This window comes from Agelaius phoeniceus, chromosome 3, assembly GCF_051311805.1.
Source record: "Agelaius phoeniceus isolate bAgePho1 chromosome 3, bAgePho1.hap1, whole genome shotgun sequence".
Classification (NCBI taxonomy): domain Eukaryota; kingdom Metazoa; phylum Chordata; class Aves; order Passeriformes; family Icteridae; genus Agelaius; species Agelaius phoeniceus.
Genome location: NC_135267.1, coordinates 116,335,263 through 116,406,664, shown reverse-complemented (window position 1 = coordinate 116,406,664; position 71,402 = coordinate 116,335,263). Strand labels below are relative to the sequence as shown.

The 71,402-nt window shown below is 44.3% G+C and overlaps 1 protein-coding gene across 1 annotated transcript; it reads left to right on the top strand.

Moving 5' to 3' along the window:
• The first annotated feature begins 33,956 nt into the window (after window positions 1–33,956).
• Window positions 33,957–69,319, top strand: JAG1 (jagged canonical Notch ligand 1). The gene is made up of 26 exons (XM_054628917.2): window positions 33,957–34,562; window positions 35,379–35,684; window positions 46,303–46,354; window positions 51,786–52,040; window positions 53,049–53,109; window positions 56,879–57,009; window positions 57,282–57,401; window positions 57,782–57,895; window positions 58,446–58,559; window positions 59,319–59,432; window positions 59,830–59,876; window positions 60,374–60,547; window positions 61,039–61,189; window positions 61,707–61,871; window positions 62,377–62,490; window positions 63,110–63,223; window positions 63,329–63,442; window positions 63,567–63,683; window positions 64,205–64,232; window positions 64,333–64,418; window positions 65,223–65,336; window positions 65,561–65,670; window positions 65,750–65,986; window positions 66,323–66,454; window positions 66,903–67,053; window positions 67,366–69,319. The coding sequence occupies exons 1-26, from the start codon at window positions 34,491–34,493 to the stop codon at window positions 67,821–67,823; spliced, it is 3,651 nt and encodes a 1,216-aa protein (XP_054484892.2). The 5' UTR covers window positions 33,957–34,490; the 3' UTR covers window positions 67,824–69,319.
• Window positions 69,320–71,402: the final 2,083 nt, after the last annotated feature.

Genomic DNA, 71,402 nt, shown 5'->3' with positions numbered 1-71,402 from the left:
ATAATATGTAATGACAGTAAATCATAACAAATCCTAGGAGAAAACTCCAGTGAGAGATAAAACAACATGACCTTCTGATTTTTCTTCTTTTCTCAGTCTTACAAGCCATGCCTTTATTTCCCCAACCTGTAAGGAGTTTTGCAAATGCTTAATTTTCTTTACATCATTAGGCCCACAGGTTTTAGCCTCATTAGGTTAAAAAAAAAAAAAGTGCACGCATAAGAGAATGTCCTTTTTCCCCTTTGCTTATTTGAGCTCCCTGCCACTGTGGTATCAAAAATGCAATTGTTCCACTTGGCAAGGTTAAACAATTAGCATTCTAAATTCAGGGCTGCTATTGAGTGGCTCCACTATTGATCCCATTACTGTGCTGAGCCTGGCCAGCTGAGGAGCAGACCCTGCCTGAGGTGCTGAGGAGTATGCAATTTGCAAAGGAACTAAACAAACTGCTGCAGGAGGGTGGGGGAAATCAGCAACAGGACAACTGGCTTCTGAAACTCATCTGCTGGTTGAATTTTATTCCTGAAGAATGTCCTGCCTGAGAAGATCTCATGCTATCATTTGCTGTATTGTAATACAACACAGCTTTGGCAAGACAGACTTCATTACTTTTCCCCTGGGAGCTCCTCCACTTTTTTTTTTTGGTGCATGTTCATGTGAGCAGATCCATAATTACACAACCAGAACTCAGACTTGCTTAAAATCAACCAGTCTAGTTTTTTATGCCCTGACAGGTCACTCTTGTGTAAAAAAAACCCCATATTTCTACAAAGGCAAGAAAAAACTAGAAAGAATATGTGTTTCTCTTCATATCTAATATTTACTTTAAACATCAGGAAGCCTAACATGTCAGGCCTAAAAGCCACTCTGGTAGGTGTGATACCAACACGTGGAAAACCAAACAGAATCTACTCCTGGAGCTTTCTATCACCGTGTGTCTGCATTACATTACAGCACAGGACTTTTAAGCAAAGGAATTCATAGATTAATAGAGTCACTGAGTGTCTTGGAAGGGACTTTAAAGATCATCTGGTTCCAGCCCTACTGCCATGGACAGGGACACCTCCCACTTTGCTCAGAGCTCCATCCAGCCTGGCCTTGGACACTTCCAGGGACAGGGCAGCCACAGCTGCTGTGGGCAACACCTGTGCCAGGGCCTCAGCACCCTTACAGAGAATTTTTTTCTAATATCTAATCCAAACCTACTCTGTGTCAGTTTGAAGCCATTGCCCCTTGTCCTGTCACCACAGGCTCTTGTACTTGCTACAGGCTGTTGATTGCCGGTAGCAGACGTGCAAGGCTTGGTACAAAAGCTCAGCCTGCCTGCCAGGGGCTGCAGGAATGCAAACCCTTCCTGTGCTAGAAGAGCTGGTGCCCATCCTGGGAGCACCACCTGCAGCCTTCTCCCAGCCCAGGGTGTTCAACACGGGCAGGCTGGGAGTCCTCCTGCAGCATCCCCACCTGGGCAGGGGTGGGGAGAGGCTTCTGGCTACTCTGTTCATGTACTCAGCGATTTAATCATCCAACAAAGAAATAAAATTCAAAACAAGGACCCTCACGTGTAAATTCCCTACATTTCAGGACTTGCCCAGCTCCCATTCATGAGGCAGCTAAAAGAGCTCTTGGAAAAGAACAGCCTTTAATGACCATGAGTCCTTGTGCTCTGGAGTGTGGGCTACAGCAACTAATAATAGATGAAGGTTTACATGTTTTTCTTGTGTTTCTGCTGGGGCTGCTGTGTCATTAATTCAGCTTGTGCCTGGCTACTTGTGTTAAACATTCCCTTTGTGGCTTTCTGTAAATCTTAAATTTTGCATGTGACCACACGTAAATGTAAATGTGTATTTTTATGGTCCTGTAATCTCAGTGCTTTTAAATCCCGGTTGCCTGAAGGCACACAGGGAGCTGAAGCAGAAAAGCTTGGTCAGTTTGTGATCATTTAGAGCTAGTTTATTTGCTCTTTCTGAGTGGATTCAGTTCCTGTAGAGGTTTTTGCCTTTAGTGTAATAGAGTAAAGATAAGATCTAGAAACCTAATTAACCCTGCAGGGCCTGTGAACAAGGCTCATTAGAAAACAGTCAAACACATTTATGCTTAAATGCCTTATTTACAGGAATCCATATTGGATTTCTGAACGGCAGATGTACATGCCACGTACTTGTACCTTTAGCCACTGTAAACCACTTCCTTCAGTGCAGCTGACAAATGTACCAAGCTGGAGCTGAAAGTCACCTGGATTGTACATGTAAATAGCCTGTACTGTGAAAGACAGCCCAGAATGAATGGAAACCCTGTCTGCAGGACTCTGTAAGAGAGAGTCCTTTCACCTGCACCCCAAAGCCAGTGTTCCCCAAAGCAGTGCCATTGCAGCCCACATCCTGATCAGCAAGCACCACTCTGAAGCAATCTCTCCAGGGACTTGCCCATCTGTCCAAGGCGGTGACAATGAGACACATGTGATCACAGGCATCTCTGGGGAGTTCTGGAAAGACTTCATAAGGACTCAGAATGAGGTTATTACAAACCCCATCCTGAAGTTGCTTCACATCTCTGTAAATATCCTGGGTCAGACTGGATTGAAGCATGGATTCTGGTCCTCAGTGCCCATGAATATACATGTACCTGTCATACAAGTTCCAGTTATCTGAGAACAAAAGCGGCCTCAGCATCTCTGAATTCTCCCTCTTTCCTAACCCTTCACTCCTTCTACCCCTGCCCCTCACCACAGACAGACCAGAAAAGCTAAGCCAATAGAGATCTCTGGAAACAGCTGATATGTTGGTGCATTAGTGGGTGAAGCTACGTGTTGTGCGCATAGTGACTTAAAAGCCAGGAGAATTAGTTATTCCTGCTTCTCATGACATCTTGAAGGACAGCCTGGATTCAGAATTAGGTCTGCTCAGTACTTAACTTCGTTGTAAGTGACTGCCTGACCAGTGAGTAGGATAAATGATGCCACTGGGACTGAAATGTATCTTAAAATTAATCATTTGCTTAACGGTTGTCCTGGAAAAGGATGGGTTTAAATACAAATTTAAGGGCATTTTCTGCTTCAAGGCTTGTGGGATTGAAGATCCCATCAAAGAGAGATTCTAAGGAAAACAAACCTACACTGTGTCACCAATATTTTAAAATCACAGGCATTATAAATTTAATTTATTTTATATCCTCTATCCTCTATCGAAGCACAACTGGTAAACACAAGCAAACCTGTATGCTATAAATTTTTCAGGGAAGGGATTACTTTTGTTTGGCACTTACTGGAATTTAATACAACATGAACAAGTCTAGAACTGGGGTAACTGTGCTCTAATGATATTTGAATGAAAATAATTGTGGTTTTAAAAAAACCCTTAGCTTAAATTCCGCTTCATAGGCCTGAAATAATTATTTTATTGGCCCGTTTAAAAGCATGCCTTTTCAAAAAAGGCAAAACCTCTACCACTTCTATAAGTAGATTCATAATTTATATTGTGAATCTCTCTGACAAGAGGAAAATCCCAAATCAAGTTACTCTTCAACCTGAACTAATAAATCCTGCCTTGACATGAGTTCTTTTTTCAGCGCTTTATTTTCAAGGAGTCATGTGGGTTTTTAATAATCAGTCTCGTTGTTTCCTCTTCATCCTATTCAACAGGCAGTGATAACTGCAAAAGCATCTCAGGCAACTGACAGCAGCTCAGATGCAGCACTGAGAAATATCTCTGTGAAATCAGCTTTAATGAGATATCAAAATCTCACATCTGCAAGTCTTGGCGGCCGGACAGTGCTTTGGAAAGCAAAGCTGGTTTCCCTAGCCCAGATTAGTCAACACCAGGTTCCTTGGTCTAACATTTCACTAAATATTTTCCCACAAATGTCCGAGTGCATTTTGAAGGGCGTAGCTGACAACATAAACGTGCCCTAAGGTGAAAATCCCGAAACATTTCCCTGGGTGATCTTTGTGTCTGGACATTACCAGTGCAGATGTCTGTAATCAAGAGATCTCTATGGACCTGCTAATTATTCCCTGGGCTTTTCCACTGGCAGGAAAAATCCCATTTGTCGCAGCTTGTTTGCAGAACTGCTTTCATTTCCACTCTGGTGGCATTAATTAGCAAAAACCTGTGAAAATTGTTGGAGTTTATAGGTTCAAAAAAGCCCCACTAAGCATTGCTCCTAAATATTCCTATAAATTCAGCCATGGCAACAAGTCCTGAAGGTCCAGCTTTCTCAGTTGGAGAAATTTTTCATGCTTGTAGCAATAAGTGGGAAATAATGGGGGTCTCAGATTCCCATTAGGAGAGTTGCTTCTGTGACCTCTTCATGCAGATGGATGGTGAATTTCTCAGATAATAAATCAAAGTTTCCTGATGGTGCAGTGGCATCTCTTGCTGAGGCCCGTCGAGCTGCTGGCTGCCTTCTATTCAAAGGCAGCAGGCCTCTGCCCGGCAGGAAGCTTTCCCTACAAATCCTTCCCTCACCATCAGGAGATAGTAGGGCCTCTATAAACTGCCCAGGCATTTTGGGGAACAGCCAGCATCCTGCTGGGAAATGGACACTTTTCAACTTCATTGACATCTGTCACACATACAAAGAATAGAAAGCCATCAGGAAAAAAGCCACATTATGACTTTCCCATCAGCAGGGCCAGTTAAGGCTTTGTCCTTAAAAGGTATTTAAAAGGTTCATCAGAGCTACCTTGCTTAATTGTATATTTAGGAAGAGAATCTTACCTTTGAGTTTTAAGGACCATGGAATGTTCCTCTGCTTCTTTTTGCATTAGGCTAACTTTCCTGTAGAAATTATGAACCAAAAAAAAAAAAATCCCAACAAACCACCCAAAAAAAAACCCACCAAAAAAACCTCCCCAACCAACTGTGATGCTGTTTTTTCCATGCAGTTTTTATTAACTTTCTTCCGAATAAGTCCCTGCAAGGAAAATGACACCAATTTTTATTATCAGAAATATATTTATTAAGTGACAGTCTAATTCCCAGAATAGCAATGCATTCATTTTTTTTTTTGGAGTTACAGCTTTTTTTCCCAAATGACCCTAAAATAAGCATGGGAAAGCAGCATTGTAAATACAGTAATGAATTTCAAGTGAATATATTTTTTCCCCTCAATGTATTGCTTATATTAAACATTGTGGGGGGGATAGTGCTGTCAATTATTAACATAAGGATAAAACTTGAAGGTGATGCTCTCTTGCTAACTGAAATAATTTTAAAGTTTCTTGAACATAGGTAGCAAAACTTCAATAGAAATTTCTCCTGCTTTGTGATGGATATAGATAATTAATTTTTCCTTCTTTATGCAAGTATTTCCCTCACAAAGCAATAGAATCCAGTAGGTAAATGCACCTTTAAGGAAAGAGGAATTTTCAGCTGTAGCTTTGACACGTTACAGGAACATGGACATACTTTGAAAATTTGGTTTCTTCAAAAGCTGATGATGCCTAATGTAAGTGTTTTTATATGGCATTGTAATAACTAATGATAAAAAGAATTTTTAATTGCTTTTGCACTCCCAGAAGTCAATATAAACGATTCATTGTGGGTTTTCCCTGTTGACTTCAGTGGAGTCAGTGTAGTTTATGTGATGGTGACTGAAAACAGGATTTGGCCAACTGGCTTCAGTCTTTTTACTTGTTCTACCAAGTCGACTCAATTCTAGATTGCAGTGATTGAAGTTGGCAGGACTGGGCTTTATTGTTTGCAAAGATGTTCAGCTTGATGCAACAGAAGCATGGGAGACAATGTACTTACCCAGATGAAGACTGGGAGACAAACTCACTGGTCAGGCAGTCACACACATCTGCTCAGCAATGATGGCCAAGCCCTGGCACTGCACAGGCTCCAGGGGAAAGGGATGGAGCTGCTGGTGGCTGGACAAGAGGAGCAGTGACAGGCTGGGATCATCCCTCACTGCATGGTGACCATGCTGTAATGGAGGCAATTGGAGATGAGATGAGTAAAGGACGAGGTGGGTTTAGAAACAGGTCCTGGAGAGGCCCAAGCTGAGCACTAAGCTCAAAGGCAGCTGGTTCCCCAAAGCAGCGTGAGAGCCAAAGTCATACAAATGAGTCACACCTGCTTAAAGCCATTGCAACAGAGCCATGAGGGGCAGCCTGTAATGGAAAGCAGTCAGGATCCCTCCTTTGGGTGATAGATTTTTAACAGCCTTTTTTCTACAGGCTGAGCCTGACTGAGCAAACTAGCAGCAATGTCAAAGCCGCAGTCTTCAAAATTTGGGTGGAAAGCACTATCAGATTCTGTTGGGCAGAAAACGTACTTTTCGTGAAGAAAACTTCTTTGTTAAAAATTAACCTGCTGCAAGTGTTTAAAAGTCTAGCTCATTCTGAACACCTTAAAACAGAAGTGACTACAACATTCCAGAAACGGGTCTCCATTGAGTCAGGAGTTCAACAGTTAAATACCTTTAAAGGTCCAAAGTTTAATGATGCGGACTCTAGAATGACTCTTTTAAACTGTCTAATTCCTCTAAAGCATGTAATTTTTTGTGGGAAATGGACTTTTCTGAAACGAAGCTGCAGATTTCCTTTTTCCCATTATGATTTCATGACCTGCTCAGAGGATGAGCTCAGTGCAGATTCCTGTTCTGTGTGTCTGTGACAGGCAGGAGGCTGACGGAGCCCAGTTTGCCACTGTCAGTCCCAGCTGTGCTCAGAGCTCGGCTGGGGAGCACAGCACAGCCCAGTGAAGTGTTTCACTGCACACTTCATGCTCTGAGATTCAAACCCTGAAAACAAAGCCAAAGAGACTCTCTGGATGCTTAAAAATACCCACGGCCGCAAGCATGGCAATGGAAGAGCCTGAAGTACTCCCTGGTTTCCTGGTGTAAAGACAAAGACATAAAATTACAGAATTAAGCCAAAGGCAACTCTGAAGGCAGTCAGTGAACTTCCCAGTTTACCCTAGAGATATTCCATATAAAACATTAAAAATTTCAATGCTTTTTACAGACTCTACTATCAAAAAGGCAAATGGTCTGAAACAATATGAAAAATATCTTTCTATTTTTGAACAAGTTTAAATAGTGCAAAACTGAGATTTTTCAAAGCACTGTTTCACTTTCTGTTCAATTTCTGGGACCTGTCAAATAAACTATTGTCCTTCTCCTTTTCTCAGGCTGTATCTTTCTCTGAACAGCTGCACATATATAATTCTATGTAGAGGGAATTTTATCACTGAGATTTGAAACAATTGGGATATTCTGGAATATAAATACTCTAGAAGTGTCCTTAACAAACTGCAAGTACTACAATACAGAGCAGAGAAGCACATTTAATACTGACAATCAGTGCACAGCTAAAGGCAAGCATCAGAAATTCTGAAACATGGGCACTTCTGGTTTTTACTCTTACATCATCAGGTTCTCTTTTGAGCAGTATAATACAGCTCCAGAAATAATCTGACACTGTTGTTCCCCTGTGACCTGTATATAAGAAACTGCTGTTCTTCTCTTGTCTATTGTCTTATTTCATGGAGTGTGTTCTGGGCTCTTGTTTCCTTTAGGAAAATGCTACAGAATGCTGGGCATGCCTGACTGTCATTCAGGGACATTTAAAAGCTAAGGGATGTCTCTCCTTTCTCTGGATCAAATAATTTCTCCCATGTAAATATATTTAACATTTTAATACTCCTGTTGCACAAGAAAAAATCTGGCAATCTTTTCTCCAGGATTTTCTGAGGAACATGTGAATAGTCCAGTGCTGTAAAGAGGAAAATTCCTTCATCCTCTGACACTGGTCCATGGCAGTTACTGCAGAAGATAAGCTAATGACCCAAGATTTGCAAGGGGACTGCCCCATGCTGTGACTTTCAGCTTTGCAAAGGCCACACGGAAGGTTTCATTTGTCTCATTAACTTTCCCACTGTACCAATCAGAAGTTTATTATAGAGTATTTTTCTCTTTTAACTTTTACAGTCCATATACCTCGGCAGGAGCCTGGGCACGCTGACCCAGGACGCCCCTTCCAGTCCTGGCTTCCTATGAGATGCAGGAAAAGAAATCACAAAGGTCCAGAGCAGTATTTTTACAAACTCTAAATGAGATGAAGCACAACAACAGAACATATGATTGCACCAGCAACCTTCAAGGTAATATGACAGACACAAACCATATTGTGCTGTATATAAACTATACAAACATTTCCACTTGATTTCCTAAGGAAATGAGGCTTATGCAGTCATGCCTTCTGTCTGTTCATGTCTGCCCCTAATAACATTCAAACCCACTGCCACATGTCAATGCAAGTTGTCAGGGGAGAAGCAAAAGATTTGGAGATAATTATGTTCCCCCAGCTCTTGTCATTGCACAGAAGAAAGAGACTTAAATTAGTGCCCCCAGCTGAGGAGAATCTCCTTGAAGGAGTGGGATCAATGGTTCCTTGTCCAGTCAGTACAAACAGCTTATTTCCAGCCTTCCAATCTGCCCACACGGGGCTCCACAGCAGATGCAGCAGGAGCTGCCTTTTGCCCTTCTGCTCGTGAGTGGTCCTGGATCTGGGGGTCTCCTGAAGGTCCCTGCAAGGTGCATGGGAGACCCAGGACATGGTTCCATAGCAAACTGAATTTTGATTACTCCTGGAACAGCCCTTACAATTTTCCCACAAAATGAACACGATAGTTTTGGATTTTAATTCCTTGGCTGGACAATTTCTGCTCTGTTCGTTCTTCCAGTGGCCTCAGAGGGCAGGAATCCAGCACACAGGCACTCAAGAACACTTGGTTGTACTAGTGGCTACATTTTTCATCTGAGATGGAGAAATGTTTTACTAGGCTCAGGATCCCCTCAGACCTTCTAGAGACTCTTCTAGAGAGGCCATGTCTCACTGTCCTAACCTTCCAGTAATTTATTAAACCATAGGAGTCCCTGCTGACATGCAAGGTTTGCTCTTTCTCACACTGAAGTTCAATCTACCTAATGTGATTCTTTGCTTGAGGGTGTCCTTTGGAACCAGTTCATCCTCCAGAGTTCCCTTCCTTGCCCCCACACCCCACCACCTTTTCTTTTTATTCCAATATCACACACACTAATCCTGCCCAGCTCAGAGGCATTCTGAGACACCTGTTAAAGTCATGATAAGTGGAAGGTAGTGTGAGAAGACACTCCTTGAAGCTGTGCTGCTGACATGCATCATATGGAAAAACTTCCTGACAGTGTCTGACTTCAGCATCCTGTGGAGCATTCTAAATCCTGTCACTGTACTTTGGGGGGGAAAAAACCCAAATCCCAAGTATTTTAAAACAATACATCTGGGTGCAAGAAAAATCACCCTGAAAAAAAGAACTAACTCTCTGAAAAACATTTGACATGGTTTCCAAGCCACTGAGCATGTCAAGTGGAGCAGGTAGTGCAGCAACCAGAGATCTGAGCAGAAGAAAAAGAAAACTTCAATCCAAATGTACCTTGAAGTACAATACTTATGGATCCAGCAAGGTCTGACCTTTTAAGTTAACAGCTATTAAGTATTTACACACAGGGAGGAAGAGGAGATTCATTGCTTGTGAGATAAACAGAATACTGATGCCAAGGCAGGGAGTCTTTTAAAAGTCAGATCAATTCAGTCGATAAATTAATGACTGCAATGCTTTACACACTTGGGATGGAAAGCTTCCTCCCCTGCCAAGTTATCTGACACTTTTTTTGAGGAATTATTATGTGCATAAAGCATTTCTAGAGACTGTGATTTTGAAACAGATTTACACTTTTATTCTTTGCTGAAAGAGAGTTATTTCCTGGGGACATAGTCCTATTTTTGAAGGATTCACCAGCAGACCTTATTTTTAGCAACTAGTTCACCATTCTGCCAACAGAGCATTATTCTTAAGAATTAATGAATGAATACTGTTGTTAAAATATTTTTTTTTCAAGAAGGATGCAGCAATACTGAAACTACAGTCAGGGCAACTGAGCAAACAACACAACATCCTCCAAACCCACTATTCTAACTCAGCTGGGCGCTGCTGCTAAAGTCAGCCTGTTTATTTGCATGGCTATGAATTGTGAGAATTGAGCTTTTTTCTTTTTAATGAGTTATTGATTTTAGAAAATCACTCAAGACAGAAAATCCATACATTAACAGGCTGGCTTACTGGCCAAGACGTGTTATTTTATAGCACTTCTGAGAAAATTCAATGCATAAAGTCCTTTCAGCCACTGCAGACGGGACAGATCGATGTGGCTCTGAGACACAGATCACGGCTTTAGGGACTGATCCACACAGAAACACCTGGGAGACTCCTCCCTCGGAGGGATTAAGTCATTCTTCACAATGACAAAGGCCTGAGATCCACAACTTGAGGGTGAAGTTGGTCTCCTGTTTATTGCACACAGGGTTTTTATGGATTTCCAGCAGATTTTCTTGAATAAGGAATTCCAGGTCTCACAAACTGAGAGCTTGTGAGACTGTAAAGGAATATATTCTTAAACTCAAGAGAAGTGCTTTTGAAGGGAAAAAAGGAGAAAACAAACAAGATGCCAGAAAAGAAATCCCTTAAAAACAACTGAAGCACACAAGCTGTATTCCCAGTTCAGGAAAGCATCCCTAAAGAGAACAGGAGTTTATGCACAGAGTTACACATTGTCCATAAAAAGGACAAATTTCAGTATGTGTTAACGTGTGGTCAGAGTCTAGATAGTCAGCCTTCTACAAAATAAATGTGTCCAACTACATTTAGAGACTATTCTTCAATTTAGGAAATCCAATGGAAACAAAGCTCAAAAGAAAGATTTTTTTGTTGGTGTTCACTTTTTTAAAATACACTCCCCACTCAAAAAAAGAGTATTAATTAAGCATAAAATAAGCTTCTACTAGGTGCTAGAGGTACTCACTTCCTTGTGACTTGTTAACTGACAAATATTTCCAAGTTAAACATTGATTTTCCTTTGCTTTGTTTCACTCCTGTCTTGAGCAGTCCCTCGGGCTGTGGGATTACAGGAGGAGCACACACACCCTCATTTCATGTTTCGTGGACTTGGGAGCCATTAGGCCTTTCCTCAGCAAAGCTGCAACAGCCCACTCAGAGAGCATCTCTGGAGAGTGCTTGGACAGACACTGCAGTGGTTAAAGCTGGCAGAGGTGAGATCTGGCCCGCTATCTGGCAGGAAATAGTTCTGCAGAGATAACTGAGTGCAGTTCTATGGCATGCAGAATACATATGGTCATATTAGATAGTCTTAAGTTTCCTTCTCCTCTAAAATCCATTAACTCAGTGAAGTTTCCTTGGTAAGTGAAGGAGCAACTTTTGACAGGACCCAGATCCATTTGCATCTTCACTAAATTTCTGCTGTACCTCTTGAACTCAATACTGTCCCAACTTTAGACTAACTTTGCTGTGATTTACTTATTTCCATTTAGGAAAGCAACCACAGAAATGAATAAAATAAGTACTATGTCTTATGAAAAACATTTAAGAAGTAAAATGTCAGTGCAGTAGACAAAGCCCAGAACAAAAATCTTCTGAATTTTGGGTCTGCTTTGCTACTTGCTCCCAGGAGCTGAGATACTCACTTCATTTTTCTGACTTGTTTTTTTTTTTTCTTAGCAGTAGGAAAAAAGCTGTTTGCTTGCTTTTCTCTCAAGCATATTATAAAAACTGATTATTTTGTACTTGTTTTATTTATTTAGTTTAATCAAATTTAACCAGGCCCTCATCCAACAAAGTTCCTAAGCATATATTCCACACATGACCAGAACTTTTTGTAAGAACAGAACACCTTGAACCTGACCTTCACAACTATGATTTTTTTGTCTTGCTTTCTGTGCACTCCCTGAGGTTTCCCAGTACATGTAGGGTTTTTTGGTAAAATGGATTTCCTCTTCTACGCTTGCAATGAAACCACCTCTAAGAGCAATCCTGCCCTTCAGCTTGGCTTCTCTGGGTAGAGAGAAAACTGCACCAGTGAATGCAGGGAGAGAAAAGCTTGCTGGGAGAGATGTAAGGGAGATGAGCAGGATTCTGTGATTCTTCTTCAATGAGAAGAGTAAGCGAGCAGCAGAATCATAGAACAATTTGGTTGGAGGACCTTAAAGATGACCCAGCTTGAACCCCCTTGCCATGGACAGGGAGACCTTCCATGAGAGCAGGCTGCTCAAAGCCCCATCCAGCCTGGCCTAGAACACATCCAGGGACGGGGCAGCCACAACAGTGACAAAGACAATATTCTGGGGGGAAGGAGGAAGGAGTTAAAAATCCCACCAGAGTCAAAGCCCTTCAGAGAGACACAGGAGTGATAAGAGAAGCTAAAGCAGCAATTCTCTTCCCAGCTAACAGGATCATGTTCTTCTTCCAGGGAATTCTGATTCTGAAGCCAAAGATGATTTATATAGTTTGGTTAACTGAGGCAGGGGAGGGAGACTATTAAATGTGCAGGAGTACTATACTGAACCAGGAGAGAGAAAAAAAGATGGAAATATTCTGTTATTGATTGGTAGCTGAAAACACAAGCTGGTATGAGAGTTAAGCTGATACTGTACTGCAGGGGGTGGAGGAAGAGACAAAGAAATACTATTAGAAGATTTAGGAATAACCCAACTAGGACTTGCCAAGAAAAGGAAGCCACTTTATCCAAAGGGAAATTTAGGGTGCAGGGACAGCTCTGACAGATATAAGAGACAACATACTGATAAAGAGAGACCTGCAACAAGAACATCAGAGTCTGCAAAAACAGGACATAGTTTGGGAACAAGAGAAGCCAAGACAACATCTGGTATTTGGGAAAAGATACCAGAACTGCAATGGCTCACATCATTTTGGCATCTGCAAGCTCTCGAAGGGAGGTACTGGAGAAAGTCCAGTACAAAGTCAATGGCCACTGCACGACAAGGCTGGAGAGGTCACAGGACATGAGATAATGCAGCTGAGGACCCGCTGGTGGCTGAGAAAATTGCAGTTTCTGCGTGGCAGAAGACTGGAGGCACCTTTGCTTTTCACATGTTTCTCAGGGATGATATTCCTCTGCCAAAACTTGCAAGGTTGTATCTATCTCAAGTTCATGGTGGATGAGGTAAGGCTCTGCTCACTCTGATGTAATCTGAAATAAATGGGATGGACAAGGGATCAGATTAAAGAAGTGGGTCAGATCTGCTGCTGGCGCTGCTCCACTGACGTCAATGGAACTAAGCTGATTTGCACCAGCTGAGTATCTGTCCTGGAGGTTTCCATGCATTTAGACAAAATAAATAAAAATACACATTAAAAGCTCCCCTTGGTAGATCCCAAGTCCAAACGCCTCATCCCCAAATAGAGTAAATAAATTACATGAAAGCAGTTACTGTAGACATCACTTGTTACAAGTCAGCAATGAGCAGAATAAAGGTCAGGCCACCTGAAATCTTTAATTGCTCCTCACACCACTGAGTGAGAGAGAAACTGATCATTCAGCACAAAATCACCTTAACTCTCACCCAAAACAAATATCTTAGCAGTAACTGTTCCTGGAATGAACAGGTGCTCTCCTTTGCCTCATAAAACATTAACTTCCATCCCCATCAGGCAACTGAGGCTACAAAATAAAGTTTAGCTTCAGTGCAGAACTGGGTCATACCTTAATTGCTGAAGAAAATCAGTGTTCGTGTTCTACAGACAGGAACGCAAACACTTTCTGAAAACAAATCTAAATGCACAGATAAACTTCCAGGTGTTCCTCAGACTTATGTTCACACTCCCATGTCCTTATCCTAACTCAAATATAATTTCCTTTGGAAAATGTCTTTATAATTGCTGTTCTTCTAAATAATGCTTTGGAAATGTTACAGGCAGACAACATGTGTGCATTGGCAATGCTTTGTAACTTTGTCCCCAAGGAGGAAATATTTAGCTGTTGGTAGTGTAAAACCACCCTGAGAAATGGAAAATCAGCTGTATTATAATGAAATTATAAATCATACAAGTTTTTGCATCCAGGAAAAATAGGCTGTATCCTCAGATTGTTGGACATCATCAGTGTTGTCCTGTGGAAATTACACTGCTTTGCTATTCACTCCAAGTGAGTGTTTGCTTTGGTGCATTTATCACACCAAAAAATAAACCATACCTCAGTTATTTTGGGAGAGTGACCTAGACAGGCGGGATCTCAGACAAGTCTAGAAATACTTGTGTTCATGAGTGACCCCAAGCTGTGTGTATTCCACACAGAAGCACTCTAATCTGTGTTTCCAGTTTACTTCAACCTCAGCAGCTCTGAGTTCTGGTCACACTGTGCTGACTTAAAGCACAGATGTTTCTGCTGAGGCCTGAAAGAGAGATGAAGAGTTTTGTCACATTTTAAAAGTCCATCAGAAATCCTACATTCAAGTAGCAGCCAAATTGACTTGCTGGACATACTAATTCAGTCTGGCATCTCCCAGGCTTCTACTGCTTGTGTTTCACACAACAAACTTAAGTGTGATTTTCATATGTAATCTCAAAAAAATATGTATTTGCTAAGTAGATAGATTTATTCATTGCTTTTTTCTCATGGTAAACTAACTTTTCTCCACTTCTACCCTCCAGGTTCAGTTTTGAGGTCTTACTGACACTCCAGCTCCAGCTTTCTGCTGCCTTGGGGTTCAATCCATGCCTGCTTTGTGCTGCACAGAGCAGGAGTGAGGATGCAAACCTTGCTAGGCTGACTTGCTGGTCTAATCCTTCTTCCTCTACCTGCAGTTATCAAAGCCTTCTATGTCTTTGTGCACTAGAAACCCCTCCTCTCCAAACATCCACCCTGGGAAGTTGTATGAAAATAAGCCTTGTGCTGAATCCATGCTGCCAGCATGCCTAAAATGCTACAGCTAAGCACAGAATTCAACCTATGCCACAGTGGAGGAAAAGTTCAAACACAAAATGACATATCCCCTCCACAATCTGAATCCCAATAAGTAACTTCCTTTTCTCAGTGCAGCACAGATTCTCAACAGATAGGGAACAGCAGGCAGAAACTTTGCCCGTTTTTATTTTATTTTTTTATAACCCGTAAAATTTCTTAAAGCAATTGTACACATTGCAGGCTTCCCTTTGATCACTCTTTGCAACAATGACTGCAGGCCCTTGCCTAGGTATGATTCCTCAATCCCAACACATACAATGGAAGTGCCCTGGCTCACAGAAAGCCTTCTCATTAAAGCTCTAATCTGTTCCACTACATTCTTGCAAGACAGAATTATCCAGCTTTAAAGCATGCCTCAATAGCGAGCCGTAATAAGACTGATAGAAACAGCTTAAGTAATTGGATTGCTATATGGTATTGAATGTCTGACAACAAAAGATATCAATCTCTATTCTGCTACTGAATCTTTGTTCCAGCAATGAATTCATTTAGTAATGCACTTGGAGGCTTGCAGTCCCTGCAGGAGAAATAACAGACTGCGGACACAAAGGCAGGGCCATCTGATGCGCACAGAGAAAGCGACTGTGCCATTCCAAGAAGTTAATTACAGTGAACAAAAGCACAAGACTATGACTTGTTGACCATTACCATAATCACATTACTACAGTCTTCTTCTATTCCCAGCAGCAGAGGGTCTATTCTTCCCTTCCGTTTGGCACCGTGCATCATATTTGTGTTTTGTCACCTGAAATGTATTGTTGAACAGACCTCCCTCTAAAGATAGCTGGAAATGTCATGCTGTTTCTTTTACTATTTATTCTTTGGAGGCTGATTTACAGTGCTCTAAGTTGATTACTTTGGTGGTTTTTTTTAAACTTTGAACAAAGACAAAGGCTCCCAAGATTTTCTGCAAATGAAAACTTCTAAGAATGTTTTTGTCTATGAAACCTTGTGCTTGTGACACGCGACACTTGTGTGATTTGTGCAAGAAACATAGCAGACACAGTAGAACAATTCATGACATACTGTCTACAACCTCATCACTTCTGGAGTCAAACGTATCCCACGCTCACCTATAAAGTAAAAGAGGGTAGATTTAGACTGGATAAAAAGAAGACATTTTTTACAGTGAGGGTGGTAAAATACTGGCACATTTTGTCCTGAGGAGCTGTGCTTGCCCCTCCCTGGGAACATTCAAGGTGAGGCTGGAGGGGACTATGAGCAGCCTGATCTGGTTGAAGATGTCCCTGCTCCTTGCAAGGGGGTTTGACTATGAGACGTTTAAGATTCCCCCCCAACCCAAACAATTCTATGATACTGAACAATTTAACAAACCCTGATTTACCCCACAGTAAGGTCCTGTCTGATAACATCTAACAAATACTTTGCTTCAGACAAAAGCAAGCTCTAAGGCTTGATGACTTGACAGAAATGGCACTGGGACCCAGTGCTTCCATATCTCTTACACACACTAACAAACCCAGCAGCTGGAGTACCTTGAACTGAGGGGGCTTGGTGGGACCTGTGCCTGAGAAAACCCTCAGCTTTCAATTCCATGTGCCAGGGGGCACATTTTTAACTGGTGTATGTCAGCCTAGCACAAAACTAATATACCTGTTTCCAATAAGACACACATTTCATACAACATACAACCAAAATAAAATGTAGCTAGAGTTCTTCTTCAAAGTAGCTTAAATGGCACAGCGAATTAATTTCCAACCACTTGAAACCATTTAAATGCTGCTGTGCCAAATGCTGTATGAATTTCTTTCTTAGCACTACAATCAGGTTCAAAAGAGCAGTAAGTACTTCCCAGTTTGGAATACAGGGAGAAATGGGATTATTTGCAATGGAAAAGACCAGAGCAGTGTCCATTCCTCCTAGATTTTCTCCCAGAGACAGAATTTCCAAGTGAACTCCAAGAAAATGGAAAAAAAACCCCAATAGAAATATGGGAGAATATCAGGATCATCAACATTCTCTGGCATTCAGCTACTGGACAGGGAAAAAATGGTTAAGTAGCAGGAACCTGCCTGAAATCCATAATGGATTAATGCACAAATGGCCCAAATTCTCTATTATTTAACTTAAGTATCATAAATTAGCAGGACACCTTTTAACTAGCCAGCCAGGGAACGGAGAGTGCAGTCATAGGAGACACTAAATTGCCAAGAGCTAATTGAACCCTCAAGCCTCAAAAGAAGCTGTAGTGTATCCAAATCCTACCTCACCCGTGGCTGGAACACCTTAGCTGGCCATTCCAGCCCACATCCTGCCTCTGCAGGGAACCACCTCTGCCCCAGCACAGCTCCCACATGAGGACAGGGAGGTTCAGTGAAGCAAGACTCTGCAGACCTCAGCTGCAGACCAGGGTAATTCCTGCTTTGCTAGAATGCGTCTCACCCAAACCAATCCTTTTCACACCCTCAAAAAAAAATCCCCTGTGGACCAGCCAAACCCTGAAAAACTTCAACCAAAGCAGTACATGGTATAGAGGAGCAGCTGCCCAGCAGAGCCCTGGGGAGCCCACGGGGTGACCACAGGGCGGTCTGATAAAAATCACCCACCACTGACTGGAATCGCTGTCTGCGGCACAGCCTGACACACCGCAGCACATTTCCTGTCACACACAGCCTGTATTCCAGCAACATCCCAGCAACACCAGAAAACCCCAAATACCCATCTTTCCTGGAGCACTCCTCCCTTCCAGAATGCCACTGGAGCACTGCTCCCCTCCAGAATGCCAGAGCACTGCACAGCCAGCCTTCGGACACGCTAACTGAGGCACCAAGCGGCAGTGCAGCTCACTGGTGAGGTAAAGAAATCCACAGAGGGCAGTGGGGTCTCTGCTCACCAGGCCTCTTCTCTTTCAGCTGTGAATCCAGGAATCCCCAAAAAAGCTTTGTTTGAGTTGTGACAGCTTCTAAATCCAAGCCTGGCTTTTTAATAGCAGCACTGCTGGTTTGGAAACACGAAGCAGTATAGACACTTCCCTGTGCACAGCAATGATTAAAATCAGCAGTGCTGTAGGCTCTCTTGAAACTTGCTGAAGATTTATTCTTTAAACAAGAGAATGATTTATTTCAACAATTATCTTCAGGCAGATTAAATTATGTGCTTTCAGGGCTCTTATTCACCACAAAATTAGGAACTCTGGGTGCCAGCCATGGAAGCCCCGTGAGTCTCTGGGACTCGGCCCTGACGGAGACTCATCCCGAGCCAGGAGAAAGAGCTGTCTCTTTCCCATGGCCACAAAATGCCATCCCTGACCTTCTGCTTGGCTCCACCATTTGCACAAATCCTTTGGCTTCCCCCTACTTGACCTCCTGCAAGTTGCAATGGACATATAAGGCACATGGCTCCCCAGGACCACACCAGGCATGCTCTGGGTCGCTGTCATGACGGAAGAGTTAGATTGAAAGCATTGACTGATTACAAGCCAGATGCCCCACAGCAATACAGCATTTCCTACAAGTATGTTTAAAAATGCTCTAAAAGACCAAAGGTTTTTAATAAAGCAGTAGCTTCCAATAAGTGGGAAGTCTCCACCAGGAATGTTGAATGCATTTTTTTTTAAGAATAAAATCTAAGAAAGCTCTTCCTGCAAAGAAGCTTCTCCCTCTTACAACAGAGGACCCTGGCTTCAGCTGGCAGTCTGAGAGAAAACTTATCATCATGTAAAGCCATTTTTTGGCTTTGATGAACCAGGCTGAAAGTTGAGAGGGAGGGAAGGTGTTTAGGAATACTTGCTGATGAATAAGCTTTTCCACTCCAAGAGCCTCAAATCCAAACTCAAAACAAGGGGTTCTTGCATCAAAGTTTTGGAAGAATGATTTGCATCTTCCCCCCATCTCTGGAACCCAGATCTCTGCTTCATTCAGAAGAACCCTCAAATGTTGATTCTCCTTTCCATTCCCACTCCATTAGTTCTGTGTCCCTTGATTTCAGCTTTTGGTCCCTTTACGGTTTTGCAGCTTTGACTCAGTAAACAAAAGCCAGTTGTTCTGGGTGTACTGGCCTCGTTCCTGTTCCTTCACCACAGACCAAGATCCCCTGACATGAGCCATTCACACTGCTCAGTGCTCAGTGTCAGCACCAAGACATGCTGAAATATGGAGAGTGAAAGCCTTCCTGAAACACGTACTCCAGAATTAAAGATACCCAAACGTACAGGAAACTTTAACATTGTAATGTGATCATCCTGTAGAAGACCACAGGCCTGAACCAACAGATTTTCAGTACCACCATGCTGTGACTCATTGTGAATTTACCTCCAGCAGCACTATGAAAGATCGTGCTCAGGCTGAAAAGTCACGCTCGGTGCTGCAGCTCTTCTCATTTCAATACCTTTATTTTTCACTCAGACATAATTATTACGTAGTAGAAGCGTAAAACACCTACCTGGCTCAGCCAAGCCATCACTTTCTTTGCAACAGAATTCACTATACTTGTTCTTTAAAAGTCTAAAACCTAAAAAACAAGAGCCATAAGATGAGATAAGTGTTGTAAAGTCTTGTCTAGACAGTTGTTTATAATATGTGGGCATTTAGTATACATTTTATTATTCTCCTAGGACAGTAGTGTCCATATATAAGTTCCTTGTCTGAAATCCTGAATCCACAGGAAAGGGACAAGAGCAGGAACAAGATAAGTCCAGAGACTGGCAGGGGATGTGCCCAGGAAACTTAAAGAAATGTCTGGGAAAAAAAGGCTGAGAACACTGGAATTATGGTTATTAAAGAAAATTATGTGAGAGTAACACAACAGATCAAACCCACAGAGAGCTGTGTCCTCTTCAGCCTTCTCTCCTAACAGAAGACAAAGGTTCTGTCAATGGAGTACAAAGATTATATTTTTAAGTGATTTAAGAAAAGTCCCGATATGAATAAATAATCTGTGGAACTCTCTGCCAGAAAAACAACCAGGAAACCACAAATGCTGCACTTCACAACAAATTAGTGTTATTTATGGCAAGGTACAACCACAGGGTTATCAAGTCCTGTGATTCTCATCCAAATGACTAACAAAAGCCTTGGCATCCTTTTTTAATTTAGGAAAACAATTAATTGCTTTCTAATTTCTTTTTTCCTTATACTGACCAATACCAACAAATCTTATCACACTGGATATCTTATCTGGTAGGGCAGTGTTTGTGTTTCCCTATTGCTTTCCTCCTTATGTCACTGATTTCTCTATAGAATGGTGATATTAACAGCATTTTCCTTGTTTAAAATCTGTTCCTTTCAAGCTAAGAGTTGTCAGAAATCTCTCAGAAGCAGGACTTGAATTGTGAAAATGCTGCTTCTACAAAATTTTTTTATGATTATAGCTTTTTGTTGCCAAAACACCAATGACTATTTTGAGTGAGAATATGACTCTTGTGCTAACATATGTAAGCATAAGAGACACTGTGAAGGAACCACACTGTAATAAAAGCAATAGCTATATTAACACTTATGTAAAAGCAGCTGTTCCTAATTCCTAAGGATCTTTATGGACCTCTGAGTCTCTGGAAGTTTGGGGAAATTGTTTACTTACTTTATAAAAATCTTTAATTAAAGACTAATCAATATTAATTGTGGTAATTAATAAAAATTATCAAATATTTAATAATGTGTTTTAGAAAGCTGGGTCCTGATGAAAAGTGTGCAAAATAAAGACCCCACAGATCCATTTGGATCAGTTTTCAAGCCATGTTTATCAACAATGTTTGAGTCACCAGAGTGAAAGACCAGCCTTGAAAGCCTTGCACACAGCAAAAGAACCTCAGACAATTGATGTCTTCAGTTTCATGGTGAAGTATATGTTTCATTTCCTGCCTGGATTGTTTTTGTGTAAGGTCCAGGCTAAGTGCTTATTCCTAAGCAGGTTTTCTTACTCACTTTGATTTACTTTATCTCTCTATGCCACATTTCTGCCTCAACCGCTTAAATTCAGTTTCATGGACTACGTATTATCTCCTGATTAATGTAGTTGATTTCTGATCCCAGTTATCAGTGCAAAACACAACCATCATAATTGTACTGGAAGCTGTTTGTTTGCTGTCCTTAAAAAAATTCTAAGGTTACTTCCCATATTTCTGAGGCCAGCTAAACACTGGGACATACAAAACCTCTTGGACTCAGTGGGAGATTTCCTAGGAACTTTGAAATACACTGTATAAAATTACTCAGAAACTGTCCAGTCTGCTTTAGAGCTGGTCTACCCCATTCCTTTCATCAAGTCTCTTCAACTTTCTCCCACCAATGAACTTCCTCCCAAAACTGGGCAAGGCCAGCATTTCCTCCTCTGGTGACCAAGATCACCCAGTTAGCCACTGGATGCAGAGTTCTGACCACATTTCAGATCTGCTGTCCATTTATCTACCAAGAATGAGGTGGGTCACACATGGGAATTTATTCCGTATTTGGAAAGCATCTCCTTGGGAATAAATCTGGCAAAGCTAACTTGGGCTTGGGCTTGGGCTTAATCCTCTTTCAACAAAACATCCCATATTTTTTGTTACCTGAAGTCACAAACATAAAGACCCCATTTGAGAAGAAAAACAGAAGTCACAGAATGGACATACTCTTTTTGGAATGCCAGCTCCATTTTGCCAGGTCAGGTCTGACAGCTTTGCATTTTGTCACTTGATGTGGATAGGTTTAAACAACCTAAAACCAACCCATGTACAAACTTCTGGGCAGCAACAAATCTTCCCAATCCCTTGCCATCAGCGGCTGCAGAGCACTCTCAGCAGCACAGGCACTCTTTCTCAGGGAAACATCATGCTTAGAATCACAGCACAGTGAACTGTCAAGTCTTATTTCCCTTCTTAATGGGTTAGCAAATGGGCTGGTGGTTTTTCACAAGGATCTGACTTGTGAATTGATAGTGTTTACCTTGGCTATTATTTTTAAGGAAGCCTACTCTGGCCACAGTACAAACATCCCTTTTGCTGCAGGCTGTCCCTTTGTCTGGCACTCCCGGGCTTGGAGCCTATTGACTGGTCCAGTGCTCACGCAGAGAGGAGCTTCCCTGGATACAGAGCTCAAACTTTCACTGGTCTCCATCCAGGCTAAAAGTGGCCACTTAAAAAAAAAAAGTTCAAAGAACGGGCAAACAATTCAGGAGGCCTGGAGAAATAAAACATTGCTAGAGGAAATCTCTGGTGCAAACAAGCCTCAATAGGTACAGTGGGAAAACAATGTTTTCCACCCACCCCTGAGCTATCCCAGTGAGAGTCTTCAGAAGAGCAGCATTCCTCCAGCCCCTTGCCCTCTCCACAAGGAGCAGGCATCGTTTGTGCACCGCCCAGGGGAAGATGGGAGGGTGAAATGTGGCTCCAGTGATCTGCACAGGATGGGTGCAGTGGGGCCTGCCCTTCCTGATGAAAGGCTGCTCCGCAAAGCAGAGAGAAAAGGGCCTGTCTATCTAAAAAAAAAGGGAAATCAAATCTTTCCAACTACCAGGCAGTGTAAATCCAGCTTATGCCTTGTCCTTGAATCTATAGAGCCCTGGAAACCCATTCTACCCTAGCAATATGGACCAGGGTGCTTTCAAAATGTGGGTGGCTGCAGAGGAAAGAGAGGGGGATGAGAGGAAGAGACATTCTCTGCGTAAAGAAATGAGGCTGATGAAGAAATGCTGCCTTTCCACTTTCTCAGGCCTGGATGAAATAAATGACACCCGCACAAGGAAAGAGCTGCTCTCTACCAAAGGGGCGGTAGGTGCCACACTTGCAGCTTCTTCAGCTGGAGAGGCACACGGAAGAGCTGCCAACACAAAAGGGAAATGGAGACGTCCGCAGGATCCAAGGAGGGAGCTATCCCCAAAACCCCAGCTCCTCTTGGCTGTTGGACAAAAAACCCTTCTCCCTTCTGCAAGGTCCTTCCTCTTGTGTGGAGAATTCTGTGAACAAAACCTTGAGCAGTTCAGGAATTACATGCCCATCACTTCATGAAGATGCATCCAAGAAGGGACTGGACAAGTCATTCAGCCGAAGAATGACTTCATTGCAACAATTGCCACTTCCCTATCACTTCTGTTTTTAAAACTGGTTATTGCAGCAACATAGTCACTTACACATAAGTGAAAAAAGGAGTTTAAAACTATTTAGCACGATTATTTTTTCTATTAAAAACAGCTCTGAGGTAGATTTGTACTCTCATACATAAATTCCTACACAAATGCATTCCAATGTAAACAGCTAATAGTAGGTACATTCAGAATTGTTCTGTTCTGCAAGTATGAAAGCTAAACTACCTAAGTATTGTAAGTTTACTGACCCAATGATGTGCTTTAAGAGAATTGTGCGTGAGCAGTGAAACAAACATGTTTTGCCACAGACTTTGGCAGAGGGAGGCTCAGGGAAAACTAAAGAAAGAAGGAAAGTAAGAGATAAGATAGGGTGGTGAAAGGCAAAAGTTGGTATCAGTGAGATCTGCTGCTGAGTATGCCCCTTATTTGTTACTTTGCAAATACAATGGAGATGCAAAAACAGGCTGGAAAATTCCTCTGAGGAGAAAAATCTATACCCCTATATACCCCTCTCCAGTATCTTCTTTAGCAATCTTGCCTTTGGTTTCAGTGTAACATGAACGGACCTATCTACTTACAAAAGCTTCCCTCTTCCCACCAGCCTTGTTTGTTATTTTATGTGTTTCTGCATCATTTGCAGAGTTTGCTTTGATCTACATTCCTCCTGGATGTGCAGTTTCCTTTTCAGCTACCACAAGGAAAACTGTTTGGTTTGAGAATTTTGAAGCTTATTTTGAAGTTTCGCTGGCCCAAAATACACATTTTTAATCCAAATGAACACAACTCAGTGCTTTCAGCTTTTCAGCCCTGGTTGCCTTCATTTCAGGGAAAATCTCTTTGAACAATAAGTGACACTTCATAGTCTAATAAAAAGTCCAAACTGTAGTCCCAGCTGGCTGGGAAATGAGAGCATTCTGTTTGCTACACCTGGGTTTGAATATGGACACTCATACATAATTTGGTCCTTGAATTGCTTTCATTTTAGCATCATCCTGAAATGTTCAGTGTTTTGTGTCACATCTGACACCCACTAACAAATACCATGCTGCTCTAAAACATTTTCAGAGCAGGTAATTAGGAATTCTCCCAACATTTCTTTATTACAGGCTCAATCTGTCTTCCACCAATGGCAGAATTCCTGCAGCCTCCAAGGGCTGACTGGACTTTGGTGCAATTGCAGAATGGCTGTAAATCCTTCTGTATGGAATATATGATATTGAATGTAAAGTTTGTGCCATTTTAATCCTTCCTCCTTCTCTAGCAAGCATCACAATGCTACTGCACTAGGAATAGTCCACAGACAAAACACAGTTCACAAATAACAGGTAAACAATCTTCAATGAGAAGAGAAGCCAGGACACATCCTTGGATTGACTCTTTGACTGGGAAACAGGATATATTCTTCAAGGACCTTGCAGGGATGGTCCCAGAGGACAATTAGAGATTAGATCTTCTCTTCTTTGGGGTTAGGCCACAGGAGTTAACTTGGGAAACAATTCACATAAACAAAGTGCTTGCAAGAGGAAGGGCACTGTCAGATTCTGCCTCTGTGTCTTTACTAGACACGGGCCCTCGTGTCAAACTCCACATCAAGAACTTGATTCAAATGGTAGCACAGCATTAATTGACATCACCAGTACTAGAAAGGAGCAACCCCCTGAGATGCTGGAGATTAATTAACTATTTTGGGAAGATTCTTAATGAGATAGCCTAGAATTAGAGTATCCTGATCCACTGACTAAAAGTAAGTAAGTAAAATGTGCTTAGTATCAGTCAGGGGATACTGAGCTCCTTCCAGAAGAGCAAGTGCAGAACCTAGGAGATTCATGCTCTTCTCATCTGCAGCCTGGTCTATTATAGGCAGTCAAAGGCAGAGTTGCTCTCTGTGAATAATATATAAGAAAAAATTGGGGAGGGAAATTTGTCTTCCACTGCCTGTGTGCACTTAAGCAGTGGGGGAAAGTGTTCCTACTTTGCAAGAAGAAAAAGATTCCTCATAGAAACACAGCCATGCCCATTTTACCAGAGTAAATATTAAGAAAACTGTTACCAGGGATAAGTAACTGAAATATCTGAGAATAACTTCTCTTTTTCATGCAGATATATAAATAAAAGGAGAAAAATGCATACACATGGAGCAATGTGTATGTCCACCATCATATGAATTATGAATATGAAATATACAAGTTATGAATATGAATTATTAATATTAATTATATGAATGATGAAGTCTAAATAGAAAATCTATAAAACTTATGAGGAAGCTTTTCTGGAAGAGGAGACACATATATGGGACTTGTAAATTGCTCTGTGTTCAATCTAAAATTAAGTAAATGGAAGCTGTTTCTTGCTAGGTGTACGTGGATGAGGCAATTGCTGATTCTAAGGTGGTTTTCTGTACACACTCTCTTGAAACACATTTCTCTGCATCTCTAAGATATAAGACTTTAATAATAAAGATACATTAAACACGGTGATGGTGCTCCACGTAGTTCTTTCTGCAAAGCCAAATTCCCCATCTAGGAAAGTCTGAAGATTAAAATATCACAGAAGAAAATTATTACTTGCACCCAAAAAGCAATGCCAATGGACAATCCAGGAAAACACGTGGTTTCTTTTCTTTTTAAATTAAAAGTGTCTAGAAGCACACCTAGATTGTGAATCTCAGATAAATAAGCAGAAGGCTGGAAAGGCCCTGTATCCCAGCTGGCAATGCACTACGAAAGCAGCACATCAGGGTTACCCCAAAGCCGAGCCCCCAGAGCAGAGCCTGCCTCAGCTGTGCTGCCTGCCATCTTCTGCATTGTCAGGACCACAGCCTGCATCATTAAGACTTGAAACCGATCCACTCCAGTGATTAGGCTGATCCAAGGACACGGACAGAAGAGCAGGATTTAATGGGCAGGCAGGCAGGAAAAGTCTTTTAACACTTTAGAAAACATTGACTTGGTGGAAGGAATTGGCTAGCTCAAGGGATTAGTAATGAGATACTGAGCCCCTTAGCTCTAGGTCACCACACTGAATCTGGTCCAGGTCAGTAGAAATCAAAAGCTGTTGCTGTTCAGTGGCCTTCAGGAATCAGCTGGTGGTCCCAGCCCAGCCACCTCTGGCAAAATATCTGTACCAACACTAATGATAACAGTTGGCAGCACTTACAGGAAAGGCTGAGGGCTGGCACAGTACAGAAAAGTCTGAGCAGAGGAAGATGTTCCTGCAAGCACACTAGCCTGTGACTCAAGAAAAATGAGAAAACAAGCTCCCTCATCTTCTACAGATTTCCAGTGTGACTTGGGGCATGAAATTAAGGATCATGTTCCAGAAAACTCTATTTCCTCACTGCAATAGTCTTCACGAGGCGTTTAATGCCTAAACATCTCTGAAGCTCAGACCCCCACCTTTAAAAGAAGCACTTTAAAGTGCTTCTGCAGGGAGATCCTGAGTAATGGGGAGATACAGCAGCTAAACAAGAAACCAAGACAGGGAGCAAACCCTTTCCAAGTAAAATCAGCTCCCCTACCTCTAAAGCAAGGCATTTGCTGCATATGCACCCATTCACAAAGCTTTGTGCTTCAGGTGCTTTAAAAAAAGGAAAAAACTAAATTCCCCTTACAGCACAGAGTACCCCCAGAAAACCCCAAATTTCCACTGCTGCCCAGCAGAGCCACATCAAAGAATCCAGCTGCTCCCAGCTTTTATCCCACCTAGGATGAAATTCTAATGTGTTGTGCAGAAGGTCAAACAGATTATCATAATAGCCCCTCTGGCCTTAAAAACTATGAAATTGGAGAGTGAATCACAGGACATCAGTCACCATTGAAGGCAGGATGGTAGGCGGCAGGGCTCAGTGATAGGGTGTGATGTGGCAGAGTGAATCCAATGTTCTTAGGCCCTGTGAAGCTGGGAAACTGACATTTTGCCTTCTTTGTTGCCCCTTTGGGACACGGTGAGATGCAGGTTATTACAATAACAAGCCCGGTCCGCTGCCAACGCAGCCTAAGAACTCTTACGGGAGAGAGCGCGTGAAGGATTGAGAAACACTAGTTATTTTCAAACTGGATTAAGTCTTTCAAAAGCTAATAGGTTTCCAATGAGCTGTGGTGTTGCTGCTGCAGCTGCTCTAATTTGAGAATAAAAGAATGCAGGCTTTGTGCCTAGGGACCTGTTATTGATCCCAGCAAGAAGGATGGGAAGGAAGGGGGTAGAGGAGGGTTATCCTCCTTTCAGCTGGGGCAGGGGCGTTCCTTTCAAAGTCACATTATCTGCTAGTAACAACAAAACCTAACCCCATGACATGCTGCTCTATACAGGATTGCACTTGTTGAGAACTGAAAGCATCAGAGGAAAAAACCTCCACTGGCAACCTCGGGCAGCAAACTGCATTGAGGGCCCACGAGACTCAACAGATGGGTCTCGAGACTCCCTCATTAGGAAACGTGCCTGTCCCTGTGCATCTGCTGCCCTGCTCCATGCCACGCACTCATTAGCATTGCGGGCTCACAGATTCCTTAGCACGTGCTTCCAATAAATATTGGACAGAAGGGAGGGGACGGAAGGAGCTGCAGCGAGATGAGGGGTCACCCACAGGCTGGGAAATCCTTCCACACACACGCTGCCCTGCAGCCCCACAGGGGGGAGGACAATAAAAGGCAGCCAACCACAAATGGGCAGTTAAAGGGACAGGTGTGGAATTGCTTCTATTCAAGTTGGGGCAGATCCTCATTCGTTCCTCTCTGCCACAGTAAATAAAAATCATCATTATATATAGGAAAAATCCCCACAATTCGGGGCAACACACAGATTGTGGATCTACAAGAGTCTGTGGCCCCTTTCAGACAGAAAGCTGGAGCACACTTCAAAGAAGTTAATTGGTTTTAAGGGTCCAATTCTACAGCCAGGCTCTTTTTCTTTCACCAAGCTGTCCTGCTGCCATAGTGCCACAAATAAGGGATGTCCTTCACCCCACCTGGAGTGGTCCAGCCTCAGGGCTGAGATCAGGAGCAATTGAAGAGAAAAATCATCTCCCCTGTGCTTGAAGACCTTGTGAGACAAAACAGCAGTCAGGGAGGCAGGAATGGAAAACCTTCCAGGTATTGTGGCAAGAGCAAAGACAAACCTTTACCCAGAGAGGCAGGGTGACCGGGAGCTGTACTTGCTCAGACTCCCAAGAATAAGTCCCTTCCTTTGCCACCTCTCCCTGACACCCCTAGACTGTTCTTATTCCAGTCCTTCTCATTTGCTCTATTTTCTACTATCCTGCTGGAAGCTGCAAGCATTTTGACCACAGCTAACTCCAGAGTGCGACTGGAAGAGTCTCAAGTGATGAACTGTGTTGATACAAATCTTGTCCAAAATGCAGAATTTTTAACACCAAAACTCCCACAGACTCTGATTGTTCCAAATGCTGCTGGCTCTAACACCCAGTCCTGTCAGATCTCTTGCTGCACGATCAGTGACAGAAAAGTCCTCAATGCACATCTGCAGGTGGTAGCACTGTTGTGACATTCAGAATGGTCAGGAGACTTTTTTCATTCTTGTGTAAAGGATGAACACAGAGAAAGACATTTTTCTCCCCTTTAGGGCCTTGTCTTTATCTGTACTACCAAGGACACCAGCCACCCGCCGTGGCCTGTGCTTTATCTAAAAACATTTAGCTGATGCAAAAAGGTTCCTTCCAGCAGGGAGTCAGCAGTGCCAAGGGACCAGGTAAAAACAGGCCACTGTGCACATCCCTGACTCCCTGAAGAAAGGGTTTCCCCTGCAGATCAGCAGCATCACTCCCATGCACTAAACTTTGTGGCCCAACCTCCTGGCCACTCCAGCAAGTTACTTAAACATATCCCTTACCTAAAGGTTTTTGTTTCTTGATTTAGGCACATCTCTATTTTGGGCTGAAACTGGATTTTAGAAATCTTAATGTCTTTAAAAGTTTCTTCATGCCAAATGAAGCAACTCCCTTTATCCCCCCACCACAGGAATAAGAAAAGTCAAGGCCCAGAATATTAGATCAGCCAGAGAATGAGTGCAGGCAAAGGCAAGAAGTCATTTACTGTACACTCAAATTTAAATCTGCTAATCACAGCTCTCTTCTCTTTAGACATTTCCTTAGCTAAATGACACCCCTGTGTACTTCAGTCTTGCACCTGCAGGCTAATTTGTGATTGAGAACATATTGAACACATACTTTCACATGCAATTAACAATTAAAACAATCTGCATGAGAAGAGAAGTTCGGGCATTTTGATGCTGTCATGACAAGAAAATGAAACTTGGTGTGAGCACTTCCTCAACAAAATTGGCTCAAAGAAGCACCTTTGCAGAAAGCTGTGAGGAAAACACTACTTGAAACTTGGAGCTCTTTAAAAGCACCCCATTGTTCGCTGGAGATGGGGCTCAGCCCAGGCTTCAGCGCAGCCTCTTTGACAAGAATAGCCGAGTTGCTGCTTATCAAATGAAAGTGTGATCTTGTCTGTGACAGACGTGCCAGCACTGCTCAGTGTCACAGTCTTTGCACCTACTGGGAGCTACTCCACCTTGATAAGCTGTACCCCTACCCAGATCTAAAACCATAGTCTCAGCTCTTCCCTGCTTTTAGAAAGTGGGGATTTGAGATCACATCACTGCTGCACAGGAATCCCACCCCTGGGGAGGATAAGTGAAGGACAAAGCAGTTGGGTCCACAGGTTAATGTGGAGGCATCTGATCCGTGAAGGGTTAACAGAGAAACAACCAGAGAGCAGGTTTTATGTGCATATAAATAAAGGAAACTGAAGGAAAAACAGCACTATTCCCTGGAATGGAGTAAGGTCTCAATTTTAAGCTGTGACAGAAAGCAATAATGTTATGGATTCACTTAATTACAGCTGGATAAAACATAAAGGCTCTACAACAGACATTTTTTCGTACTGCAGCTTTAACTCTTTCAGGGACTTTACTGGTTCTTACTGCAGTACTTTCTGACTACCCCCGAATCTTTTTTTTTTTTTTTTTAATTAAATTGTTCTCGGAGTATCCTCTGAAATAGATTTATTGCCTCACTTTCATTCTGGGGAATGAAACATTTCTAACATACAGAAAAACTAAGGTAGAAATTTCACAGTGACAAAATGCACATGCACAATTAACACAGCACAGCTTGTAAATTTTAGTTGTCTGAAGCAACACATTCCAGGGAAAGGGGAAAGTAAGGGCTCACGGCAGCAAACTGGATTCGAGGCTCTGGTTACTAGAGCATCTTCTCCAAAATCTTTTGTCACATTTGGAAAGCTTGTCTGAAGACACAGCTTTAAGAAATTGCCTGACTGGGAAGAACTGAAGCTTTCATGGAAGTGGGAATGCACTCCTCAGTGCTGGGTAAACTGTGCTCTTTCTCTAACCTCTGCCACTTGCTCAACTTTCTAATCAGTGGTAGTTTTCTCCCCTGCTCCATTTGTGAAATAGTCTAACACCGGGTGTGGCTTCCCCACAAAACGCTTCCTAATTAGTTTCTAAGCATTAAATGATTATGGAAGCGCAATTCCCATTCCACTCAGGTGATGAAAAGCTTTACAGGAGTTCAGTCTCACTTTGTAATTAGAGAAATTAGCTTTCTAAGTTTAGATCACTCAACTGTGCAATGGGTTCATCTGCTGGAATGTGTTGCTCCGAAATGCGCGTCAGCCGAGCAGCGGCGCGGCGCGGTCCCTATCTCTGCTCCGCGACACTCGCCCGAGTGGGCAGGTCACCTCCGCAACAGCCGGAGGAAAATGAAGTGTGGTGGGTGTATTATAGGAAAGGCCTTATCTAAAAGCTCACTCATCCGTGATTGACTGCGCTGATATGCCCTTCTCCTTGCAACAGGGAAGCTTAACTCCTAGATAAAGGATTAGCCGAGTGGATGAAATTTCACTCTTCCACTCAGCTTGTCCAGGCTTACATCTAACACTGCAGCAAATTTATTTTATTGGCTAATTTCAAGGAGCAAAACTACTTTTATAAAAATCTGGAGGAACAAAGGACTCCTTTAGCCTCTTCATTTGCTGTGAAAAGAGGTCATTGAGCTTTATGAATTCTTTTTGACCACAGATTCCACATGTCAACAGATTCTTTTCTGGTAGTCCTTTAACTAGTTTATTGAAGGCTGATGCAATGTCAGTCCCCTATGATTATGCAACTGTCTTCATCTGCATTACAGTAGTAAACAAAAGTTTAGTCACCGACTCAAAAATGAGATGCATCAGGTCCCTGAACGAAGAACTTTTCCAGGGGCGCCATTCCAAGCTTACCTTCAGGTATCACAAATCTAAGGAAATCCTGTGGGATTGTTCACAGCCATGGCTCAATGAGTCACTGAGCTTTAAAAGGAAATTACAACTTTCCTCACACAAAGAATTGACTTCACGACACCTGACCCTCGTAAGCCAGACACTCCCTCTAAAGGCTGTGATCCTGGTCCCACCGAAGTCCTGGGCAATCTCCCAGTGGCCTCAATGAACAGCTCTATATTAGGGAGCTGATTCAGGCCCAAAGCCTGAATTGAAGCACTGCCTCAACGCCGGGCTTTGGCACACTCCATGTCTGTAACGGCTTCTAATGTGGATGTGATCTAATTATGTCGGAATAGGAAGATTAGCAGGAAGTAACTTTACGCAATGTAAAAAGCCCAGTGCCAGACGCTGAAAAGTTCTTCAGCAGCCACAGAGGAAGGCACGTCGGCTCCACACCTCCTGAGACGTGCAGGCAGAGCCTTGCAGCAGGGATTTTATGTGCACCGGTCCCAGGCTGCTCCAAGCAACTGCAGTTCAGGGCCCTGTGCACACGCAGCAGTTTGCACGTTGCTGTGGCCCTAGTGAAGGGAGCATCTTGAAAAGATACTCGGGCTGCAGGCAGCTGTGCAGTGGCTGCAGGCAGCTGTGCAGTGGCTACAGGCTGTGCTGTGCAGTGGCTCAAGGGGGCCACTGGGTCTCTGGGCTCTTGACAGCCCGGAGGAAAAAAGCAAGAGGTGGGACTCCAAGGGGAAAATTCTAGACTAAATATATTTAGGGGGATTTTACTGCTGACTTCCATGAGGTCAACATTTCTTTCAGGGCTGTAAGGGAGAGGGTTTGCAATGTGCTTCTGCACATGATTCATGCTCTGCCTTGCTTTACCTATCACTAATACTCTCCATCTCAAGACACTGGGAGACTTAATTCATTAATGCTTGCAAAGCATTTTAAGTTGTTGGACAAGTAATTCTGTTTGAGGGCAGCTACACTGCTGACTCACAAGCACTGTGGGAAAGAGACCTCTGGATTTCCTAAGCACTGGAGTCAAACAGGTGGAGTAACCTTTTACAGAAAGGCCAACTCCACACCTGCCCTAAAGGTACGGAGCATACCAGCAGCAGCAGGGTATTTAAAGGCCCAGAGGAGCAGATGTGTGGCACTTGGGAATGAATAACATTTAACCAGGCTGTGGAAGCTAACCAACACCCACTGGGAAAAAAGAAGAGAGGCACTGGTATCACCAAACTGCCATGTTGCAGATTAAACACCATGATGGTTTACCAGCCTTTGAAAAGTTAATGAATCCGGTGAGCTACAACCAGCACTGGTGGAACCTGGGGGCTGAGCGAGGCTGGAAGGAGAATTCAGCAACTGCGCACCTCACAGGCGTGCCAAAATCACCAGAGTGTGATCTAAGCTGTGAACTCACCAATGGGAACAGGATCTGCAGGAGTCAGGTGGAAGTCTAAGCACAGTTCTAAGGTGAGGGGCACAAATACCACCAGCTTTCCAGCCTGGGGCACCCTGTAACGGGACAGACCTCACCACAGCCAAGAACAGGCACTTTGCTTTTGCCATAGGAAATGAAAACAAAGGATATAAAATTAGGTCAGAAATCTTGTTTTCCTCTGTACCACAGACTGTGGTGTATAAAATAGACATTCACACATCTACTGTGTTAGATCAGGGTGGAATAGATCGGGACGTAAGAATAGCTGTTCTGGGTCAGACCGAACGTCATGTAGGCCAAGTTCCTGTCGCCAGCGCCTCAGGAAGAAAGGGACAGTGATGCAGCGAGTTCCCAGCACAGTCACCCAACTTCTAGACCCACAGCCCAGGGACTTCCCAAACCAGAGACAAAGTTAGGGGTGGGGTTTTTTTGGGTTTTCTTTTTTTGTTCAACGCCCTTTGATGTGTGGCTCTTCCTCTGGGAACCAGTCTGAACTCTTTTTGCTGCTGTGCAAACTTTTGGGCTTCTCAGTAACCTGTGTCAGGGAGTCCCTTAAGTAAATCACCTGGCTGTGTAGCTCTGGACCTTGCTCCTCAAAGGATGTGTGGCAGAACAACCGCAGCACCCACCTGAAAACTGGGATGAGCCTCTGCAGCGCGGGCACAGGGTCCCTGATGGTCTCGGCACTCTGCCAGCACTGTGCTACCGGCACTAATCAGCTGAGGGATCTTTCCTCCCACTTGGAGCGCGGGAGGCCCTTGGCGCCGCGACCTCGTGTCGAGGCGGGCACGAGTCGCACGGTGGCGACTGCCACCTCGGCTTCCCTCAGGACAGCGGCCGGCCGGGGCTACCTGAGAGTCGCGGGCCGGCCGCGCCTACCGTCCCCTCAGGGCGCGCCGGCCCGCTCCGGCAGCGCCCCCGGCCCGCCCCGCCTCAGCTGCCGAGGGCCGGGAAGAGAGGGTGGCCGCCGCCGGCCAATGCCCGGGGAAAGGTTTCACACCGCAAAAAGTGTCCCCCAAAATGCTTCGTGTTTTGTTCTTCCTTCCACCAGCGCCGAGGAGGCGAGAAGGAACGGGCTGCGGCTCCGGGGCGGGCAGGACCGGCGCGTCCCCTCAGCGAGCGGCGGGGCGGGAAAAGCCCTCAGCCGCGAGCGCCGCTGAGGGAGCGCCGGGGCCGCCGCAGCGCGGCTCCTCCTGCTCCAGGCTGCGCTAGAAGCACCTGCGGAGCGGCGCTTCCCGAGGGACGGACCCTCGGGGCGGCCGGGGCGCGCCGCCTCCCTCAGGCGGGGCAGCCGCCGGGCCGCAGCTCCCTCCATGCCCGCCGCCTCCTCCTGCCGGTACCTGCCTGCCCGTGCCATTCCCCTCCTCCGCGCCCTCCTCCTGCTGTCCCCCTCATGCATATGGATGGGCGCATGCGCCTGCCGCCCTGGGCTAGATGAAGCGGAGCGGCGGCGGCGCTCCCAGACGGGCGGGCGGCTGCGGGGCGGTGCGTGTGCTGCATGTGCGTGTGTGTGTGTGAATGTGAGTGTGAGTGAGTGAGTGTGCGTGTGTCTCGGGGGGGCCAGGGGCTCCGCCGCAAGAAATAAAAGGACTGGGATAATAATCGCCATAATAAAACAAAAAGAAAAAAAAAAGGAGAGAGAGAGAAAAGAAAAGGGAAAGAAAAGAGGGGAGGCGAGAGAATAAGGCGGATAAAAGGAGGCTGGGCTGCTTTGCATTGAAGAGCGGGGCGCTATTGAAAGCGCTTGAAAAGCGGCGTTGTCCGGCGCGGGTGCGCCGCGGTATATTAGAGCGGGGCGGCGGCGGCAGCAGCAGCGGCGCCTCCTCCTCCTCCAGCTCCTCCGCCTCCTTCTTCTCCTCCTCCTCCTCCCTCCTGGCCCTCCCCGTCCCGTCCCGACCCGGAGCGAGCGGCGGCGGCGGCGGCGCTGCAGGCGGGCGGGCGGGCAGCGCGGCGGCGGCGGCATGCGTGCGCCCCGGCGGGCAGCCGCGGCGGCGTGCTCCATCCTCACCCTGCTCCTGGCGCTGCGGGCCCAGGTACGTACCGGGCACGGCTTCCGCGCTCCTCCGCGGGGCTTGGGGACGTGGGTCCGGGAGATCCCGCACGGCTCCTCCGGCCGGAGCGGAGCTGCTGCCCTGGCTTCTCTCTGGAGATGGCAAACGCGGGAGAGCGCCTTGCAGCGAGGCTTAATTCCTGGGAACGAGAAATGCGATTACTGCAAACCGCTTTTATTTTCCCCCCAAAATCACTTTTTTCCCCTTTTATTTTTCTTTTTTTAAATACTCTTTTTTTTAAATCAACTTAATAGCAGCGCTGCTGGGGTGATTAATGAGCGGGCTCTGCGTCTCAGCTGGGCAGCTCCAGCCGTGCCCGGCTCGGCTGCACCCCGGAGGAGGCACAGGGGTGGCTGGGTGCCTTTCCAGGCAGTGCATTAGGAGCTACATCGTTCTGCTGGGTTTGCTCCTCGCGTATTGCACTCTTGGTTTAGTTTACTTTTATTTCCTAACCGTTTGGAAGCCTTCCTCGCGCTGTGTTTTTCGGAGCTGGCACTTAAGGTTGTTTTTTGGCATTAATGGCGTTATTTAGTTGGCCTGATTTATGAGCCCTTCTCATGGATGTCTGATAGGTGAAAGCTTGGAGTGGTTAGCTTTGTTTTATTTTTAACATTATGCATGTGCCTCTTGAAAGCACACTTAAAATTACTTTTTCCTGTCTTCAGAATTGTTGTACATTGCGTTTGGGGAAAAAAGTTAGGTAACTGTCTGTCTCTTGTTTCTTTTTTTTTTTTTTTTTGTTCGTTTGTTTTGTTTTTTTGTTTTTTTTTTCCTTCGGTTCTTTCTTGGGATTAACAGGTGACTTTAGCGTCAGGACAGTTCGAGTTGGAGATCTTATCCATGCAAAATGTGAATGGTGAACTGCAGAATGGAAATTGCTGCGATGGCACCCGAAACCCAGGAGATAAAAAATGCACCAGAGACGAGTGTGACACCTATTTTAAAGTTTGCCTGAAGGAGTATCAATCGCGGGTCACTGCTGGCGGTCCTTGCAGCTTCGGATCCAAATCCACTCCTGTCATCGGAGGAAATACCTTCAATTTAAAGTACAACCGGAATAATGAAAAGAACCGGATCGTTATCCCCTTCAGCTTCGCCTGGCCGGTGAGTTGCTTGAGCTGCTCTAGCTCTGTTGGATGGTGCTTGAGATGTCCTTAGTGAGCTGAGCTCTAACTTCTGTGCCAGGGGAAGAGGGATCGGGATTTGGGAGGGAGCAGGCATCTTGGCAAGAGCGTCGGGAATCCGCAGCACAGAAATGAGTAAAATGTAGTGGTGTTTTTGTTTTTGTTCCCTGGGGCTCACAATGCACAGCCTGTTAAATTTGAAAGTCAGATGTGCAGTGAGGGGGATCTAAATGGGTCAGGGAAGCAAACCCAGTATCTCTGCACTTTACAGCATGAATAAGTCTCTTGAGACTTAGAAGGTCAGAAGTTCATTTTTTTTCTTTTTTTTCTCTTAACCAGTGAAGTCTTGGGCTTAAGCCAGAAGAGCAGTGGGTTAGGGGCTGTAGAGGGATCCCGTGTGAAAAGTGTGTGTCATAGCTGGCCTCCTTCCCCGGAGCGTGTTTGGGAAGGCTTCCTGCTTCTCCCAGGGGGAAATCTCGCTGCACTGCTCGCTGTGGATGGGAGCTGCTGTTGCTGTTCTGGGTGCAGTAGTTGCCAGCTTCCCTGGGAAGCTGGCTGTGTTTGGAGGTGCTTGTGGACTCCAGAAGCTGAAGACTGAGAAAAGCCTGGCTTTAGCTTTTGGTGCACTTCACCCACTCCTCCCCACAGCACACCTTTTCCTGGCTACCTGCCCCTTGTGGTCCAGAGATTCTGGCTTCTCTTCAGTTGTGTGCAAAACTCGGAGGCTCAAGGAGGTGGAGCTTTTTGCCAGGCACTTTTCCAGCCTTGTCCACTCTAGTAAATACTGGTCAGCCCCTCAGAGCAGAGAGATGGAGGGATGGGTGACCCCTTCCTTCGTCAGTCATCCTGCTTTGTTGTTGGCTGGAAAAAACACTCAGACGTTGCTGCTGCTGGTTTCTTCTGGAGTGCTCCGGAGGGTTGAGGCTTTGATGGCCAGCTGTGCAGAGGAGCCCTCAGCTCCCCGCAGAGAAAGTGAGGAGCATCTTTCCAAAAGGACATCGTGCAGGCCAGCCCCAGAGAGGCAGGCTCAGGGAGGGCCCCAGGATGTGTGGACATGGACAGTGCCTGGCCTCGGGTGGCAGGAGGTGCGTGGCTTTTGTGTCTGGCAGTGCTGCGTGCACTGGGGGGCTCCTGTCTGGCTCTCGAGCGCTCCCAAATTTCTGCTCCTAAAACTTGTATTTTGAGATCACCTAGGAAACAAAACTGTTTCCCCCTGCCACACACACCCCTTCTCCAAAGGCGCTGAGCAGACAATTTCCTACCAACTGCCTTGGGGTATGTTGATGCTCAGCAATTTTGTAAATCCAGTCATCCTAACCTAGATGCCTAAGGTCATTTTTGGGAGGGGAGGAGGGCGCTGAATGTGCATGCAGGGGAGGGCAGAATCTCATTTCCTATCCTCTGCCACTATCGCTGCTAGCAAGGTGGAAGCATGCCTGGACCCTCCAAAGCTTGGCCCTTCATGGTCAGATAAGGACTGGTTGCTGGGAGGGCCTGGACTTTTTCTGGGGGGAGGAAAGCCCGCCCCAAAAGCATTCCTTCTGCAGCTGTGGTGTAGACACCCACTTTGTGGTCCTGCCGCCAAGTGCTGCAGGCAGCTGTGCGTTCTTCAAGTGTCCTGTGCTGCCTCCTACCTGCCTCCGCTCTCAGCCGGGACGTGGGGAATATCGAGGGCTCAAGAGGCACAGGGCAGAAATTAAGTCGCCGTTTTAAAGGAGATAGTATTACAGAGTACAATAGCAGAGTTAACAAAAGTATTCTCTGTTGGAAGTACAAGTCTGTCCTTTATTTCTTTCCCTTTTCTTTCTCTTCTTTTTTTTCCCCCAACATGAAATGAGATAAAACTGTTATCAAATATGCCATCAAAGGGATAAAGGGCTTTGTAAAAATCTGAGGTATTTGAAGCTCTGCCAATGGCTGTAGTGCTTGTGTTGCAGATTTTGACTTTTGTCAGAGAAGTCAGGTACATCAAGGATTTTTTTTAAACTAGCTCCCAGTAATCTGACTGTCTTGAATCTATAGGTATGCATATAAAAATGGTGTGAAAACTAAACACGTTCCTTCTAGCAGCCTCTCTCTTCATAGGGTTGGGAAGGGAAATCTGTGTGTAGAGGGTGGGTTTGGGGGGTGGGGACCCTGGGAGAAGTCTCTTAAGCTTGCCTGCATCTTAGTAAAAGAAATGCTTCTATTGTCCTGCTGAATCTCATTCAGCACTGGAATCCTGGAGCAGCAGCAGCAGCAAAACTCCAGTGCAACCTTTGAAATGGGTAAAACTCAACAACTTGAGACGCTTGGTTCATAAGCCTGGAATTTTGGAATAAGCTCTTGCATTTTCCCAGGCTGAAATGCACTTTTTGAGATGCTGATGATAGTCCCTGTGCAATTATCAAGCCTGCTTCCCAGCTTTAGCTTCCACAGGACACAGCTTTTATGCTAGCCATTGTGACTTCCAAATGGCATTTGAACAAAAGAATATCTAATGTGGCAAAGCTCTTATTTGTACTAAAATTGTGTACACAAATCATTTCAGGCATTTTCAAAGCTCTCCGGATAAAGTAGTAAACTTAATTTAGTCAGCTCTAATCTGATGCTGAAATTTCAGAACTTAAAAAACTCTTTAGGTGGCTGAATACTGTTGACTTCAGTAAGAGCTTGAGATTAGCATTGCATTTACTCATGTGGCTGATCACGAGAGGGTATCTTTGAATACATTCAGCTGAAAATTATAGTAGAGGTAATAAGAGGCAGACCAAAATGTTAATCATATTGCACTTGAAAATTCGTGCCCTTCTCTGGATTGTGTTCTACTCTGAGGGAGCCTTTTCTTGGATGTTCCAGCTTGAGTCAGTAGTAACATTCAGAAGTCTTGTTGCCTTGACTACTTAAAAAAAATTAAAAAGAAAAAGCCTCTTCCCATGTCAAGCTGCCCCCTTATGCCATTTGTGAAAAATAGTTGCATTGCATTAGAGGCCTTTATTCATCACGCAGGAGAGGAAGGGCAGAGAATGGGGTGCTTTAAAAGTATTGTTAGAGGGAGCTTGCAGTTGTAATGTAGATTCGGAGTGTCAGAGTCTTATTAATAACTTATGGGGTTTGCTCTTGTCAGTTTTGATACGTTCCCCTGTGAGTAATGGGTGTGGAGACGGTGGGCCATAAATTAATTTAAGTGATGGGAGGTTTGAGTAAGTTGCTAGGAAACAGGGCAGCAGCCCAGCATAAAGGAACTGGAGTGGATCAGAAAGCTGCCCCTGCAGTAGCTGGTAATTCTTCAGTGCATTGAAACAATAGTGATGATGATTAAAAAAAGTAAAATGCACCAGGGCTTGCCTTACATTCATTTGGAGACTTCACTGACTTTCTTGACAGGCAAGCTTGGCTTTATGAAGCCGTATAAAAAAGTACGGAACAAAAGCATTTCCATGTTCCACTTGTCCAAGTGCTCTGTCTGAACAAGTTTGGTTCCAAGGCAGACACATGCTCTTCTCTCACATGAATCAAACCTCTGGCCTTTCTTAAAGAGCCCCAAGCGTGATGGGTGCTGCACCTTGAGGGAGCTGAGCATCAATTAACTAAGCAAAACTTAACACTACACTTTGCTTTTATGTAAAGAAAGATCTTTTGGGGCTTTGGCGAGACTGAGTAAGAAGGTCAAACTTGGCAATTCCTTTGGTATGCATAGCTCCAATTTCAAACAGCTTGTTTACCCCAAAATTATGCTCCTTGTAATTATTTAATATTGGGGCCAATTGCACCAACACACCAGGAAACTACTGAGGTGGGAAAAAACCCTCCAGCATCTCAGTGAGTTTAGCATAAAATACAATTTAAAAGAATTTTGAACATCTTATTTCAACTTTAAAATAAAAATAGTCAACCTTAAAAAAATAAAATAGCCCCTTTTTCATGAAAAATCTTAGTGGTCCTGATTCCTGAAGATGTAAAATGTTTTCTGGGTAGGAGTTGTTTTCTGTGGCTACAGAGACATAGTAAAAGAGCTTTAATGTTTTTTAAGCTTTGTGAAATTATTCCCTCTCTTGACACGAGGTGTCCAAAATACTAATCTGCAGCTGATATTTAAAATAACAGCATTTTGAATCTCAGAAAAAATATCAGAACACTCATTTGCTTTTTTTCTTTCTTTTAAGCCCGGTATGTCACAGTCATAAGACTAAAATTTGGCTTTTGATTTTGTTTCTTCTCTCCCTCCAGTTAACTTCTTGAAAACTTATAGAAGCAAATGCTAGATTATTGTTCAAGCTTTTCTTGAACAATAAGTCATCTTGGAGCATGGGCAGATCAGAAGAAATTTTTATAATAGCAAGATGCATATTAATCAAATCCATACTCTGTCATTTATTGTTGATTAATAATATAAATCTTAGCACTCAAAGTGTAATGTTTTGCCTAGGATTACTATTCTAAACAGAGCTGGGAGTATTAAGTGACATCTGAAGCATAATTAGCATCACAGGGCTGTTTTTTTCCCAGGACTGGAGAGAAGTGATGCAGCCATTCAGAGGTTTTGGACTTCTTACATGTTTAAAGAGTTTTTTTTAATGTTCCAGCCAGTTCAGAGCTTCACCTTCATGGTAAAACCATTTGACTATATTAACATAATATGTCTAAAAATAAATCCTCATCTTGCCTGCTCCTAGAATTTTTGTTCTTGTTATAATAAAGGCCTGCTCCAGTTTAACTTCAGTGGCAGCTGGATTGGGCTTGACACTGAAGCTTACTCCTAAACTTTCTCAGGCTATCCACATCCAGCACTGTCAGCTTGTTTATGCAGCTGGAAGTCAGCATGGCTGAAAATGAATTGCATAAAATCGATGCTTTATACTTAAAGTTGCAGCTCCTTGAAGGAAACACCGCTTACCAGCGGGCTGGAGGCTGGAGTAGGAGTCAGCTGGCTCTGAAGCTGGGGAGCTTGGCTCTGAGCTGTTTATTCCAGCTTCACTCCTAATGCCGTTGTGATGCCCTGCAAACAAAAGCCTTAAGCTACGGTTCTTAAAAGTACTTCTCTGTAGATAAGGAGAGGTATCTCTGTAGATAACACAAATGACAGGATTGGTTTTGAAAACTGAAACTAAGCTTGCCTTTGAATTTCTCTAGATGGACAGAAGTTTAATATGTTAATTGACCCAGTTCTAATAATTTAACTCGTAACCCCTGTGTCTTAACACAAGGAAAGATGTCAAAACTAGAAGCTGTTGCATTTGTTTCTTGTTAGTCTGTGGAGCTCATGGTTCTGTGGTCACTATTCTGCAGCGTAAATTACACTCATTATTCTTCTAGTGTTCAGAAGAAACTGCAAAAAGTGGATAGAAGTGGTTAAAGTGGTTTGTAAATAGTCAAACATCCAGAGTCCTTTACCAGCTCAACCCAGTTCTTAGGCACTTAGGTAAATAAGTAGAAAGGCTTCTTGTTTAGGCTTGCTCCATGTGAACCTGACTGTTTTGCTTGGCTGGCTACTAGGTATTCTGTCTATTAACCTTGCCACCCTTTTGTAACTGGTGCATTTAATTATCAGTGGGATGCTTTAAACAGGTAGGGGGACTGATAAGGGCAGGTAATCTGCTTGTTGGGGAAGGTTGAAAGCAACCATTGACATTTTGGCCTATCTGCTGCTCTTTGACAAGTGGGGCTCCGTGAGAAAATAACTCCGTAACTAGATAAGGTGCTGATTAAAATGCTGCTGTTGTATGAAGCACCCTGCTAGCTGAGATCACTTGAAATCATTAGGTAAAAAAGAGAGGGGGGAAAAGGGGGAGAAAAGAAGCTACTATACTTTTTTTTACCTATTTTTTTTTAAAGACAGGGTGGAGGGAAGACCCCAAGTCTCCCCCCTGAGCCCAGTACATTGTCCTGTTAATGCATGCTAGTTTTATGATTGGAATACATTGTAGTCCGGCCACCCAGACAGAGGCATTGACTGCTAATATTAACCAAGAACAATAGTGTGGCCATACTGACTGCAGTGAGGATTACAGAACATAATGGGGCCTATCCAAAAATAATGCTAATACAGGACAAGCAACAGGAAGCAGCAGTAGACTCAGCATTGCTCGGCTCCCAGACAAACCATGGACTTACTTCACACAATGGCAACTTCAGCACATTATGTATTCACAGGATACTCATTATTCCAGCAGGCTTTGCCAGATCAGAGATCAGCCTGGTTTACTGGATGCTTAAGCGTATGCATAGTTTGGATAGCGGTACTTTTGTGTCCTCCATCCTTTGGCAGGAGGGTGGCCGTGCTGGTGCACGAAGGTCTTGACTTGGGCTGCTGCCTTCCCTTGCCAAGGCAGGACGGGGGCAGGTCTCTCGAGGGGCTGCTGACATGGTTCAGTTGGTTTCCATGTCTCCTTTCGGTGGCACTGCAGGGTTTACTGGCACTTAGAGCAGCAAAGGAGCTGCTCAGGATGAAGCCTAAAGGAGCAGCGTGCTGTGTTTTGGTGTGGGCATATTCTGATGAGGCTCTTGGCTGGGCTGCCTGCTGGGGTTCAGCCGAGCTCTTGGCCATAGGCTTTGAGGCGTGAGAGAGATTTCCACGGCTTGGGCTGTGTTTGTATTCACCAGCTTGAGGGAGTAACAGCTTTGTAGGGTGTTGCCGTGTCCTTGCGTAGGCTGTCCCAAAGAGGAGCTTCCTGATGATGTTCCATTTCACAAAAGGTTAAGAGGGTTAGGTGGCTTTCCTCCTTTTCTGGAGTACACTCGCATATCCTCTGGGTGAGGAGCCAGTTACCTTTAACTCCTTTGAAGGATGTTCAGTTGTCAGGGTTGACCGCCCGTGGCACAGTGTGGTGATGCATCTGCGCGGTGTCGTCGTGGAGTGACAGTCCTGGTGCTGGTCAGAGGAAGCGGGTTTGTGGCTAGCTTCAGAGATGCCCTCCTCCCTGGCCCCTGGGCACAGTGAAAGGTGCCTCAGTTTCCCTCGTGCAGGTGTCACAGCTGGACGGCTGTGGCCTGCTGTGCCGGTGTCCTTGGGTGCAGACAGGGTGTGTGTGAGCGCCGTTCTCAGGCTGCTGCTCACAGCTGTGCACAGCGTCAGGAGAGGGCGGCTGGGCTTAACCTGCTCTCCTTGTTTGGCAGAGGAGGAGCAGGGCTCTGAATGCAAAACTTCCCACTGCATTTGTCTAGTCATGGTTTCACATGCTCAGCAAAGCTCTTGCACGCTCTAACCACAGGGCTAGGAGGGAAAGGAGTTAGACGAGTTGCGAGCCCTTTGAAAACAGAGGCAGCGCTGCAGTGAGGAGCCGGGTGTTTTAATCTTGCTCTGGCCCACTGACTCGCAGAGTGCCTTCAGAAGCCAGAGCACAAAAACACCTCCTTTGGGTGGATGTCTGGGTGAAGGGAGGGAAGAGGGTAATCAAGCAGAGAGCTTTAAACACCTGTTTACCTGCAGCTGCCAGGATTAGTTTTAATAACCAGAAAGGAGGTTGCACTGCCCTTTGAGATCCTTAAAAGGGACAATTTCTGATGGGTTTCTGGTCTGCACAGTCTCTCGAGCTGTACTATCAGGGGATCAAGACACAGTGTCAGTGTCTTGTCATTGAGGAAAACAGCTCTTGGACACTGATGCTTGCTTTGTTTCTTGGAGAACTTGACCATTTCCATCCTCTCCTAGCTCCACTCACAGAAATTCTGCTTAAATTTGGCCATGCTGCCTTTCAAAGCCCTCGTGACTATCTGCAAAGTGTAAGGATTTGCTGTTCCTTTCAAGCTGCCTTTCCTCTCAAGCCAGAATCCCTGCCTTCTGGTCAAGCTCAGGTTTACAGTGGCTAATTGGGTGTGACTCTGGAGAGTTCACTGCTGCCTTGTTGCCTAGGACATCACTTTGATGGAATAAGGTGCATGATGTGGAATTCTTGTGTCTGGATATATATATTTATTCAAAGATGGGCAGAGGTCATCTATGGGCATGGGAAAACTTAAACCTCCACACTGTAAGCAGTCATTCCTGAGATATCTGAATCCTTGATCTATAGAGTGGGGATGATATGCACTTCTAAAAAATCTCAACAGTGCAGCTTTGCACGGAGCTGCTTTTCTGGGAGGGCTGAGGGAATTAGCTAGGGGTATGTGATAGTTGGATTGTTGAAGAGGGTTTGCTACTGGTGTGAGGCTCTGGGTGTCTGTGTAGCTTTTGTTTAAAAGTGTCCCATTCTGAACACAAAGTCTTGGGTTTTTTTGGTCTTTTCCCCATGCTGAGAGGGACAGAGGCAAGGGATCAAATGCCATTCTTTGTATCACCCCTTTTCAGGACAGGCACTCTTCATTTAATGCATTCAGACAAAATGAGAGGGGGCAGTTAGAAGCAAGGGAATTGCCAGGGTAGGTCTGTTCCCCCTGCATTTTGTTTCCATCCAGGTCAGCTGAAGCATCTCCTCTGTTTTAACCAAACTCCTGTGTGGTAGTGGAAAGTGGTCACACAAGTATCTAGCAACAGTAGCACTCACAGCTAGGATTCAGCCTTTCCTTTCCTTAAGGGCTAGGTGTGTTGGTAAACAGTCCTGAGAACCAGCAGGGAACTGTTGCTATGAGTTTAGACAAAATATCTTCCAAAACAATTATGCAAGGCCGAAAGGAAAACATCCTTAACTTTATTGGAAGTAGTGCTAGTTGTCATAATTCATTCTCTAATATCATAATATTTTTTGTCAAGCTTGCAGTAACATGTTGAGCTTGTGCTGCTTAATGTTGGTAATTAAACCACTGAGGAAGCACCCAAGATAGTGCAATCTGCATCTGTAATATGGCTCGGGAGTTCTATTCTGGTTTTGTTTGTTTGTTTTGGTTCTTTCTTTTTTTTTTTCACCACTGACTAGTGCAAGGACTTCTTAAATCTGTTTTAAGCGGTGTTAGATGATTGAGTTGCATTTCATTTTGGTTTATTTGATTTTCACAGTTTCTTTCAGGTTGTCAGACTCGGTCTAGAATAGAAACAAGTAACATATAACTTTTCATGAAATATTAACCAAAAATGGTTCAGGCCAATGGAGCCTCTGTGTAGAAGTTTGGGTGCATGTCTTGGCTTGCCCAGCTTTGCTTACTTTTGGAAGCATTTTCCCACAGTTATCAGGAACGGAATGGAATCCTGGTTTGAATATGAAACATATTTAGGCTATACAGCAAGCCGGTGTCCATCACAAACTGGGTTTTCATTCAGAGCCTCATGCTGTGTCCAGTCGTGAGAAAGCAGTCTGCTCCAACTCTTGTTCTCTTTTTTCTTTTTTTTTCCTCCTTTTTTTGTTTCCCTTCCTCTTCAGAAGTCTGAGTTCTACCTTACCCCCGTGCACCTTGTAGCAGCTCCCTCTCAGAACTGCATTTTGGTCTCTGTTACAGAGAGGCACTGCAGACCACAAATGAGCAGCCTGTGACTGAACATGGACACAGTTAAGGAGAAATAAACCTTGCAATGCACAGTTTCTATGGCAAAGCATCAAAACTCCTCACGGAATTTTTATTTGTAGTGTTATTGTTCTGCTCTCTGGAAAGATGTTACATATATTGCCTTATCTGTGGCTATTATTATTTTTTACTTTTCAAGTCATATTTTTTGCTTATTTTTCCTCAGCTCTCCCCCCCCCTTTCCTTCTGGAGAGGAGGTGTTTTGTTTTGGTTTTTAATCATTGTGTAAGTTTGGCTGGCTAAATGGCAACTTTGAAAGATACAGCCCGGATAATAATATCTCGGGGTAGAGCTGGAGGAGGAGGAGGAGATGTTTTAATGGGTCTTGTTCTCAAGTTAGGATTGAAGATAAAGGTGGCTTAGATGTAATAGCTGGCATCTTTCCAGCCCATGGAGTCACTTCAGTCAGTTTATGCTTATGATTATTATTGCTGGAGAGCTCATTGGCAGCTTGGAGCATCTGTAGAAGGGACACGGGTGGAGAGCGGACTTGCCTTCCCCTGCTCTTCCGAGGAGGCTTTCTCAGCCTTTGTTTTACAGCGCTTCTCTCTCACCCCACCCCCTTCCATATCCATCAGTCCTTCCCCGTTACCTGATACTTGTGGGAGCTGCGATGGCCCTCGTGCAGACAAAGCTTTCAAAGGGGGTGCTGAAAAGCAAAGTCCCTGGAGATTGCGCTGTCAAGGCAGGGCACAGTAATCTTAGCAACACTCCTTGCTTTCAGGATGGCTGGGGGAAGGGACATCCAGACTATTTTTCTGTAACTAAAATTCTTTTGAAGCAGTTTTTGAGAGTGGGGGTTTGGCTTGGGGTTTTTTGATGCTGCTGTGCTATCCTGGTGCTTTCTGTCTTCCATGTGCAGTTGTCCCACATGCTTTATTTCAGCTGGAGTGCAGTGTCAAAGGCTGCACTTCCTGGTTAAGTACATAAGATGCTTTAATGATGACAAAGATGAGCTATCCAAGGTGAAAGGTCTTCTAAGTCAGACTGGATAAGGTAGCTTACGGGGTTTCAAGAAGATCATGTTTGTCTAAAGCATAATCTTTTACCTATTTCTGTGTTCAAGTATCTGCTTTGGGGTAGAGACCAGAATTTTTCTTTTTAATTAAAATTGTTGGCAGGTTGGTTTTTTTTTCCCTTAGTCGTGTGTGGCTTTGAAACTAACTCTTATTTCTCTTTTGCAGAGATCTTACACGTTGCTTGTCGAGGCGTGGGATTACAATGATAACTCCACAAGTAAGTGTTCCTTCCTCTGCCTTATTTAGTTCTGACACCTCTGTGTCCCAGGCACTGAAAGGCCTCTGGGAGCCTCCCCAGCTTGCTGTGAGTTAGAGCACAAGGAGAGGGAAAAGCTCTGCCCCAAAGAGCTTGGAGCAGTTCCTCCAGGCTCTGCAGCAGCCTGTCTCACTCACATTGCCTGCAGAGGGTGAGTAGCTTGCTCACCTAGGCACCATCAGTGTGATGCCTAAAAATAGATGCTGTTAATTCCTTCTTTCTCCTCTGGGAGAGTAAAAGCCAAAGGATTTCTTCAGTTTTCTTAATTTGGTTTTTTTGGTCCTGTTTTGTTCTTTTTAATTAGGACCAATATTCAGAAGGCTAAGTCTTGTTCACCTGAGACCTCTCTATAAACTCTATAAGTACTTCTCAAAACTGAATGTACTGCTTTGAAAAAGAAAACAACTTAAAATCTGTGTAAGACTTGATATCCACATCCATCTAATGACTGTAGATGAGAAAGAAGAGTTACTACAAGCTCTTCCTTGGGAGTTGGATGTCTGGGGGTTTGTATGCAGGGGCTGAAAAAATATTTACCAGACACCACCTGGTAGGGCCGGCTGAAAATCAAGGGTGGGGATCTTTCTCCTGGAATGTCTCTGGTTGGTTTCAGAACCATTCTGCTCAGCTTTTCCCGTGGCTAGAGGAAGCTGCACAGGGTCTCTGGGTGCATGAGGTGTTCTGCTTTTTGCCTGCTGTTACTGAGGGAGGTGGGCAAAATCAGCTCTATTTCAACCTAGGGCTTTAACACAGTGTGTGTGTGGTAAAAGCCACAGGGGAGAGTGTGAATCTCAACTCATAAAGCTTTTGTTGACACAACAGGCCTTTCCTTCAGCAAGCAGGCAGCAGCACTGTGCTCCATGTTACAGAAATCCTACAGCAGCTTCTTGCAGTCTGCCTTGGAGTGCCAAGGGGGCAGCCATGCAGGAATGAAATGGGCTTCATGCCTTGTGAGAGGCAGGCCTTGGAGAAGTGTGCACAGTGCTGTGCTTTTATGTTTTAATTGGTGAGGAGAGCATAGCTTGGAAATTACTCTGTGCAGATCTGCTCCTTATATTTTTTTAAATGTACATGGGGTGTCCTGTTAATTCTTCATTCCAGAAAAGCAGTTGCTGCTTGAGACAAATCTTGTGGCCTGTCAGGGGTAGCCACAACCAGCTTCATTCAGCCCTGCTAGAGTACCTGTGATTTCAGACTCTACCCCAGCACAGCCATGGAGCAGTGGCTGGGGGATTTCTTGGATATAGAGTGTTATATGGAGAAGAAAGTAGATGATGCAGCAGCAGTGAAATATTAAAAATGGAAGATGCCTGAATTCAAAATGAAAGTCTTGTTTATAGTAGGATCTGGGAGTTGTTTCAGACTGGGTCTCTGCCACTTTTACTATTATTAGAGCTCATCTTTTTTCATGAAACAACTGCATTTCCAAAGCTACACAATGAACCCTTTCTTTGCTTTCATGTTCTGGAAGTACAATTGTCTTCAGACAAAATTGCCTCATTTCTCAGCAGTGCATTTGACCAAGTGCAGACATGCTCTTGCATACGTTCCTGATCTGCATTCCTGCTCCAGCTTTGCTGTCACTTACCCATCTGTAGGTCACTCCAGTCACTGCACTGCACAAATCTTCTCCTTTGTGCTGCACGGCTTGACTTAGTCAGCTTTCCCAGAGCTGCCGAGTAAGGCTTGTTGGACTAGTGAAGAAAACGATTAGAACAAAACAATTGTCATCATATAATGAGAAGAGTGGGGTTTTTTGATGTCTAGGGTTTTCTTTTGCCCTAATTGCCACTGAATCGTAAAGACCCCGTGAGAGCTCTCAGCAATGAAAGTGGGTTTAGTAGGCCTTGTGTGACTTTTCGATAGCGCTGAAACATCCTCTGATCAATGCGGTTGTTAGAAGATCCTCGAGTGGATGCTTCCTTCCCCCCTTACATTCCACTCCTCCTACGTTCCTTTACCACATACTCTCTCTTGTCTCACTTCCAAGAGTGGCTTGCAGTTAAATTCTGGCCCTGTTGAAGTTGATGAGAATCGTGCTTTGTTGGAGCCAAGATTCAACTCAAATGGTTTTCTTACTCTGGTTCTTGTCTGGTTGCCATCTTGCTACTGTTGCTTCATACATAAAGCTAATGGGCTGACATTGCATCTCAAACTATGTCAAAGAGCTATTGTAAATTACTGGTATCAGTTGCATGTGAATTCCAGGCGGGCATAAGAGACTTCACAATGTAAACCAAGCCGTGGCTGGAAGTTGTCTGAAACAAAGACTTTCAAAAATAACTGTGCTGTCCTTGGCCACCCAAACTGCTCAGAGAAGTCTGGGCTCTTTCTGTTGTTTTTGCTTCCTGATGCTGCATAGTTATAATTTCCAGACATTGGAGCACTGAAAGGCAAAGGTGGGCAGTCAAAATAGGTCATTTCCTTGTGTCTAAAACCTTTGATACAGTTGCCCACTGAATAAAAAGAGGGATTTATAGCTTTGAAGTGTAGCCACAAGAAGTGAATAAAACCAACAGAGTCTCTGACAGTGAAGTGTGGAGCGGAAGCCTGAGATGTACAGAAAGCCTCTCTCTTCCACTTCATCAATTTCTAATGGGTTAATGCTTCCTCTAACCTTTCTATCAAAGCATGGGGTTCTGAGTCAGATGAAGGCAGTGGAGTTCAGAAGATCCCTTTGTCTCAAGCCTGGCTGACTGCTGCTTTTTATTTACTTAACCATTCTGCAGTGTTGGGATCGCTTCCTATAAAACTGAAAGGGTGGCTGGTGCGGGCTAAGAATGGCAGGGTTGTTGCAATGCCTCCCCTGGAGTCTGGGTCAGCACCCTTGTGTAAGTGCACTCTGACAGGTGGGAATAGGCAAGGGTGGAGGAGCTCTTGTACAAGAAGGAACATGCAGCGCTTCATTGTGAAAACTGTGGGTGATGGCTAATGGAAAGGGAGCTTAAACCTGCGAGGCTGTGTTTGAATTCAGCTGGATGGGGGGAGCTTTAAAATGTGTATCCAATGGGAGACATTTTATCCCTGATCCAGAGGGAACCTGCAGCTGGGTTTCATCTGAGCACCTGCAGAAGAAAATGAAGTCCCGTGGGCTTAAAAGGGTGTTTCCATTTGAGTTCAGGCTGTGGTTAGGGTCTCCAAAGAGCTGATGGCTGGAGTGAGAGGTCATAGATGTACAGCAAGGACGAGCTTCCTGATGAGCTGGCAGATAGGAGAAGAATGGAAGAGCAGAGGCAGAAGGAAAGATCACTTTTTCAAGGCAACTAACTCCCTTTCTGGTGCCAAGGACTGAAATAGTTGTCAGTGGTATGTTCCCAAGGGGGAACAGGAAAAGACTGGAAAAGCAAGAATGAGTGTGGGGGTGGAGGTGGGGGGGCTGGTTTGCAAAACTAAATTGAGTGTCGTTCTCCTTTTCTTCTGCCACTTACAGGAGAGGATAAAGTTGTTCTACTCACAAGGAGCAGGATGTCTTTATGCACACTCGGTGTTTGGGGAAGTGCCTTTGCTTTCCAGCTGTGCTGTGGATGGAGTGTAATCTTGGCAAGTGCAGCAGAGCCATCTCCAGCACGCATGAGTGGAACTGTAATTGCCAGACTAGCCCCATTCAAGACGAGCAGATATGCATCTGCTTAAGTACCTCTTAGAATTAGTCAATAATCTCGCTGATGAGATCTAAGAGCCTTACACCTGCACGGCACAGAGCATGATGTTGCTCTGGATGTACCAGTATGGAAAGGTCCTTAGGCATCCACATTACCTGTGAATAGGATTTAAATTAATAAAGGCCTGCCTGCATTTGAAAGTCTGACACATAGTTGTGGAGTTGGGGGCTTAGTGCCAATGAATAATAAAAACTGATTTAAATGGCAAAATATTATAGAACCAGAAATACCAGAAGGTGAACAAGAAGTTGTTGCCCTTAATTTCACACTGTAAACACATAAGGAATGCTGTAGTCTCAAGTCACAAATACCCCCAAAAATGGGCAGATGCTCACAACATCTGAGTCTTGACACTCTTTTTAGCTGTGCAGCGAGAGCTTTGACTTCATTCCCAACTGCAGACAAGCAGGCAGGACCTAGTGGTGGATCCATAATGGTATCTGAGGCTTGAGAAGCCTGTCAGGAAGTTCTTTTTTTTTGAAAGCTGCAAATCAAAGGTCCTTAGCAAGACATTTAAAAGTATCTTGGATTAAAAACTGCCCATGTGTCATCTTATGGCTTTAGTAGAGACTTCATTAGTCTTCAGCTCTGCCTTATGTAAAATCCCAGAAGGATCTTTTGTAGTTGTTGGAACAACAAGCAGCACATCAGTACATTTGAATTCTTAACACTCAGAGGTGCCAGTACTTCACACGCTGCTAACACATCACTGGCAAACTGCCTTCCTACCTCAAATTCTCCTGTCACTGGATTATGCTCCCATGTACTCACTGTTGGTTTTGAGCTCAGTCTGTGAGGATATTTTGGCTGTTTTACGATAAACTTTCACTCAGCAGTCAAGTGCTGGGTAGCAGCAGGTCGTAAGGCAGTGTCAGATCGTTTGAGTCACAAGACCTGGACTACAAAGTGAAATACCACAGATATATACAATGTTCCAAGCAAATGTGAAATATTGTTATTTCAAGCCATAATTCAGACAGTTGTATGGCTCTGAAAGCCAGAAGACTTTTGCCAGAACTAAATGTCAAGTGCAAATCTAAACTTTAAAATGCTCTGTAGAGAGGAAGGGGATCCATAGCACATATATGCAGTAGTTTGAGTCTTCTGCTTTGAGCTCTGGTCATCTTGACTTTGTACTCTCAGGTGCTGTCTGAAGACAGGACTTTCATGGTATTTCTCAGCCAAAATCTGGTGAGATTGCCCATGTCATCTGAATGCTGAAATTGGTAGTTTTCAATTTAGTGTTTGCACATAAGGAAAAGGCTGCAAACCTTTTGCAGTGCCTGTGTTCAGCCTGTAGACATGGCTTTATTAGGCTATTGTAGTATGTTGTTTTTGTAAATGCTCCAGTTGAAAACAAAACTAGTGCCATTAATGGAGGAGCAGGGGAAAACACATTTTGTACCAGTCTGTTGGAGCTGAATTTTCTTTAGTCATGAACTGCATGAATTCTTAGTGGATGCCCTTACGCTGCAGAAGGGGTAAGCGATTGGCAGTAACTGAACAGTGCCTTTTGATTTGGAGCTTGGTTCAGTTTGATAATGCTGCATGGGTGTTTCAGTTAATGGCTTGTAGCTCCAGGGCAGCCTTATCTGACTGTCTGAAACAGAGTTAATAAAACCAACTGGCTGCCTCGGAGCGTGTCGCCTGCGAAGCTGGAGAGCTGTGATGTGGGGGTCAATGGGGACAGCTGCAGGGAGGTCTAACCCTGCCATCTCCTGTGCCTGCAGACCCCGACCGCATCATTGAGAAGGCGTCGCACTCGGGCATGATCAACCCCAGCCGGCAGTGGCAGACGCTCAAGCACAACGCGGGCGCCGCGCACTTCGAGTACCAGATCCGCGTCACCTGCGCCGAGCACTACTACGGCTTCGGCTGCAACAAGTTCTGCCGGCCCAGGGACGACTTCTTCACCCACCACACCTGCGACCAGAACGGCAACAAGACCTGCCTGGAAGGCTGGATGGGACCAGAGTGCAACAAAGGTTTGTGACAAATGCTCGTCCTGCAGACCAGGGGCACTGGGAGGGATTTGAGGGTGGCCTGTCCAGGTTGCATTCGGTGGTCAGATGTGCGGATAGGGGGCTATGGACTGATGGGACAGTGACCAGCTCTTTACAGGGAGAGCTGGGGGCAGGAGAAGAGTGGTTTCTGCCTTGCCTTGAAGTCTCAGAGAAGTCTTGGAGACAGAACTGGGCACTTAGCTGAAGTGTTCTTTCTCTGATTATCCGCATCTTTGCCCTTGGGAAGAAAACCCAGCCCACTGACTTCAATGGGAGTTCTGCTGCTGACTTCAAAAAGGATTTCCCCTTTGGTGCAGAACTTCAAGACAAGCAGGAAGGAGAGACTTGTTTTAGAGCTGACCTGGCAAGTGTAAAGCTTTGGTGTTTGAAAAGTCCCAGGCTTGTTTGTTCCACCTGAGATCATGTTCAACATGTTTACTAGGGAATGGCTGCTACCTAGGTAATTGGGGAAGGAGAAAGCAGGAACAGACTATCAGCTTCTCTTAATGACTGAGTTTACCTGCAATTTGAATTGCTGCTCATCTTGCTATCCCATCTGTTCAGAGATACAGCCAGAACTAAATCCAGAGTAGTTAAAAGCTCCTTTGAATTAGGTGTAAAGCCAGGGAGAGTGGTCCAGATCACCTGCAAAAGAGAGAGAAGAAAAACCTGTAGACTCCAAGTGACCTGAGCTCTGCAAGGCACGATGGTTTCTCCCACATGCAAACAGCTCTTTGAACAGTACTAGGAGTGATCCCTCTGCAGAGTCAGAGTAACAGATTTCCTATAGAAAGGAAAAGCTGATAGATTTCCTATCCCAGGGAGACACCTACCTTGGTTTTCCTTCCGGTAGACTTGATTGGAGATACTGGTTAAAAGCTTGGATTCAGCAGGATTACAGTGCTGTTAGAGATTAAAATGTTCCCACGAGTGTGGAGGTGCCGGAAGCGGGCAGTGTGCTGATACTCTTCTTTTTTGTTGTTTTAACAGCTATTTGTCGTCAGGGATGTAGCCCCAAGCATGGTTCTTGCACAATTCCAGGAGAGTGCAGGTAAATGCTTCCTATCCCTCCTTGCTTTCCCCCCACCCCTCCCCAACTAATTAAACAAGTGATGCTAAACACAATAGGACTGGGGAGGGAGGGCGTTTTGGAAGTTGTGGTTTTGAGCAAGACACATTATTCATGCTGACTTGCCCAGAATAAGCGGGGGGAGCAGGCTTTTAATGCACTGATAATTTTAAGAAGCTTTTGGTTTGTGAAGTGGTGGCACTGAGGGAGAGGGGGCTATGGGATAAATCGTGTGAATGTGCCTAATGAGCACTAACTAATTGTTTCTGCATAAATAGTGCAAATGTTTGGTGGCTATGTTTTTTCCAACAGCCTGATTAGTAGGTTTTTTTCAATTCCAAGCTTGAAGTACAGTGTGGCTTTTCTCTCTTCATCTCCCTTTCAGTGTTTCCCCCTCCTTCCCTCCCACCCCCTGGTTTCTTCCATCAGTAGGCAAAAGTCAAGCATTCTTTAGAATGGGATTAGTTAAATCTCTGGGTTCCTTTCCCATTGTGAGCCTGGCTCCGAGTGCTGAGAGGTTAATGGCTGGGATGAAATCTTGTCAGTGGGCTCTGATGAATGCCGAATTTTGTTGCCGTGCTTTGAAGTCCCTTCTGTCCTGGCAAGGAGACAATGGAAAGCAGATTTTATCCATAACCCAACAATTAAATATCTGGAATGCCTTAAAATATGCAGCACATATTTACAGCACAGGAAAGTCTTGTCCCTTACCCTTAGAGGGGTAGTGGATATTAAATGTGGGTATTCTTTATCAACAGGCATGTTCCAAGTTGCTGCATGTTACCCTTTATCATTTCTGTTTACAACTGAGAGCTTCTGAGGTTACAAAAATACTCATATTGATCCTGTGTAGGAAGAGTTAAAAGTGAAGTTTGGGTATTCCTGAATAAGATTCAGAAGTTTGAAGGAATAGAAAGTAATTTTTCTGCCTAACAAGCATATTGGTGGATCCTGTGTTGCTGGGAACCTTTGCATGAAGTGGACTAGAGTTCCTACAGGAACTGGATCTGGAGTGTCTGACAGATTATTCTATAAGAATTCAGCCTAAACAGCTGTAGTGGCTCATTCATTTTATCTGCTTCTGTAATTCATGCTTCAAAACCAAAACAAAACAAAAAAATTACCAAGGAACCATCTGAAAGTGAGGTGGGAAGTAACCTCTCATCCTCACAGAGCTGTGGCAAAGTGAAAGTCCAGCCAGGGAACGAACTGTTGTCACTTGTCCTGTGATTTTAATGTTCAGCAGTACTGATATAAGCTGGTTAACCCCCAGAGCACCAAATCTAAATCTTTTTTTAATTAAAAAAAAGTCTAACAAGTAGTAGGAAGTGTGGGGGGACCAGATGGTGAGAGGAGCATATCAGTCAGGGCTACCAGTGATTTGTGCTGCTGTCATCAGAATAAACATGCCTTGTAGGGGTTGCTGTCTCCTAGTCAGAACAACAGGCTTTGTTTCCAGATTTTTTTTCTTCCCTTTCTCTTTCTAAGTCTGTTGCCTCCCACTCACTGCCCAGACATGCACTAGTGCTCTTATTTACTTAAGGTGCAACTTTCCCACACTTGATTTGCATAGTCTTGAAACAATGCTGTCCTTCTGGTGCTTTCAGATAACTTCTGCTTGCCAAGTTAGACCACTATCTTTAAAGTGAACACAGAAACAAGATTTTATTTTCTTTTAAGTTTTGATGAGTCATATAGCCTGTATGCTACAAATGCAACAGGGTTTAAAAATAACATCCGAGCAGAAACTGCTCTGTGTTCTGGTACAACAGACAACTTGCAAACGTTCTTAAAATATCCTTTTCCCTTTTGCTGCCAGTCACTTTCTTCAATGCAGGCCGGCCAACTAAACCATTTTTTACTCATGAATCACTATACAAGGAAAGTTAGCTTTAAATTTCTCATGAGAAACTGCTGCATCCATATTATTAAACATGAGTTAGTACTGTGAATCTTTCTCTGGAATTGATATGCCGCTTTTTTGTTTCCCCTAAATGCCCATAGCCTTATCCAATTTTGTTTGTTATGTTTTGAAGCTGATGTTTGAAGTAGTAACTTTGGCTCTAAAGCTCGTGATTTTTTTTTCCTGTGTGGTGTGGGGTTTTTAAATTATTTTGCTTTCTTCACACTTGTTCTAAAGAAAACAAAACCCACCACCACTTTGATTTGATGGGAGTAAAATCAAGCCTCAATTTGGACACTTGCTTTTGCAGGTGAGGTCCCTCAGTTTGGCTTGTGTGCAAGCTCTCAGGCAAGTTGCTTTGTATGCAACACAAATTAAAAAGGTCTGGTCCTAAATTTTGATCTTTGTGCATTCTCGGTATATGCCCTGTACAGAAGGGTTTTCCAAGAGGTACTTGACGGAGGTTGTTTTGCCTTATCTGGGTTTTTTTCATGTTCTTTGCACTGACTGGCTTTTTTTAACACACACACACTAATAAGAATTTCCCATTGACTTTGAAAAGGCTGCTATTGTGATAGCTATTAAAGAAGAAAAGTTAATTAGGATGCAGTTTGTCACCTGAGATTTTTAGAAGGGAAGTTGGACTTACCACTGGCTGTGTGTGATTATCCATTGGATAGATCCTTCTGGCTTTTTCCCATGAGAAGAAATTGCCAGGAGAAGAATGGTGGGGGGTTTTACAAATAGAAAGCTTAGCTGACTTCTGTAGGGCTGAGGTTTGTTTTCATAATTTAGTGACAGCTTAGTGCATAATTGCTGCTGATCAATTACTCTCAGGACCTGTTAATGAAATACAGTACCTCAAAAAGCCCTTGCTTTTCATTTTCAACTTGTTTTGCTTGTTCCTATCTATAGATTCACTTTAATCTGAAGGATCCTTGGTATGTCTTGCTAGCGAGAACTAAATGAAATCCAAAATAAGCTTTCCCTTAAGGGGGCTTTACTTTAAAAGAACGTCTTCCTTTTAAGTAGAGAATTCAGGTAGCTCATCGATGGCGACAGTAAAGAATTCAAATAGTAGTAAATTCTCCAGACATCAGTGTTTCTCAGAACTGGACATGATTTAGTTGTTCCCTGCAAAGAGGTTATTAGCACAAACCAAACTCAGAAGCACACTGACAGCTGATCTCTGAGCACGTGTTTTCCCTGCCGTGCTGTCTTCATGCCTGACTGTGGCCCAGTCCACATACTGGCCCTGTGTGTGTCTCTCCATTCAGAATAAGGGTGCCTTCTGGTAGAGCAGGGAACTCCTCGTGTTTTGCTACTGCCTTGCCAAGGGCTCAGATTGCTGGTTATGGTTTTGTTTGTCTTCCTGCAAACCCAGCGTGGCTGAAACGCCTGGAACCTTGTATTCATGAGGATCTCTGGATTACTATTGTTTCCACTGACTTTTTCTTCCCCCCTCAATTTATAAAGCACCCTGTCAAAATCCAGAGATTGATTTGTAGTGCACACCCACCCTCTCTGCCACATCTATATGAGGCTCCAAAAGAGTGTTATTGTGCTGAATGGCCTCATGCTGGTTTTCTCAGAACAGTTATTCTTTTGTCAGGAGGCCGGCTACAGAGACCTTGGCAAAACTACCAAAATGTTTGTTTACAAGAAACCATCAAACAATCCTTGAATAGCTTCTCCCCTCCCCTCATCCTGCCCTTCTCCCCCACTTCCCAGCCTTTCTTCAAGCTTTGGAGTTGCACACTCGTATCTACATACAGCAGTTATGATGGGTTTGGGTTTGTTTCCCTGTTCTGATTTTTTTCCCTTTTTTTTTTTGCTCTTTTACTGAAGGTGTCAGTATGGATGGCAAGGCCAGTACTGTGATAAGTGCATTCCACACCCGGGATGTGTCCATGGCACTTGCATTGAACCATGGCAGTGCCTCTGTGAAACCAACTGGGGTGGTCAGCTCTGTGACAAAGGTATGCTAATGCCAGAGGGCCGTGTCACACTGGGATGTCAGCGCTGGCAGACTGTGCACACGGGGCTCAGTGAGCTGCTGAAACGTGCTGGCAGCGTGCTGGCCCTCAGCTCCTGCCCTTGTCCCACTGCTGTTCAGGTGTGCATCTGTCCTTAGCCTGTCCCGCTCCTCTGTGGGCATGCGTTCTGTAAAGGCTCTGGGAGAGCAGAACAAAGCACGTGGGGATGTTCCTGTAGCCTTCCAGCCTGGCTTTAACATCCTCCCCTCCTGCAGATCTGAACTACTGTGGAACCCACCCGCCCTGCCTGAATGGTGGTACCTGCAGCAACACCGGCCCTGACAAATACCAATGTTCCTGCCCTGAGGGCTACTCAGGACAGAACTGTGAAATTGGTAAGTGTTGGATGGAGCTGCTGAGATTAAGTGCCACCTCACAGTTAATTCTTGCCAGCTTTTGGTGCCTGGTTTTGGATGCACTGTATGAGATGGAGGAAAACTCAATTTGTAGCGTACCCAGCCAGGGCTGGGTACAAAGATGCAGCCTTTCCTGTTGCTTTGTCATGACTGTGTGGTGCCTCTGGACATCAGCCTTCTGCTCACTGGGGAGGTCACTGTGTGGCCGTGGCCCCAGCAGGTGCCAGTCAGTGTGCTGGTGAGCTTAGCTGGAGCGAGACTTTCTGCCAGCCAGGAAATTCCTGGCTCTTGCAGGAGCAGGGCTGGCTTGTGGTGGCATTGCTGTAGCCTCTGCCTGATGTCCTTCTGTCCCTGTGCAGCGGAGCACGCCTGCCTCTCTGACCCTTGTCACAACGGGGGAAGCTGCCTCGAGACATCCACGGGATTTGAATGTGTGTGTGCTCCTGGCTGGGCTGGACCAACCTGCACTGACAGTGAGTCCTTTTCAGTGTTCATTCCAAATGTGCCAGTTTGCTGGTTTTGATCAGTCTTTCTAATCCCTCATAACCTTACCAGGCAGACTACTTAACCTTTCCCAGCCTGAGCATTGCTTCCAGCAACCATTTACACCCCTGTGCACTCTCTTCCCCTTTGCTTGTACCAGGGGTTTTGTCAAGTACAGGGGAAGGAATAGCCCAAAGCCTCCTGAAAGAAGTGGAATGCTGAATTCTTGTAGCATTCTGGCAGGCTGTTAAAAATGCTGCTCTGAGGGTCTTGCTGGATTCAAATAGGACTTCCATTTGCAAAAGGCCACAGGGGTAAACTTTTCCCCCAGTGCTTTGAACCCCCTTTTCACATTACTCCTCTCTTTAAGTGAGGCTTTTGCTGAAATCAAAGATAACCTGTAAATTCCAAGTAGAAGTCATGTTGTTCTTCTGTTCCTCAGGGAAAACCTGAGTAGCAGCAACCATTTGTCAGACTTGTCAGTTATTGCCATTGCCACTCTGGCAGTGGAGCTAAGCCTCTCCTTATTCTGCATTACAGATATTGATGATTGTTCTCCAAATCCCTGTGGTCATGGAGGAACTTGCCAAGATCTAGTTGATGGATTTAAGTGTATCTGCCCACCTCAGTGGACTGGCAAAACGTGCCAGCTAGGTAAGAACTGCTTTCTCTTCATCCAGTGTTATTCCAGAGCTGGAAAAGATAAATACAAAAGGGATCATAGTCCTGCATTACTCATGGTCATGTTTCTGAAGCCTGTGGAAGTATTTTGGCACATTGAAGACATTCAGTGTCTGTTTGCAGGACTGAGGTCTAGGTCAGTGTCCAAGAGCAGTGTGGCTTCTATCACCTTACTTCTGCATACTGGCACTTGAAGGAAATAGTTAACAGAGACATCCTTCAAACCAGAACTGCCCTGAAGTGGGGAGGCTGCATGTTGTGCCTCCCGGTCCCGCCCCCACATGTGCTTCTCCCCCTTAGCCCTGTGAGAAAGTTGCTGTATCTCCTCAACCATATCAACTCCTCCAGACCCAGGAGCTCCCAGCTGGGTTCCAAAATGGGGATGATCTCACGGAGAGTGAGCTGGCTGCATTCTTTACACAACACACTCATCCCAGTGACCAGGCTGCAGCATTCCTCCTTCAGAATGCTCGGCTGAGATGCGTGTGTGGGGGCAAGTTGCTCTTAATGAGTGGCTGGGTAATTGTGAAATAATTAGCGTAGCCTGTATGTTCTAATTGCAGAGAAACTGAAAGAGCCTTCAGAGGCTGATGATGATTGACTTTTGTTCCTTCAAGTCACGCTAATCCCGGCTGTATGCTGCAAGTTCCTCTTAGCTCCGGAGGAACTGCTGGTTATTGCTGGGGTGTGGGCTTCTCCCTTCCCCCCTGAATGTTCCCCTTGGTTTTCCAGATGCCAATGAATGTGAGGGCAAGCCCTGTGTTAATGCCAACTCCTGCAGGAACCTGATTGGCAGCTACTACTGTGACTGCATTACTGGCTGGTCTGGCCACAACTGTGATATAAGTAAGTGTCCATACCCTTGGGTTTATTAACAGACAGCTCTTTGGGCATATGTGCCCCTGAGTTCTGAGCTCAATTTAAACACTGGGCAGAGCCCCAGCAGTTGATGTTTTTAGAAAGGGAGTAGTTGGTGCCGAATGAAAATACACAATTTTATCAAAGTCATTAGCCTGTACCATAGCTATATTCTGATAAAGGGACTAAAACAATGATGTGAAGTTTTACTGCCTCTCCTAGAAGAATCGCGAAAGGTTTCCCACCCATTATAATAACCTTATCTCAAGGAAGGCATGCAGGAAACTTGACAAAAAGTTTATCTAGCTGCAGTTTTAGGGAGACCTGAACTCTCTATCTAGTGTAAATATATTTTTGCCTTCTAACCGTGCTAATTTTATTGCAGATATTAACGACTGTCGTGGACAATGTCAGAATGGAGGATCCTGTCGGGTAAGCTGTTCTTGTTTTACCTTGGTTTCCCCAAGGTTTGCAACGGTATCTAAAACATTTGAGCCTAAGCACAAAAAGTTTGGAAAATAGCAAATAGCTGGTACAAATGGTCATGTCCCCTTGGGGGAGGGCCTATGTCATGCTATAACATGTTGAGATATGTCTGTAGAACAGTAAGGGAAAAAAACTTCATAACTTCAGTAAATGACTCATTTTCACTGCCAGTGTCACCAGTGAATGAGCTGGTGGTTGTGCAAACTACCTACTGGAAATATAGGAACTTCCCTTCAACCTGTGGATTAATGTATCCTGCCTGGAAATTCAGAATGTAAACTGGGACTGGGTGGTCTGTGTGTGTGTGTTTGTTTTTTTCCCCTCTAAATATTTTGGACATTGAGATGATTTTTTTTTAACTTTTAAAAAATTATTTTTCTTAATAAGAATATATCAAGGGAGGAACAACATTAACTCTGAAACTTTTTTTTGTTCTTTCCCAGGACTTGGTTAATGGTTATCGGTGTATCTGTTCACCTGGCTATGCAGGAGATCACTGTGAGAAAGACATCAATGAATGTGCAAGTAACCCTTGCATGAATGGGGGTCACTGCCAGGATGAAATCAATGGATTCCAATGTCTGTGTCCCGCTGGTTTCTCAGGAAACCTCTGTCAGGTAAGAAGGCCGGGTGAAAGGCAGGCCCTCAGCCAGTGCCGTTTGTTCCAACGCTCCGGATCTGAGCATGGAATGCCTCGCATCCAGTGAAGCATAGTATAAAGTTGTACTTGATATCGCTGTCAGTCTGCCAAGAAACTGCTTGATTAATATATATTGGGGTGGGGGAAGAAACCAACAAACCCCTGACAGGCTGTGGAGGATTCTCTTTGTTAAGCAGACTGCAGCGTTTGCATGTCAGGCTTTGTGGAGCTCTCACTATTAACTTTGGCAGTTTAATATCGAGAGTTGTCTGCCGGAATAGTGGCGAGCGGGACTGAACTCTGTGTGCTATGAATGATTCTTTGAGGCAGCAGATAAAAAGGTCAGATTCCACAATGTCAGCCTGTCGTGGTGAGGGAAAGCCATGATAAACCTCTTTCACTCAGCTTTCCCTCACTCCCTTTCCCCCCCTTTCCCATTTCCCTTCCCTCTCTGTGCACTACTTACAGCTGGACATAGATTATTGCGAGCCAAATCCGTGCCAGAACGGCGCCCAGTGCTTCAATCTTGCCATGGACTATTTCTGTAACTGCCCTGAGGATTACGAAGGGAAGAACTGCTCCCACCTGAAGGATCACTGCCGCACCACTCCGTGTGAAGGTTCGTGTTGCTTTGGGGGTGAAGGGCCATGGCTGCCAATGGTTCCTGCCCTGCCCTTGCTGGGGCCCTAACACAGCTCCAGCAGGGGAGTCCCTGGAGTAGCTCTGCTATAGAGAGGCTGAATTTTGCCCTCTGCCTTAGGCCTCTCTCTGTGTGAAAAGATGAGTGATATTTCTAAGTATCAGCTATTAAAGACAGCATTATGTCCATGTGGACAGAAAGCACAGGTAGCAAATAGCCTGATGCATTTATTCCAGGCTGTGGATGAGTTCCAGCAATCATCAGATAAGATGCTGTGATTATTTTATGCACAGTTGGCAGATGTTATTTTAAAGCAGCAAACATATTTGTAGTCATATGTTTATGGTTTCACTCAATGATCTTAAAGGTCTTTTCCAACCTAAATGACTCAATGGCACAAGTGTCTTCTTAACATCCGTGGCTGGAAGTGAAAATGTTGCTCTTGAGGAATCGGGTTGCATGGGTAATTCTCATGCTGGTCTCTGCTTTCCTGCAGTAATTGACAGCTGCACTGTGGCAGTGGCTTCCAACAGCACACCCGAAGGGGTTCGCTACATCTCTTCCAACGTTTGTGGTCCTCACGGGAAGTGCAAGAGCCAGGCAGGTGGAAAATTCACCTGTGAATGCAACAAAGGATTCACCGGCACCTACTGTCATGAGAGTAAGAACAAAAAAGAGAATCTGTTTTACTGTCCCCCACTCTTACTGGGAAAAGATTCCATCCTTCCCTCCCAGACCCCTTTTCTTCGTTGTAACTCAGTGAACCTTGGAACTGCTGTAAGTTTTCATGTCCCTCTTGGGCGAGGCAGAGTGGAATTTGCTAGGCCTTGGGGAAGGTTCACAGCCATGACCCCTCTGGCCTTGAATTGTATGTTGTTGAAAACCTTATGTATACAAGGTCTGAGGGAGTTAGTAGTGGGGTTTAACATAGATCTTAAGGACTCCTGAATTTTTTGTTTTTAATAGTGACAGGTTCATCACCTTGTGCAGTTTTTTACTCATTTGTCATCTTGCTTATTACCCTTCCTTTCCAAAGGGTATTATTAGAAATGGAAGTAGTACCAAACAGTCTGCAGTAAGATAATGACTCCTAGTAACTGTACTTCTAGTTTGACCTTTTTTTCCCCTCTTTTTTTAATCCTCTTCTTTCTTCCCAATTGTTGCAGATATCAATGACTGTGAAAGCAACCCCTGTAAAAATGGTGGCACTTGCATTGATGGCATCAACTCCTACAAATGCATTTGTAGCGATGGATGGGAAGGAACATATTGTGAAACAAGTAAGTTATCTATGCTTCAGCACACAGCAGGATCTCTTGGGAAAACATTGGGAAGGAATGGCTGGTACTGTCAAGATGACAGTGACCTATGTCAATAAACTCTGCTTCAAAGGCCACAGAGGACTAGGTCCTCCCACCAAGTCCCAGTCTTTTGTATTGGAACTAAGCCCAAGTTACAAAGCTGGACTGGGATTAGGGCCTGGCTCTCTCACTGTTGAGTTTCCTGTTCTATCCTTTGGATAACTTCCAGGAAGAAACCCTTGGCATTAGTAGATGCCACTTTTGGCCTGTCTGTGTATCATACTTGCATTTTGTCAATCTCAGGAACAGGAGAGGAGTTGAGTGCTCTGCTCCTTTCCCCTGACTAACAGGGTAGTTTATGTAATAGGCTTTTTCACTGAAACAAGATTACAAACAAAATGAAAACAAACTGGAGGACTGGGGTGAAACACTCTTCATCTATGTGACAGTGCTTAAAACTTTAAAATACTGACTTAGGCATTTAATCCACAATTGAAACACAGGCCAAAATTAGGGGTAGGTTATGCTCCTTTCAAGCATTGTGTTTGTCAGTTCTGTAAACACTACTGAGCCTGTTTTCTCTCCTTAACATATCCAGATATTAATGACTGCAGTAAAAACCCTTGCCACAATGGAGGAACTTGCCGAGACTTGGTCAACGACTTCTTCTGTGAATGTAAAAATGGGTGGAAAGGAAAAACTTGCCACTCCCGTAAGTTCAGCATTTCCAAAACATACCAGACGTGTTCTGATAGGCTGCTTGAACTCATTGCCCTGAGGGAGCACCAGCATTAAGGACAGTTTGGGTTTTCCACAGGTGACAGCCAGTGCGATGAGGCGACGTGCAACAACGGGGGGACGTGCTACGACGAGGGGGACACTTTCAAGTGCATGTGTCCTGCAGGATGGGAAGGAGCCACTTGTAACATAGGTAAATAGCCTGCACAATCGCCAGGAAGCAGATGCAGCGCTGCAGCTCTGACCTCAGCTGTTCCTCTTGGCTCAGGCTTGAGGGCTTTCTAACAACTGAGCGGCAAATGTTGTTTGTGTTACAGCGAGGAACAGCAGCTGCCTGCCAAACCCCTGTCACAACGGTGGTACCTGTGTGGTCAGCGGGGACTCCTTCACTTGTGTCTGCAAGGAGGGCTGGGAAGGACCCACGTGCACCCAGAGTAAGTCAGCTCTGCTTGAACTCTTCCAGAGTGTTGCATGATGAGAACATGAGCTCATCCTGTCGCCCTTGGAGTCAAGATTGAATCCAGAAGGGAAAGCTTGTTTGATGTAGGCTTTAGCATCACCTGAATCTTTGTTTTTAATGACTTTATGTGATACAGCCTTGACCTGGGCATGAGAAAGTTGCAAATGAGCTAAGTGGAGACAGATGTTGTCTTGTTTTCTCCTGCATTCTTTTTCTACGAGCAGCTCTGTCTGCTTTGTCTGCTTCCACTTTTTTTCCTCCCCTGTTAGATTCTTTACAAGGATCTCTTCCTGCATACATGTGTTCCACAATGTAGTTAACAAATTTTGTGCTACAAGCCTGGAATCAATTTAGTAGAGAATTTCAGCATGTTTTTGTAAAAGTTGAGCTAAGTATAACTTGGGCATTAGGGGAAGTTTGATCATTCTTTACTGCCAGTAGAGCCATATTAGCCAAAGCCTACAATGTTTAATGCTGTCTGTCTTTGCTTTGCAGACACAAATGACTGCAGTCCCCATCCTTGGTAAGTTTGTTATGTTTATCCTTTGCTCTTTTTGTTGCTTTAGAATTCTGGGTTCCTTTTATCTGTGGCAGTTTTTAATGTCTGTGCTAATTGTCCACAGTTACAACAGTGGCACTTGTGTGGATGGAGAGAACTGGTACCGCTGTGAGTGTGCTCCAGGCTTCGCCGGGCCCGACTGCAGGATCAGTGAGTGTTCCCATGGCTCTCTGCCTCACTTCTTGTCTCTCTTGAATCTTGTTGCAAGACAATCATCTTAATTGAGTTAAGTAGTAGATCACATGAGTGATAGGTGTCTTGTGTCATCTCTATCCATACCTGGAGCTGTAGCAGATTTGGAGAAGGCAGGAATGACACTGAAAATGAAAGAAATTTAATGTCTTTCAGCTGGAGCTGAAACCTCTTGGTTCAGCCGAGTGGGCAAAATGCCCTTTGGGACAGCCTTCCCTTGTGTTTGTGTGGCCCAGACTTCTGCTTGAGATGAAAGTGTGCCAGCCAAAAACCTTGTCAATTAATAATCCACCTCCAAGCCCTGAGGTGATGTATGCGCTTCCCTGTAATTTAATAATAATTACAGGTAGGAGGACACTTTTTTTAATAACAGCCATGGAATAGAAGTCTCACAGCAGCAATAGAGCCAGGAAGGGTTTAACATTGCCATCAGTTGAAGAATCTAGTGGGGGACAAAACTGGAGCACATCAGAGGAGAGGAGAGGAAGTGTGTCTTTGTAGGAAGGAATGTGTCCTTGCCCTGGAAAGCTCGAGTAGCCACAGGGGTCAGGTTTTGATCTTTGTTAGTGCCACACAGCAGAAACGTCAAAGGACTTTTCTGAGGTTATATTGGTGCTGCAAGCAGGAATCCATGTCCCAGTAGACACTAGAAAATGAACATAAAGCTCCAGTAGGCGATTCTATCCCATGTTTGCTTTTTTCCTGACAAAACAAAAGCATACTATGGAGTTACTGTTCTGTTTCCTCTCCTTCTCATCACAGACATCAACGAATGCCAGTCCTCGCCCTGTGCCTTTGGAGCCACGTGTGTGGATGAAATTAACGGGTACCGTTGCATTTGCCCCCCGGGTCGCAGTGGTCCAGCATGCCAAGAAGGTATTCCAGATGCCAGAGCTGAGCCTAGCACTTGTAGCAAGAACTGTGTAATTGCACATTGGTGGGTTTGTGGTTGTATGGGGTTGGTTTTGGGGCACACTATCTGTTGTTTTTTAAAGCAAGTATCCTTATTGAAGAAGCAACTGAGTGGCAAGTTGAGATAAACTTTGAAAAGGCATTTGTTTCCTATTTTTAGCTTATAATTCTGTTCAATCTCTCCTCAGTTACAGGAAGGCCTTGCATTACCAGTGCTCGAGTCATTCCAGATGGGACTAAGTGGGATGACGACTGCAATACCTGTCAGTGTCTGAATGGAAAAGTCACCTGTTCTAAGGTACAGCTGTGCTGTGGTTTGGCTTACAGCAGCCTCTGTGCCCTGGCCAGTGGATTCTCACAGTATGCATCCTCCCTAGGTTTGGTGTGGCCCTCGGCCCTGTGTGCTGCACGGCAAGGGCCCTGGCGAGTGCCCTGCTGGCCATGCCTGTGTCCCTGTGCGGGATGATCACTGCTTCACCCGCCCGTGTGCCGCCATGGGGGAGTGCTGGCCCTCCAACCAGCAGCCTGTGAGGACCAAGTGCAACTCAGACTCCTACTACCAGGACAACTGTGCCAACATCACCTTCACCTTTAACAAAGAAATGATGGCCCCGGTGAGTAACAGCAGCTCGCTGGGCTGTGGCACACACAGACCCATTTCCAGAGCATGGAGTGATGTTTTCCATAGGGAAAACTGCAGCAAAAGCTGACTCTGCCTCATTAGCAAAGAAAACAAAAAGCAGAGAAGGATTAAAATATAGCCTTGCAGCCTAAATGCTTTTGTGACTAGAGAAGAAAAAAAAGCTAGGTTGGAGGGAATTCCACCTCCTTTTCCCCTGAGAACTCTTACTTGAGGGCAAAAAAAACCCAAAACCCAAACAAATCTTGTATCTGTGTGCTCGTGTGCATATGTATTTAGAAAAAGCCAACATCCTTTTTGTATCCTCCAGGGCCTTACCACAGAGCATGTTTGCAGTGAATTGAGGAATCTGAATATTCTGAAGAATGTTTCTGTTGAATATTCCATCTATATTACCTGTGAGCCTTCCCACTTGGCAAATAATGAAATCCATGTTGCTATTGTAAGTATTCCTGGAATATTTTAAAATGTCTTAGTAGTTAATTGCTTGGATATGTGTGTAACACGTGGATTTCATAAAAATATTAATTCCTGGCTTTGTCAGCACTTCTTGTGGTTTAGTTTCCGTCCTGATACCCTTTAAGAACAGGAAAGGAATTCTGGTTACATGTGTGTACCTGAAAGCTGCCATCTGCAGGCACTTGTTATAGGAGGAGTAAAACATTTCTCTGTCACACTCTTGATTTAGGGGGGTTTTTGGTATTTTTAAGGATGAGGAGAAGTATTCAGAGTCGTTAGTTTCTGCCCACAGCAGGCCATTTTGCTTTGATTCTGTTTGTTATAGATGAACAGGAGCAAGAGCCTTCACTGCCTGTGAAGGTTTATAAATAGCAGGTTCCCCCGTGCATCTGATGTGTTGCTTGGTGTTAACTGTGTGCCTCCTCCTGCAGTCTGCAGAGGACATTGGGGAGGATGAAAACCCCATCAAAGACATCACAGATAAGATCATCGACCTCGTCAGTAAGCGCGACGGGAACAACACGCTGATCGCGGCTGTCGCCGAGGTCAGGGTGCAGCGGCGGCCGGCCAAGAGCAAAACAGGTGAGCTGCTCCTTGGCCCCAGCTCCTGCAGGGCCCCTGCCAAGGGCAGAGCCTGTGCTCCCTTCGGACACTCCCAGAACCTCCCTGTTCATCAGGAACAACGGGGAGGCTTTGCACACAAGGTCTTTTCATTGCTAAAAACCCTAAAAAACTTGCCAGAAGTTTGCTAAGCCTGGAAAAAGGGCTTCCATGCTCCTCACGGAGAAATGCGGGAAGTAACAAGGCGTAAGAACTGAGATTTGTTTTCTGTGAGACATCCCAAAGTGTCCCCCATGGTCTGCAGCAGGACTAACTGTCTCCTGTCTCTTGCAGATTTCCTGGTGCCCTTGCTGAGCTCGGTGCTGACAGTAGCCTGGATCTGTTGCCTGGTCACCGTGTTTTACTGGTGCATCCGAAAGCGCCGGAAGCAGAGCAGCCACACCCACACGGCCTCTGACGACAACACCACCAACAACGTCAGGGAGCAGCTGAACCAGATCAAAAATCCCATTGAGAAACACGGAACAAATACTGTCCCCATTAAAGACTACGAAAACAAAAACTCTAAAATCGCCAAAATAAGGACACACAACTCCGAGGTGGAGGAGGATGACATGGACAAGCACCAGCAGAAGGCCCGATTTGCCAAGCAGCCAGCCTACACTTTGGTAGACAGAGATGAAAAGCCCCCCAACAGCACCCCTACAAAACACCCAAACTGGACAAATAAACAGGACAACAGAGACTTGGAAAGTGCACAAAGCCTAAATCGGATGGAGTACATCGTATAGCAGACGGTGGGGTGCTGCCATGCAGGGCCTTTGAGTATCAATATAAAGGCACTCAAGAGCTTGTAGTTCTTAAACTGTTGTGTAATATTTGAGTCTAAGGCTATTATTTACTTAGAATCCCTGTGTTAATTTAAGTTTGGACAAGCTGGCTTACACTGGCAATGATAGTTGCTGTGGTTGGCTGGAATACCAAGTGCTGCATTTCACATCTATGCAAAACTAGTCAAAAGTGCCCTCCTGTAAATTCAGCTGCAGCTGATCCATCACAGAAACGTTCCATAAGGTATTACATAGCCTTATTACTCTTCCTTAGTGTTCTTTTTTTTTTCTGCCAGAAGTTCCGATTTATACAGTTTCTTTAGAATAATACATTTTATTTATATTTATTGAATTTGAGTTTTTTGTATATTGGTTTTATGGTGACGTACAACTAGTTCTGTATTTGAAAGTGCCTTTGCAGCTCGGAACCACAGCAACTATCAAAAATAAGTTTATTATTTATTTTTTTATTGTATTTTTGTTGGGGGCGGGTGGGGGGAACTTGTCAGCAGTTGCTGGTAAATGAAGAATTTAAAGAGGAAAATGTGTCAAAAATAGAAGTTTGTATAGATATGTAAATAATTCTTTTTTTATTAATCACTGTGTATATTTGATTTATTAACTTAATAATCAAGAGCCTTAAAATATCATTCCTTTTTATTTATATGTATGTGTTTAGAGTTGAAGGTTTTTGATAGCATTGTAAGCTCGTGGCTTCTCTATTTTGAATTTATTTTCTTGTTACATGTTGCCTATATGCCAAAACTAAGGTGTTCTAAAATAGTTTATTTTTAATAGGATGGGCTTTCATGCCTTGATGCTGGTTTTTGTACAATGTCAAACGTTTGAAACACCTTCCATAGTATCACTTTAAGACTATTTGTAAGTACTGACTGAGGCAGTTTAGAGAGAATTAGACTAGAAATTTTTTTTTGCTGCTTTAGACTTGAAAACCGAGTGACAGGCAGATAAATCTGCTAAGAAGCAGTTTAAGGGAACAAAACTGAGCTATTACTTTATGTAGATGAAATGTGAGTGGTTGCATGTAATTAAAAATATCAAATTAGCGTGTGAAGTTGGAAACACAGCAATCTTATTTTGTAAATTCTAATTATTTTTTTCTCACCATGAATATGTAATACTGAACCACTTGTAGATTTGACTTTTTTTGTAATCTACTGCATTTAGGGAGTATTCTAATAAGCTAGTTGTTGAATACTTGAACAGTAGAATGTCCAGTAAGATCACTGTGTAGGTTTGCCATAGATTACACTGCCCGCCTTAACAAGTGAGGAAATCAAAGTGCTATTACGATGTTTAAGATCAAAAGGCATATAAACATAGTCATCTCAGTGGTTAACCATTGAGATCATGAAGATACCTTGTATTGTGATATTAGTGTTATATGAAAATGCATCTTTGATGTGTTGTTCCTGGCAATAAATCTTGAAAAGTAATATTTATTAAATTTTTTGTATGAAAACATAAAAGAGCGTGGAGATTATTGAGCTTGGAGGCGCTCCCGGCCAGTCAGTTGTGCAAAAGCAGGGGCAGGTGCTGCTGGAGGTTTCCAGGCCCTGCCCCTGCCTTTGGTGGAGTCAGTTTTTGTTAGATGATGACACGTTCCCCTCTGGCTCCCTCCCGGTGGCACCGAGGAGGTCTGAAAGCAGCATGTCCCTTGTTCTCACTGCCTCTTGGCCAATGTCCCTCGGTGCTCTGAGAGGGTGCTGTGGCTGCACCTGTGCAACGAGTTTACCCTGCATGGGCCAATGAGCTGCCCCCAGATAGGAACCAAATCTAAGTAGCTAGGCAAGATCCAAAGTGCTGACTTGGATGGGAAGGGATCCATAGATGATGCTGATTTCTAATGGGCAAAAAGTGCTTTGTAAAGCATAAAATAAACTCTGAAAGTATTCAACATGATGGCTTTGAATGCTGAACTAATGCTGCCCCTCCCACCTATGGGCAGGGGCTGGCTGGCTCAGGGTCTGCTCTGGTTTTACCATGTTCTGATGAAGCTGCAAAACTGTTCTGCTAAGGGCCTACTGCAAAGCTGAAGGAACAATTAACTGTGTAACAAGTTCATTGAAAAATAGTTAAACCAACCTGCTGCAAGGCTAGGCCTTTGCATCTGTATTTGTTTGTAATAATAAACAGGTATTTTATATACAGATTGCTGCGGTATGAATACACTGAACGCTAACAAAACCTGAGAGTGAGAAATACTTTCTTCTGTACTTTTTTTACAGCTGTCAAAAAAAAATTGATAAAATCTAATTAGTGTTACTTTTTATTTTAAACTCACTTTAGAAGATTTCCATCGTGGCTACTCTACTTTGGCTGGGCGCTGCTTTTACTCTTCACACTCACACACCACACAGCGCAGGTACTGGAGCCTGTTTAGTTTACTGCCTCCTGAAGGAGAAGTCAACACCATTAGCTTCAGCTGACCACTTCAATAATTCCTCATCAAACAAATCCCACGAGTATTTATTTCCCTTTGTTCCCTGACTTCTAAATCTGCAATAAAGCAAACACGTCGTGTCCAAAAAAGCTACTTAAAGATAATGGAATCTTCCACCTGCCTCCAAAAGGCAAAGCTGGGCTATTCCCTGACTGCTTTCCCGTACTTTTAATGCTGAATTAACCATCTTCCTGCTGTCTACTGTTCACATGGGTCTGAAATTCAAGGATACAGAAACTTGAGCCCCTCTTCCAAAGGGCTCAAACGTAGCTGAATTTATAGGGATTTCTAAGAGTCTGCCTTCTATTAACAAAAAAATAATTAAAATAGGGCATTTGCTATTTATGAGAACAATAGTTGTCAGGCTTCTTGAAAACTTACTGAGGCCATTTCTAGTTACAGACTTAATAATTTAACAATGTGTACATGTAGTGACAAAGCTGTTTAGGTCTCTGAAGACTCAGTGAAAGCAAAACCTGGGTTCCTCAAGCTTCAAAACATGTCAAAGCCCTGAGCTCAGGGTTCATTTATTTACTTCCAGCCTTTCCTGTGCTCCATGCAGAGGTTTTGCTACTGCAGAGCTCCTCCACACACACCCTGCTTCTCCCCATGGATTTTCCTCACTTCATCACTATCCCATGGTGTTAGAAAATTAGAATCATGCAAGTTGTACAGGGGGCAGTCAGAAAATTCTACACAATTGCCATAATGGTATATTTAATTAATCCTCCTATCTCAGTGGTAACTCCAGAACTTACACTGGTGACTGTAATACAAGAACAATCCCCCAAAGCCCAGATCCACCACCAGGCTGGGGGCTGGTCCATGATGTGGTTTCCGTTGCCATGAAAATAAATAGAAACGTGAACTTTAGGGCTTCCCTCTTAGAATACCAAGGCACATTTATTTTTGTGGAAATCATGCTTTGCCAGTTCACACTTCTACTACTCAGGGAAGATACATTCTGTTTAGTCAGGAGAAGTTTCCACTGCTAGTGTAAGTTCTTTGGATCCTTCACCTAAGCATTTAAAAACGTGTGCTGCCTGAGCTGCCATTTAAGCAGACAAGAAATGAAA

Coding starts and splice junctions, on each gene's coding strand:
- JAG1 (XM_054628917.2), top strand. CDS start 34,491: ATGCGTGCGCCCCGGCGGGCAGCCGCGGCGGCGTGCTCCATCCTCACC. Junction 58,560..59,318: donor TGGCAAAACGTGCCAGCTAG/GTAAGAACTGCT, acceptor TTGGTTTTCCAG/ATGCCAATGAATGTGAGGGC. Junction 64,233..64,332: donor GACTGCAGTCCCCATCCTTG/GTAAGTTTGTTA, acceptor AATTGTCCACAG/TTACAACAGTGGCACTTGTG.